General features: G+C 41.1%; 1 protein-coding gene and 1 long non-coding RNA gene across 8 annotated transcripts in view; both read right to left on the reverse strand.

The window, feature by feature from the left end:
- Positions 1–2,227: 2,227 nt before the first annotated feature.
- Positions 2,228–42,692, reverse strand: PGAP4 (post-GPI attachment to proteins GalNAc transferase 4). 4 transcript variants are annotated; one of them, XR_016037896.1, is made up of 4 exons: positions 42,422–42,692; positions 22,540–22,591; positions 8,997–15,427; positions 2,228–8,100 (listed from the first exon to the last, which is right to left on the reverse strand). XR_016037896.1 is itself a non-coding variant. In XM_088838211.1 (3 exons), exon 3 carries the CDS (start codon positions 15,348–15,350, stop codon positions 14,139–14,141), a length of 1,212 nt encoding a protein of 403 aa, XP_088694337.1. In that variant the 5' UTR covers positions 15,351–15,427; positions 22,540–22,591; positions 42,422–42,692; the 3' UTR covers positions 2,228–14,138. The 4 variants fall into 4 exon arrangements, 3 of the variants coding, with proteins under 3 accessions (XP_088694337.1, XP_088694338.1, XP_088694339.1); XM_088838211.1 differs by having other exon boundaries at positions 2,228–15,427; XM_088838212.1 differs by having other exon boundaries at positions 2,228–15,427; positions 42,030–42,692.
- A 26,636-nt stretch (positions 42,693–69,328) lies between these two features.
- Positions 69,329–72,089, reverse strand: part of LOC148777447 (uncharacterized) — a 6,191-nt gene continuing 3,430 nt past the window's right edge. For all 4 annotated transcript variants that reach the window (XR_016037900.1, XR_016037899.1, XR_016037897.1 and 1 more), the window contains exon 3: positions 69,329–72,089. This exon is cut by the window's right edge and continues 886 nt beyond it. This is a non-coding gene — a long non-coding RNA (uncharacterized LOC148777447).

Consider the following 72,089-nt stretch of genomic DNA (forward strand, 5'->3'; position numbering starts at 1 on the left):
CTGTCCTTCATTCTCTCCTGGAGTTTGCTCAAATCCATGTCCATTGAAACTGTATATAGACAGATAAAAGTGCAGTGGGATGATAGGTAACCCAGACCATCCACCCCTCCTCTCTGCTGACCTGCAGTAAAAGGAACCTTTAGAGAGCAGTCTGAAACATAATGAAAAGACACCAAGCCAATTCTTTCATCTTTGACTGGTGCAAAGCACTAAGAAAATCTTTTAAAAATAACAACTTTATTGAGATATAATTGGCTTATAATAAACTTCACATTTGCAAGGATAACAGTTGATGTCTTGACATATGATTACACCCATATGTTTTCACACATATTAAAACATCACTGCAATCAAGATATTGAACATATATTTACATTACTCCTGAAAGTTTATTTTTTAATTTTATAAGCCCCACCCCATCTCCAGGCAAAACTTATTTGCTTCCTGTCACTATAGAGATTAGTTTGCATTTTCTAAAGTTTTACATAAATGGCATCATTCAATATGTACCAATTTTTTTTTGGCCTAGGTCTTTCATTCAGCATAATTATTTTGAAATTCATCCATACTCATCCTTTTCATTGCTAAGTAGTATTCCATGTGCTGCTGATGGACATTTGAGTGGCTTCCAGTTTTTAACTACTGCAAAATAAACCTCTATAAATATTCATGTATAGGTCTTAAAGTAAATGTATGTTTTCATTTTTCTTGGAATAAATACCTAGGAGTGGAATGGCTAGATCTGATAAAACAGTATGCATATATAACTTTTCAAGAAACTTCCCACTTGTTTTTCAAAATGACTGTAACATTTTATATTCCCAACATGAGTGTATGAGACTCTAGTTGCTCTGCATCCTCACCAACACTTGGTGTAGTCATTTAAAAAATTTTTTAGCTATTCTATTGGCTGTATGATACTATCTCATTGTAGTTTTAATTTGTATTTATCCAGTGACTAATAATGTTGAGCATCTTTGTTGTGTTTGCCATCTTCTGTGATGGGAGTATCTGTACCACTACTTACAAGTCTTTCAACTGTTTCAGTTTTTTTTTTTCCTTGTAAACTTTACACTCCTTATAAAGTTTCTGCCACAATGAGGATGCTTTGAGGCAGTTTACACTCTTTGTCTATTCTAAAATTTTCTTGATAAAACTATTAGATAAACAGCACTATTAGTTAGAAACGAAACAAGATCTGTGTTAACAGAGAACTATCCAAATGGGCTGATATTTATGGCATCCATAGAGATGACTTACACTTATTTAAGTTGGCTGAAGTGAAAGTGAGTGGGGAAATGATGGCATAGAATTGGGAGACAGGGGGAAAGGCTGAGAGGAATAGGCTAGGCAGGGCAAGATTGATTTTGCTCCATCCAAAGTCTCTACTCCCACATGTGCCCCAAACTATTTATGTCATGGTCAACTCTTTGCAGTCCTTCCCCCTGCCTCCCAATTGTTTTTTTTTTTTCCATTATTATGGATGAAACTTTGTTCCTTTATAGCAAATATGTTAAGGAGATGGGAACCCTAGTTCAGCAGAGGAAACTAGCTATAGCCTATTCTTTGTGGTAAGGCTGCCAAGAATTTTCAACAGTGGGCCACTTGATCAGAAACCCATGTGTAAGCAAAAGAAAGTTTATCCATATGCCAGTGTTAACATATAGCAAGTTTTGTATTTAAAAAAAAATGACTTCATACAAAAGCACAGTAATAAGCCTAGAGTTTGACCTTGTCTCTCTAGCAAGCAGGTGGGGTGAGAACACTGACCTACACTACAGTGCTGAAGATAGTTTGTAACGGAGTGTAATGGGTGTGGCTAGGGGTAAAGGATTGAAGGGCCTGGGCAGAGGCAGAAGTGAAGATAACAATCACAGTGAACTGGAGAGAAGAGCTAGCATGTAAGAGAGGAAGAGGCAATACACACCTTTCAGCCAACTCTCCTCCTGTTTCACCTATAGGAGAGAGGGCACTTTTGCTGCTCCCATACCCTCTGTCTATCCTTCTGACTAGCTTCTTTCTGAGGGAGGAAGAACTCCACAAATACTCAAAGCACAGGGCAATTACCAAACCACATTTAATAAGAGGATGGAGTCTCCAAGCTGGTGTTCCCTTGTCTGCAATTACAGTCCCCTATTTCAGTACATTGGGTCAGGGTCTGCCCATTTTCTCTTCTACACATGGGCTCTGCATCAGTTGCCCCTGGTCTGTTCCAGACCTTACAGCATAATCTGATTTGGCTTGACAAAGATCTCTCTACTGGGAGACAATTGGGTGCCTATCAGGTCATAAAGGTTATTTTGGGACTTTCCTGGTGGTCCAGTGGTTAAGACTCTGCACTTCCACTGCAGGGGAGTGCAGGCTCAATCCCTGGTCAGGGAACCAAGTTCCCACATGCCATGCAGCATGGCCAGAAATGTTATTTTATTTTCCATTTGGTTATTGTTCTCATGGGCTTATTCCTCAATTAGGAATCCCTGAAGAGGTTTGAGTGGTAGGATTTCAGCCCTGGAACTGTAACGGACATTTCTGTAATTAATCCTCAAGAAAGTCCCCACCCAAATGGGGCCCAAAAAAAGCAAAATAGTACCTGAGACAAAAGGACTACAACGAAGATCAAGGTGACAAGGTAAATAAAGTGGAAAGAGACATGTTTATATATAACCAAATCATTTTGCTGTATACCTGAAACTAACACAACATTGTTAATCAACTATACGCTACTACAAAATAAAATAAAAAATAATTTAAAAGTAGAGGGGAAAAAAAAAGAAAATGGGAACAGGCTCCTTTGAGCTTCATCTGTGGGTAGAGAAGAAATAATCATTCACCATCCACCTACCTACCCATCCATCTATACACTCATCAACACATTTCTGAGTTCTGGGCTCCAAGCTGGGACATTACGATATAGCAGCAAACAAGTTGAACACTGTCTGAGGGAGGATTAGGGAAAAAGGTGGGACAATGTTTGTGAATTTTTCATAAAAGAAAAAAAAGTTAGAATGAGAGATCTCACAGCATTGCCCCCACAATCCTGGACTTGTTGAAGCTCTTATAGAAAGAGAACTAAACAGTGGAGCTTATACTCATGAGCTAATTTTGGAGACTCTGGGCATAAGAAGTACTGATTTGAGGATCAGGTGACAAAACAGCATAGAACTGAAGAAAGGCCATTGTTTCCATGTTTTCCAAGAATCTAGCACTGACCTGTAAAGCAGATATTCCCAGCATTCACCAAAATCTGTTCTCTTCCCTTTTATATATTGATATAGAAGACCTCTCTACTCTTTTTGGACCTCTTGCAGTTGAGTGGCTCAGGCCATATGCAGTCTACAGCAGAGAAGACCTGGTGAGTACCATTCAGTCCTTTATCTGGTGAGTATCCCTGTAAGCCTGCTTGGTTGATCAGAGAGGTTTCCTGCTTCTAATGGAGCAGCTACAGGACTGTGAAGTCCTCAGTCTAAATTGCTAGGTTTCTATAAGTGAAATAGTTCCCCTAAAGGGTGCCCAGATCTTTTTAGATTTTGTGGTATTGAGAAATAAAACCCTTGTCATAGCAAGCCACTGACTGAGACATTGGCTTTTGTCCTTGGTATGCCAGTTTAGCCTCGCCTGGAAAACTGAGAGTTTGCTGAACACTAAGAAATAGTAACCTTAGCACAGGTATTGATGTTCCCAAAATGGTTATCATGAGCAGGGACAAGAGAGATGCCCTTTAGAGTTACTTTGTGGAGCCAGAATAGGAGAGGAAAGACCAGACAGATGCCCTGTGATAAGTGTGGTTAGCAGACTGCTTTGAGAACACATTGTTGTAAGCTTTCTCCTTGGAGATTCTCAGAAATATTTGAGTGAGATTTTTGAGGGGTGGAGAAGAGTGTGTCAACAAAGGAAACTGTGCATTATTTGATAGTAAATGACTATATTAGTGTCACCAGGTGAGACCTGCTATCTCTCGGTATTAATTGACCGAGTTGTGGGATATCTTGTGTTGGAGAGGGTTTGCAGTTCCAGTTCTAGCTGGCAGAGCTGACTGCATTCTTCTCTTTGTCCTTACTTCTTCCTTGAAGAGTAAACTCCCAAACGTTGTTCACATCACTAGAAACTTTGGAATCTCCCTAGGATTCATGTTGGACTTACATCCAAACTTTCAAGGATAATGAGCTCTCTTGGTAAACATAATTTGATTTCAATTTCATTGTTTTCTCTTGAAACTGAGTACAAACAGGAAAATATTTCTTTGCATGACAAAGAAAGTTTCAGAAATTTATAACATGGTCCATATTGTGCATTAAAATTCATGTGACCACTTTACAAAATTGTGAATCTTGAAAAATATTCAAAGCTCTTCATGTGCCCCAAATCAATAATTTCAGGACAGTTCAACAACAGATTGAAAGCATAGTTTTCAGTTGTCAACAGCTAATCCCCATATCCAATTTGAGTTTAAATAATCTGTACTTCTTTGAAAGTAGCAACAATCTTATTGTTTCCATGATGTTTCAGGTACAGTTGCTCAGGAAGAAAATGCAATCTTATGGGCCTTTAGGAATCAGAGAAGCTTCTCCAAGCCCTGTAATGCCTTTAACTAATTAATCCTATAATTAATCCTGTAGCACTATATTTTTGAAAGGTTCCTATGACCTATCCATATGATTATGCAGTTAAATAAATCTAATCTAAATAAATCTACATGTTGCTTTGATTTCTAAATACCATATAAAGTGGCACAATCAGGAAGAATACTAAACACTTTGATCACTTCCCCCCAGGGTCACTGTTCACATTTTGCCTATGAGCTATCCATATAGATCTACTTCCTTGCTGTCAAAGATCTCTTCTTGTTTGGATGGTGAGTAGAGCCCTTCAGGTCAAGAAAGACAGGGCCGCACACAAACCACAAGGGAATAAATTGTGGTTGGGCTCTTCCCATTTATTTCCCTTTGCCTCTGATTGGTCTAGGAATGGGTCTATGGCCCATATCTGGCAGATGAAACAAAAGGGGAGGTCAGTTGGGAGACTTCCTGTAATTGTTCTTCCTGGACAAAAAAAAACCCACAGAAATTCAAATAAAGAAAGCATTGTACCTCAGCCTTTCCTTTTTGCTTTGAATGTGGACTTGATCTTAGAAGCTGCAATAGCCACGAAGTGGCAAAAGGTGGCAGAACAAGACAGAGAAGAGTCTGGGTCCTTAATGACATCATTGCATTGCTGACTGACTTCTTAGGTGAGAAAATTTAATATCACTATTGCTGGATTCTGTTATTTGCAGCTGAATGCATCCTAATGCTTCAACCATCCCAAGCTGAAACCAACCTGCAAAATTCACAACACAATTTCCAGACGTAAGTTAAAAGAAAGTGAAAGTGAAGTGGCTCAGCCTTGTCTGACTTTGTGACCCCCATGGACTGTAGCCTGCCAGACTCCTCTGCCCATGGGATTTTCCAGGCAAGAATGCTGGAATGGGTTGCCATTTCCTTCTCCAGGGGATCTTCCTGACCTAGGGATCGAACCTGGTCTCCCAAAAAAGCACCCCACACATCTTTTTCAGAGAAGTAGAGTGATAATAGCATTTTCCCAGTTCATTTGAGCTATCTGATCTTTGGCAAATGAAATCAGAATTTTCATTTGCAAACCAAACTTATTGTCAAGTGGCTAGAAATTACTAGTAAATGCTTTCTAACTCGGTAAGAATTACATTTGCTGAAAACTCAGGTCTTTCTCTTATTGTTTTGTTATCCTGCTTTGTTTATTCATACGGGGGAACCCTTGGAGGTAAGGATTAGAGTTGCTAAAGAGTTATGAACCATGACTGTGAGTTAACAAATATTCCATTGTTTGTGGAAGAGCACTTTGATAAGCTAGCCTTATAGCCAGATTGACAACTTTGGCCAATATTGTTTCAATGTGAATTGACAGAAATTAATTTTTAAAAGGAATGAGTGTCTTCAGATCTACATGAAATTGATGAGGACAAGCAGAAGAAATTTTTAGCCCTCAGTTAAATATTCTTCATAGTTTAAAGAAGGGTGCTTACTCTCTTGTGGTGGGTGAGGAAGTCACCCACCTATGAGGGCAGAAAACTCTAGGAGACTGGATCTAATGTGCAGTTAGCTGTGGAGAATATAAGCATTGGAAAGAACAGACTTTGCAGAAGAGACCCAAAGGCTACAAGCCTTGACAAGACAATGACCTGTTGGTTTTCACCTTGAGAGACTGAGGACAATTGTGACCCCCACAGTCCTCTTTATGTGAGGATCAACAAGCTTTTCTCACCAAGACGAGATAGTAAAACATTTGGGGTGAGGTTGTGAGGTTTTCTTTCTCTTTTTTTGGCTACATGACATGTAAATCTTAGTTCCTGACCAGTGATGGAACTCATGTCCACTGCAGTGAAAGCACACTGGACTTAACCACTGGACTGCTGGGGAAGTCCCTAGAGTGAGAGGTTTCCTTCATTCATTTTTGAGGTGAGGGCAAGTTGCTGCCAACAAGGTGTGTCACCTCTGGGCAAGCAAAGTTCTTTCTTTGGAAGTCAATTTTATTGAGTTTCAGAAAAAAGACTTCACATGAATTTGGATTAGAAAATAGGATATCAAGAGGCTTGTTTTCCTGGAAATGCAAGAAAAAGAAATAACCCTTCAAGGATAATTTTCTGAATCTTCCTCTTACATCAAAAGATATCTATCTTCTCCCCACAGCACCTTCTCCAAGAGTCAACTCACCCTCCTTTAACTCTTCTTAGTTGGGACAAGCCAATTCCCTTTACCCACACCTCTCATTTTTTTCTGTAAATAAATGTTTATGTAAAACATTTCCTTTGTTAGTTGGAGATTTCTTTGGTGGACCACATTGTGCTCAGCAAAAGTGGTTGCAGAAGAGCTGAGGAAGTTGGAGTAACTTAGACCCCTGGCATTTTGGGATGATTTATAGACAGTATCCTATAACCCCACCACCCCAGACTCACCTTACTATACTAGCTGCTCCCTTGGATGCCAAGGTCCTGAAAAGAAGAAAGCTGTCTTACTCACTCATCATTGTGTCTTTAGCACTAGGCATAGTTCCTGTCACCCTGTAGGCACTCAATAAGTGCAAATTAATATCTGAGACATGACACTTGGTGTCTTTTTAAAAACAAAAATTACTTGTCCTAAAGGGCTCCTGAGATGCCATTCAGAATTTAATATGTCTACTTTAGTGTGAGGACTAATGTTTAAGTGTGACAATAAGGGGTTAATTTTCTTCCATTGGCTGGTGTAAACTGGTATCTGGGATCAAGACTGCCTGGAGAAATATCAATAACCTCAGACATGCAGATGATACCACCCTTATGGAAGAAAGTGAAGAAGAACTAAAGAGCCTCTGGACGAAAGTAAAAAAGAAGAGTGAAAAAGTTGGCTTAAAACTCGACATTCACAAAACTAAGATCATGGCATCCAGTTCCATCACTCCATGGCAAATAGATGGGGAAACAATGGAAACAGTGAGAGACTATTTTTTTGGGCTCCAAAATCACTGCAAATGGTGACTGCAGCCATGAAATTAAAAGATACTTGTTCCTTGGAAAAAAAGCTATGACCAACCTAGACAGCATATTAAAAAGCAGAGACATTACTTTACCAACAAAGGTCTGTCTAGTCAAAACTATGGTTTTTCCAGTAGTCAGGTATGGATGTGAGATTTGGACTGTAAAGAAAGCTGAACGCGGAAGAATTGATGCTTTTGAACTGTGGTGCTGGAGAACAGTCTTGAGAGTCTCTTGGACTGCAAGGAGATCCAACCAGTCCATTCTAAAGGAAATCAGTCCTGAATATTCATTGAAAGGACTGATGTTAAAGCTGAAACTCCAATACTTTGACCATTTGATGCGAAGAACCAACTCATTGGAAAAGACACTGATGCTGGCTGGGAATGATTGAAGGCGGGAGGAGAAGGGGACAACAGAGGATGAGATGGTTGGATAGCATCACCAATGTGATGGACGTGAGTTTGAGTAGGCTCCGGGAGTTGGTGATGGACAGGGAGGCCTGGTGTGCTGCAGTCCATGGGGTTGCAAAGAGCTGGACACGACTGAGTGACTGAATTGAACTGAACAGGCATCTGAAAGAAAAAAACATTATTCTAACCTCTTCAAAGCCTTTTCTCTTTCAGATTCACAACTGTGTTTCTGCAGATCAGGGCATTTATGCTAACAGTTCAGCTAGACTGCAAAAGAAAAAAAGCTTGAGTCAACTGAATACTGCTAATATGATTTAGGCATTTATTAAGTTGGGGATAAACAGCTAGATTTAGATTTACTTATGATTAATTTGTTTGATTTAGCTCCTTATACAATAATTCATGAACTACAATTTTGAATGTGAAGATACATACCATTGTTTAGTATCTTTTAAAATATGGTTGCTCTTTCCTTTTCTTGTTCAAAAGAGGGAAAGCATTCCATGTGTACGTTACAGGAAGAAGATGTAATCCTACCGCTCCTTTATCACGAACCTCTCTGGAGAAGTAGCTAGGCAGAAGCCAAGCTGCTTTTGCTGCTTATGGCTTTTGGTTGGGTATGTATTGTGGCTGGACAGGGGTTTGGTAAAGGACAAGAGTAACTGTCCGAACATGTTGCTAGAAAGAAATCTACACACACTTCTTGACTTCTGTTTCAGGTCTCCCAGTCACAACAATGCCAGGGTTTACATTTTTTCTGGATAAAAGCAAATAGGGGTTAGACAAAATTCTTTGTCTAACATGTTGCCAGTGCACAAATTTTGCAGAGGACGCAACTTGTTCACATTTAAACAAAGCTACACTAACAGAACATAAAAAACACCCACGTTGTGTACCAGAAAAAATGATCCTTAAAAGCTTCCTGCTCCTCCCATCCAGCCTCTAGGGAAAGTTTACCTGTCTATTCTTGGTTTGTATTAAGTCATATAATGCTTTGCCAAAGCCCACCCCTATCATGCGGAGCTACGTGGTAAGACTTAAACCGTCTCACCACTTACTGAAAGAACTTGAGAGTTCATTGGCACCAGGTGGCGATCTTTCCTTCATTCTCTTTCCAGCCTCTTGCCTATAAGTCCTAGAATAGGTTGTAGAGCCACCATGGGTGGTGTGCACGTCTAGATGACTCCCATTGGTAATACCAGGAAGATGCTGCAGTTGAAACCTGAAAGAGAAAACCCATCCCTCCCCTAAGAATAACACGTAGGGAGGACCCCCCTGCCCACAACAAACACACACGACCCCCAGCACACACACTGAAACCAAAACTCTAATAACAAAGGAAAAAGTAGCTATGTGGTGGTATAGAAAGTTCCTTTTTGCATTTGCCATCTCTTTGCCTGGAATGCAAATAGAAAATTTTTTCAGGAGTCAAAATTGTACATCGCAACCAACCCTCACTACCTGGATCCTCTTTGCTCCTCCCTAATTTTTGTCCCTAGTCCCATTTCTCTTCCTTTCAGTATCCTTCCTTTCTGTATGCAATTCCACTGTGGATCCCTTTACTCTTTTCCTCCCTTCTTCCTTTCTTCCTTTCCCCACTACCCCCATTTCTCTCTCTCACTCATTTCCTACTATGTGTCCGGTATTCTAGGTTCAAGGGATAGAGCAATGAATGAAACCTAGAAGACTCCTGAATTTGTGGCACTTATATTCTGTAGGGGGGTCGGGAGAATGGAGGGGGGAAAAAAGACAAAATAATAAATTTCAGGTAATAAGAACTTCAAAGGGAATCAAACTGCATAAAGTGATAGATGACCTGGCGGTTGGGAAGGGATAAGAATGCTTTAGATGGGATGAAAAGTCTGTTGGGGGAGGAGGGGTTAAATTTTAATTGAAATCTGTATACAGGAAAGATTCAGCTAAGAGAAAAGCATTCCAGATAGAGAGAATGGCAGTGCAAAGTCCCTTTGTGGTAAGAACCAATGTAACAAGTCCAAGGAAGTGAAAGAGAGCAGGTGTGACTCTAGCTTCTAGAAAGAGGATGGAAGTGGCAAGACATGAAGTTTTGCAGGGACAGGTCACATCTGGCCTGGAAGGTAATGTAGGGGTTTGTATTTTATTCTAAGTGTGATAGGAAGCCAGGTCCTAGCAAAGGGATGAATTATTTATCCAGAACACTATCCATTATTTTGTTCCTTTGTATTCTCCATAGGCTAGCCCTATAAGCATTTCATGACAGTGGGGCAGACATGGAGGATTTATTACATAAAGGAGTCTGGGACACACAACAGGTGACAAATGTGAGGCCCTCTGCTCCACTCTACATCCTTGTCTACTTCACCCATCTCTCTGAGCTACCCTGTTCCTACATAAGTGTGCCATCTGTCCTTCTTTTTGATAAATTAATCATTTGCCTTTGGATTTTCATCTGGTTTTACCCCCAGTTTTAACATAATACTTTAAAAAGAATTACTCATCTATGTTTCTGCAGAGGTCATTAGGGAAAAGATCATGAAAAAATGTTAATTTTTTTATGGCTGCCATGGGGGGAAGGATGGGGGGAAGGAATAATTAGGGAGTTTGAGATGATCATGTACACACTGCTATATTTAGAATGGATAACCAACAAGGACCTACTATATAGCACAGGGAATTCTGCTCAATGTTATGGGGTAGCCTGGATTGGAGGGGAGTTTGGGAGAGAATGGATACATGCATACGTATGCCTGAATACCTTCCCTATTCATCTGAAACTATCACAACATTTTTAATCGGCTACCTACACCCTAATACAGAATCAAAAGGTTTTTTAGGAAAAAAAGAAAATCTGTTAAATTTTAAAGCAGAACTCCCCATTCATTGCAGAGCGATGACTCACAACAATGCTGTAATCCGACTACTGGAAGCCATAGCATATCTCCACTGCAGTTATATTAAGTACTTTAAAATTACATCTCCAATCATCTTTGACATAGTCCCAAAGGTATTTCAAACAAAATCCAACCTAAAAAAAAGTGTCAGTTAATGAACATTTCTTAGCAAATTCATGTGGTTGGGACAAAAATATCCAAATGGTTCATGTGACTTTAAAATTACCCAGTTTTTTATCGGGTCACTGTAGTTCAAAATGCATCATAGTATATAGAAAAATCCCACAGTAATCAAATCCAATTAGAATGTCTCTTTACACAAATTAAGTTACCAATTAAATAAAATTGCCTCAAATGAGGACTGTATCCAAGGTAAATTAAATTAATCCCATCATTATATTCATCCTACTTGTATTCTCTAGTTGCACTGCAGTATTCTCACCACTTTTTAAAACTTATGACAGTAGAAAAACACACACACAATTCAAATGTTTCCATTTAAGAAATATAAGAAAATCAGTTATGAATTTTTAAGCAAACAGCCCATATTTGTGAATGGCTACCTTGGGACTCCACAATAGTGTGAGTGTGCGGGTAGTTTTGATACTATTAACCATATCAGAAAAATCCAGCTATAGAAATGAAAGAAAACCAAGGCTTCTTAGGATGCCTCAGTGAAATGGTTCATTTATTTGAACTGGTAAGTCTATGCAAATACACTCAGTCACAACAGGGAGCTTCTTAGACCTGACAATAATTTAAATTCTGAAAAGTTTGCAGGACTATTAGAGACCTTCACCCTTCTGGTAAATCATGTCCCTTGATACTGGAAGGGGACTTTAGTTTCTCCCTAGCCCCCTGCTTAGGATTAAATGAGAGACCTCAGCTTTGGTGTAAAGCTGTCAGCAGTCCTAATCCAAGACAACGTACACAATTTGGACTCTAGGAATGAGAGACAAAAGGAAGGGTGATCTAGAAAGTGGGTAGGGATAAAAGTGGGTAGGATTGTTGCTTCTGCAGAAAACATCCAAGGATGGCAGATTCTAGTTAAGATCAATGTGGGAAGTTGTCTTTGTGTGTAGGTAGAAAAATAAGACAAAGATGACCTCAGCCATCGAGAAGGAAGGAGTCACAGGAAGGGATGTCTGTGTGCAGTAGACAACGGAATTAGAGCTGAAATGAAAACCAGCAAAGATTCTGATCTAGGGATTAGCTAGTTTAAATGTTCTGTCATTGGACACAAATTTTCCATGAGATCTAATCATTAATGCAACAAACTCAAATTAGTTCTAGGTTGGGGGTGGTTCTGTTCTCAGACATGGGGCTGAACCTGTTACTCGAGTGGGGGTGGGGGATGAAAGGGTGGAATCTGAGCATCTCAGTAAGTCACCTAGCAGCTCTGGTCACTTTGGACATTCCCAGGGGATACATAACAGCTCACTACAACAACACAACACACACGGACACCTGTTTGTTCCCCAAGACCAACACCACAGTGAGTTTTTACCATCTTAGCTTACAAAGACATTATTTTGTCCAGGTTACAGATTTCACAAAAAGAGAATTTGACTACATAGATATTTATAAAATGAATGTGGTTGCGAAAAAAGTACAGGGGCTTGAAGTCAGAAAAGCTACTACATTCCAGTCCTCTCTGCTGCTGTTCAGCTGTGTGAACCTGAAGAAGTCCTTTAAGATCTCTGGGCCTCTTTGTTCATCTGTAAAGTGTGGTGATGAAGCCCTGTTACTCCCTCGATGTTCTCAAGCAGATTCCAAGACAATAGCTCACTGTGAAAACTTAAAGTAAACAGAAGACATGGAACGGAAGCAAAGCAGAGAGCTGCCTAAACTCTAATATAATCATCGACCGCCATAAGGACTCTGTGGCCATTGGTTTGATAAGTATTGTTAAACGACATTTATTTCTAACCTTTGAGGAAAGTAATTTTCAGATGCTAGTCTTGGAATAGGCTCAGCTGGAGTCTTAGATCATTTTCAGTTTGAATGAACAATTCTTATTTTGGCCTTGGTTGGAGGTGGGCTAGATGAAACTGAGCTGTATATCCTTTTAAAGTCACAAGGAAAAGTCAACCTTTATTCTAGTAGTGTTTGGTCAGGAACAGCTGCTCCATAGGTGTCAGCCCTATACCGCATCTCACACTTTAAATAATATCACTAATAACTTTATCCAAAATAAACTTGAGTTTTATATGCTTATTATAGGAAAGAAAAGAGCTCATATTCACCAAATGCCCTTTATGAGATAAGCACTTGCTAGTGTTTTACACATATTCTGTCATTTAATCCCCAGGGCAACTTAAAAGGGAAGATATCACTGTCCCCATTTTACAGGTGAGAAACCTAAGGCTCAGAGTGCTTATAACTTGCCCAAGTTATCACCACCAGGACACGAGAGAGATTTGATATAAAAATCCAGGTCTTCTGACTTCAGTCCCTACTTTTTCTTCTGTAACATCATGCTATAGAAGAAAAAGAACGAGGGTGAATGATTAGTCAGCAGAGTTGGAGAACAGGATATGCTGTTAGTAAAGAGCTCACCCATTCTACATCATTATGCAATGTCCAAATTTCAAAGAATCAGAATACGATAGAAATCTTCAATATTAAATTGAAAACTAAACATAAGCAATCTGACTTGATGATCCAGAAGGTGCTTTCAGATTTTGCTGGGCCTTAAAGTTTTCACAGTCAAAATTGATTATCAGTGCACTACAGATGTGTGGAAAAGAAAATGCCAGGTAACAGTAGCCAGCTCACCCGCCTCCAAGATAGCAGGCACTATGCAGCTTTTATTATGTCATAGCAAGGAAACAAATAGAATCTGTCAACATGGTCCAGCCTCTTGGGATATATATCCTAAATATATATGCAGTCTTATTCCCAGTGAGAAAGAAGCCACTATAAGAAAATCTCACCCTTCATCATCCATATTCTACCTTTAAAATCCTAAACCAGTTGAATCACTGTGCACAATAATTTTGGCAGTCACAAACTCTGTCATGAAGCAGAACCAAAAATAGGAGAATATAAGTGGTATTTAAATGTCCATCATTGAGTGGGTCAGACTGTATGAGGCAATGTGGCTGCGTGGAGGGCGAGAGGTCTGGGCCCACAGTGAACAGCTTGCCTTTGCCTGAGAGTTACTAAAGCCAATGTTCTTGACTTCTATTTAATCTCAGCCATCCCAGTGCCTATATCCCTGGCAACCTTAAAACAATGAATTATCTGCAAGCAACCAGGTCCAAATAAAGAGCTCAACAGTTGAATCTCCAAGAAGTGGCCAGTTTCAGAACGGCATTTCTTGGCAGGCTAGAGCAGACTGGGGTGAAAGTTGTACCGAAGGCTGGAGAAGAGCCCGATGTGTTTCACGAGATTGGGCTCCACCACATAGGCCCGTTCCCCCTTGGCCCTCAACAGTGAGAACAGTGCCATGTCCTTGCCGAAGCCCTTGTGGCAGTAAACTTGGGACAGGTATGTGAGGGTCCGGCGGGCCGCAGGGGCAGGGAAGAGCATGGCAGGGGTGCAACACTGCGAAGCGGGGACCACGCTGTACAGGGACGGACTCAGCCGCCGCAGCTCCAGGAAATAGTGGCGGCCCACCAGCTCCACCAGACCCATGCTGTACAGGGAGAAGAAGAGCATGACAGGCCAGCTAAACCCCGGGCGGCTGGCAAAGCGCATGTATATCCAGGTTAGTAAGGGCCCAAGCAACATGCCGACACCGACCCACTCCAGGATACGCATGGGCTCCGGGTTGATGTAGTGCTGGAGCCTCTCGGGGTGATAGAGCTTCAGATAGAGGGCATCTCGGAGGTGGGGCTCAGAGAAGCGAGCCCGCAGAAGGTGCTCCAGGACTGGAAAGATCTGCTCCTCTGGGATGGCATCATCTTCCACCATCAGGACGTAGTCTGGGTTGTAGGTCTGCAGGGAGGATTCCAGACAATAGACGTAGTCCTGCTTCTCTTTCTCAAACGAGTTGGTGGAAGGGTCGTCGCCGTAGTCGTCCTCGGTGCCCTCGTAGCGGTTGGCCACAGGGACGTACTTGGACAGCAGCTTGGCATCGAAATGGCTCACGCTCCGCTCCACGTTGCACAGGAAGAGTTGGTGCCCCTCGCATTGGGGGCCACACTGTTGAAGGAGCCGGTGGAACTGGGACACCACCTGCAGGACGTAGTGGAAGCCGGGCTGCCTGTCCACAGTGATGATGGTGATGACCAGCCAGGGCCGTGGCGTGGCCTGCCAGACGATGGGCACCGAGCCGTTGGCAGAGGGCAGCTCCTCAAAGTAGTGCAGGGCAGCTTCACCTTCTTTCAAGCTTTGCTGCAGGAACTCTTGGCTCATTTGGTTCAGATGCCAGTTGCGCAGGTAGAAGTAAGAGTGCAGAAGCCGGTGACAGGCCAGCGGGGCCAGCAGACCAAAGGTCACCACAGTTAAGATGAAGAGCTGGACAGCGGTGCTGCCCCAAGAGAGCCGCCTCAGCCTCCGGAGGAGCATGGCAGCTGGAGAGGTTGAAGTGCTCATGAGGTCGACTTCTGGTCAGGTCTGGTCCCAAGAACAAACCATCCTGGACCGTAGGCCAAAATCAGTGTAAGTCAAACCTAAAGAGGGAAGAAGTAAAGAATGGTACAGGGCTTAAAAAAGCCAGGGATGGAACTCAGCACATATCAAAGCAGAAATTCTTATTCTAGTCTGTGTTGCTGTTAGAGACTCAAGTGTTTTCTCCAGTACTCTCTTCTTAGATTGTATCTGTTAGTGATCTCTGGGGTTCTTTGATCATTTCTATGAGTAATGAAACCTTGCTGCATTCAACCAAGTCTCCACACCTACAGATACTTAGTTAAGGTTTATAGTGTGCCAGAAAAATCACCAGAGAGGCTAGTAAAATCATTATTTCAATTCAACAGCTACACAGACACAGGTTCTTCCAACCAACACAAAAATAGCAAGGCTTGACCCAAAGGAAAAACATATTTAGAGTAAGTTCCAAGGTAAATACACTGCAAGTACTTGTTGACTGACTGTACACAGTAATTTCTAAAAACTGTCTTCTTTTGTATGTCCCAAACAAGAAAGGGACTATTTAGGATTCCCTGAAATAGCTTTATCAACATTTTCCATTCCTTTTTCTCTAACTTTATGTAACTAAACTCAAAATTTCATAGTAACTTAATCTTGATTGGTCTTCCATATTTTATAAAACTATCATGGGAACCAGTCAGAGACAGGATCTCCCTACATATGCAAGTGAACTCTAGAGCCCCAGACTTTGAAAGGGGAGGAAATATCTGAAGGAAGATGTGTGGGCAGCTTTTTGTGAGGTAGGGAAAGGGGAGAGAGAGAGGAAGATGAAGAAGTTTGGTCCAGCCTGGTCCAGAAAGGAATGTAGCATGAGGTTTTCTCTTGGAGTTCAGGCCTGAGGTCAGGCACGCGCTGGAGTGAAAACAGCTCAGCCACTCACTTGGTAAAAGGTCACTTCATCTCTCCACATCTCTCCACCTCTAAAGTGGAGGTAATAATAATACCCATCTCATAGGGTTACTGTGAAGATTAAGTGTGTTACAGAGCAAAATAATACCGAGTAAAAATGCCATTAAAATATATCCATATGGGGATTTCCCTGGTGGTCCAGAGGTTAAGACTCTGCTTCCACTGCAGGGGCAACAGGTTCGATCTGTGCTTGGGGAACTAAGATCCTACATGCTGTGCAGCGCAGCCTGTATATATGTATATATATACACATGTGTGTGCTTAGTCACTTCAGTTGCGTCTGACTTTTTATGACCCTGTGGACTGTAGCTTGTCAGGTTCCTCTGTTCATGGGATTCTCCAAACAAGAATACTGGAGTCAGTTGCTGTGCCCTCCTCCAGGGGATCTTCCCAACCCACGGATGGAACCTGCAACTCCTGCATTGCAGATAGCTTCATCACTGCTGAGCCACTGGGAAAGCCTATATGTATATAGTCTATATATATAGATACATACATACACACACACATACACACACTGTACATACAAACTTAGTAATAGGAGTAAGAAAGTCTAAAATCTGAGGGAAAATAGACTTGCACCCAAAAACAGAAAAGAACAAAGCCAGTATAATACCAGTAAGGTCAGTGTAAAATTAAATGGTGTCTATATAATAAAGGCAAATCTCTTACCTGAGAAGTATAATAAAGTTTTCACATATTGGGAAGAAAGTGGCCTAGCTTGTGAGTTATCTTAAAGAAGAACTGCCCAGGTACCATATAAGGTTGCTGTGGTGCAGTCTCTAGTGCTCTCATACATTTTCCCCTCCTTGGGCACACAGAAAGATCACATTTCCTAGCCCACCATCTTCAGGTGGAGTCATGTAACTTAGGCTTGCCAGTAAAATGTGAGCAAAGTGACAGGTATGACTTCCAGAGCAAGGTAACTGGGAGCAGTTGTGCCTTCTTGACTTTCTCTTTCTCCACCTGCTAGCTGAACATTCTTGGTGGATCTAGAGGAGGGAGTTGTCACTAGCTGGCGTGAGCCTGGGTCCTTGAATGACTGCATAGAACTGAGGTCGCTCCTACTGCTCACCTCCCAGCACCCATCCAACCTAGAGTGGGATGTGTTGTCAGTCATACACAAACTGTTGTATCTAGCCACTAATGATTTTTTGACTTATTACAGTGGTTAGCCTACCCTGCCCATTTTGTGTGTGTGTGTACACATGCACGCACACGCGCGCACACACACACACACACACACTCAGTCATGACCGACTCTGCGAGCCTATGGACTGTAGCCCACCAGGCTCCTCTGTTCATGGAATTCTCCAGGCAAGGATATTGGAATGGGTTGCCATTTCCTCCTCCAGGGGATCTTCCCAACGCAGGGATCGAACCTACATCTCCTGCATTGGCAGGCAGATTCTTTACCTCTGAACCACCAGGGAAGCCCACCCTGCCCATTAGAGTTGTGTAAAATACCAAACCTCTCTCTGTGGTATGATGACATAGTAATTCAAGGAAGTACAGAGACAAGTCTCACTCCAGCAACAGAAGCAGGCTGTATTGTGGGACCTCAGAGGTGAGACAGACTATCCCAGTACTAGTAAGAGACCTGGATAGGGATCTCCAGATCCCTATTAAAGAGGGAAATAAGCAAGGAGCGGTTTGAGTAGTATGCAGTCCTTGCTGGGATGTGGACTTCCAAAGTACTGCAGATTGGTTGCATCTCCCTGTGATCTGTTCAGTCACATGGTTGCACATTCCCATGGCCTCAGCCAGTTCCACATCACTACCAGCGGAAGCCAAGGACTGAAGCCTTAGTTGGTCTTGGGAATGCAGTCATTCAGGTGGTTTCCTGTTCATAGTGTTCTACTTTGCTAAGGGAGCTGTAACCACTTAAAGAAGGATCAAAATGCAGTCAACGAGATAAGATATGCAGCTCAGAAAATGCCAGGCACATATTAAGTGCTAAGATGACTGTGCAATTATGATGACAATGCAGAACTCAGGGTTTGGTGTAAAACTGCCATCCAACCTCTTTCAACACCCTCTTCCAGTGAGTTTTTGGTGAAACAAGAAACTGACACTCTTTAGTCCAAGTAAGTCCCGGGGTAGAATATTCAAGGAGTACATGTGCACACACACACAGACAATTATCATTTAAGAATATAAATCTGATATGTGATGCTCCTGCTTAAAACCATTCTTATATTTCTACTGCTCTTTTAATAAGATCTAAACATCTTATTGTGATTCAAAAGGCCCTTTATGATCTGGGCCCTGCCCTCCCTTGATATCTTGTTCTACTGCCCTCTTTGTATGTTCTAGACTAATAAACGCTAGATAGTATTTTAGACTTTGTGGATCACACACGGTTGCATATTCCCCTTATATTATTTCTTTTTTAACTCTGAAAAAAATGTAAAAACTATTTTTAGCACTCCAGTCACATCGAAACAGGCTGTAGACCAAATCTGGCCTGCAACTCATAGTTTACCAACCCTATGCTCTGGACTACGACTGTCCAACGGAAATATACTGTAAGCCATGTATGTAGTTTTTCTAGCAGCCACAATAAAAAAGTAAAAATAAACAGATGCAATTCATTTTAATAATGTATTTTAACACATCAAAATTATGATTTCAACATGAAACCAATATAAAAAATTACAAATGAGGCATTCTATATTCTTTTTTCCATACTAAGCCTTTGAAATTTTATATTCACAGCATATCTCAATTCAACATGAGCCACATTTAAGTGCTTAATAGCCACATATAGCCAGTGAGCAAGGCAGCTCTAGATATGCTGATCTTCTTTCAGAATATCAACTGTGCTAAGCTCTTGCCCATCTCCTGGCCTTTGCTCACTCAACTCCCTTACCCGAGAACATTCTAATCCCCACACCTTTTCCTGCCTCTTCATATAAATAGCTTTTCCTCATTCTGTAACACAGTCTCCTAGAGGACACATTCCTGGTCTTCATAAACATAGGACCCACTATATAGGTACTCATGTGTTTTGCATTAGTAAAATGAGAGTTGTAAATTGGCACAACCTCTGTAGAATTAATTTAGAACTAGCTAACAAGACACACTGGGGCCTCCTAGGTGGCACTAGTGGTAAAGAACCTGCCTGCCAATTCAGGAGACATAAGGGACGTGGGTTAGATCCCTGGGTTGGGAAGATCCCCTGGAGGAGGGTATGGCAACCCACTCCAGTATTCTTGCCTGGAGAATCCCATGGGCAGAGGAGCCTGGCAGACTATGGTCTATAGGGTTACAAACAGTCAGACATGACTGAAGCAACTTTGCATGCATGCATGCAACACAACACCCTAAAGCTCAGCAATTCAATTTCTAGCATTCTTCCCTAGACATATATTCTCATGTGTGAGGAATGACTTGTAGCACCATTTAGAAGAGCAGAATATTGCCAAGCGCCCATCAATTGAGTGAGTCAAATAAACTATGGTACCTCCAAAAATTGGGATACAGCTACCCATTAAAAGAAGCAAACTCAGGGAGAGACAAAGATGACAACGTTTAATGCTCCTGATCTTTCCTCTTCCCATGGACATATTGAATGTACAGCTGCAAAAGGAGAAATTCCTTCTCATAGAAATCCAGAACCTAGCTGAGTGACTCCTACACATCAGACAAATAAGAAAATACCCACATCAAAACAAGCTCTTACCATAAATTCCAACCTGGCACAGTACCAGTCAATTGGGACTAAAATACCGACAACTAACTGGTCCCTGAGTGAAAGATTTGGACCACATACACATAGCTCCAAGTTTCAAGGCTCCCACCTGATAGACAGCCCCCAAACACCAAGCTCTGAAGACCAATGGGGCACACATCCAGTAGACCAACAGGAACAGCAAAGAAAGAAGTAGTTCTTAATGGGTCTATGAGTAATCTCCATTGCTGAACCCTCAGGGCTCAGTGCTAAGAGAAAAGGCCAAAAAAATGCTCATCTCCCACTCTTTCCTGGGTAAGGGTTTGACTGAACACTTTACAAGCTACTCCCTGAATGTGTGGCATGTTGCAAACAGCCAGGACATCAGAAAAGAGATTGTTACAAATTTAAGTTCCCTTCATGGATCACAGCCTTGTCAGGGCGAAGGGGCTTGCATAACTCAATGAAGCTATGAGCCATGCCATGTAGGGCCACCCAAGACAGACAGGTCATAGTGAAGAGTTCTGACAAAACACGGTCCAAGGAAGGAGGAAATAACAGTCCACTTCAGTATTCTTGGGGCTTCTCTGATGGCTCAGATGGTAAAGAATATGCCTGCAATGCTGGAGACCTGGGTTTGATCCCTGAATCAGGAAGATCCCCTGGAGAGGAAATGACAGCCCACTCCAATATTCTTGCCCGGAGAATTCCATGGACAGAGGAGGAGCCTAGTGGGCTACAGTCCATGGGGTTGCAAAGAGTTTGACACAACTGAGTGACTTTCACTTTCCAGTATTCTTACTTGGAGAACCCCATGGACTGTATGAAAAGGTAAACAGATATGACACTGGAGGATAATCCCCCCAGGTGGGAAGGTGTCCCATATGCTACTGGGGAAGAGCAGAGGGCAGTTACTAAAAGCTTCAGTAAGAATGAAGTGACTGGGCCAAAGTGGAAACGACACTCAGTTGTGGGTGTCTCTGGTGGAGAAAGTAAAGTCTGATGCTGTAAAGAATAATATTGCATAGGAATCTGGAATGTTAGGTCCATGAATCAAGGTCAAACAGGAGATGGCAAGAATGAACATTGATATCTTAGGAATCGGAACAAAATTGGATGGGAATGGGCAAAATTAATTCAGATGACCATTGTATCTACTAATGTGGGCAAGAATCTTTAGAAGAAATGGAGTAGCCTTTATAGCCATCAAGAGAGTCCAAAATCCTGTATTTGGGTGCAATCTCAAAAACAACAGAATGATCTTGGTTTGTTTCCAAGGCAAACCATTCAGTATCACAGTAATCCAAGTCTATGCCGCAACCACTCATGCCAAAGAAGCTGAAGTTGACCAGTTCTATGAAGACCTGTAAGATCTAGCTGCAGCTGCTGCTAAGTTGCTTCAGTTGTGTCTGACTCTGTGCGACCCCATAGATGGCAGCCCATCAGGCTCCTCTGTCCCTGGGATTCTCCAGGCAAGAATACTAGAGTGGGTTGCGATTTCCTTCTCCAATGCATACATGCATGCTAAGTCGCTTCAGTCGTGTCCAACTCGATGCGACCCTATGGACAGCAGCCCACCAGGCTCCTCTGTCCTCAGGATTCTGTAGGCAAGAATACTGGAGTGGGTTGCCATTTCCTTCTCCATGTAAGACCTAGACATAATACCAAAAAAAGATGTCCTTTGAATCATAGAGGATTAGAATGCAAAAGTAGGAAGAGAAACCTGGAATAACAGCCAAGTTTGACTTTGGAGTACAAAATGAAGCAGGGCAAAGCTAACAGTTTTGTCAAGAGAACATGTTGGTCATAGTAAACACACTTTTCCAACAACACAAGAGACAACTCTACACATGAACATCACCAGATGGTCAATACCAAAAGAAATCAGATTAATTATACTCTTTGCAGCCAAATATGGAAACAAGACCTGGAGCTGACTGTGGCTCAAATCATGAGTTCCTTATTGCAAAGTTCACACTTAAATGGAATATAGTAGGGAAAACCACTAAGCCATTCAGGTATGACCTAAATAAAATCTCTTATGATTATGCAGTAGACATTTCAAATAGATTGAAGGGATTAGATCTGACAGACGGAGTGCCTGAAGAACTATGGACAGAGGCTCAAAACATTGCACAGGAGGCAGTGACCAAAACCATCCCAAAGAAAAAGAAATGCAAGAAGGCAAAGTGGTTGTCTGAGAAAGCTTTATAAATAGCTGAGGAAAGAGGAGAACAGGAAGGCAAGGGAGAAAGGGAATGATATAGCCAACTGAATGCAGAGTTCCAGAGAATAGTAAGGAGAGAGAAGATGGGCTTCTGAAAGGAACAATGCAAAGAAACAGAGGAAAACAATAGAATGGGAAAGACTAGAGATCTCTTCAAGAAAACTGGAGATATCAAGGGAACATTTCATCTAAGGATGGGCATGATAAAGGACAGAAATGGTAAGGATCTAACAGAAGCAGAAGAGATTAAGAAGAGGTGGCAAGAATATACAGAACTATACAAGAAAGGTCTTTATGACCTGGATAATGGTGTGGTCACTCACCTAGAGCTGGACATCCTGAAATGTGAAGTCAAGTGAGCCTTTGGAAGCAATACTACAAAAAAAAAAAAAAAACAGTGTCAGTGATGGAATTCCAGCAAAGCTATTTCAAATCCTAAAATATGATGCTGTTAAAGTGTTGCACTCAATATTTCAGCAAATTTGGAAAACTCAGAAGTGGCCACAGCACTGGAAAAGGTCAGTTTTTGTTCCAATCCCAAAGAAGGTCAATGAAAAAGATGTTGAAACTACCATACAACTGTACTCATTTCACATGCTATCAAGGTTATACTCAAAATCCTTCAAGCTAGGATTCAGCAGTAAATGAACCAAGAACTTCTAGATGTACAAGCTGGTTTGCGAAGAGACAGAGGAACCAGAGATCAAACTGTCAATATTCACTGGATCATGGAGAAGGCAAAAGAGTTCCAGAAAAATGCCTACTTCTGCTACATTGACTACAGTAAAGCCTTTGACTGTGTAGATCACAAACAAACAGTAGAAAATTATTAAAGAGATGGGAGTGCCAGACCACCTTACTTATCTCCTGACAAACCTGTATGTGGGTCAAGAAGCAACAGTTAGAACCGGACATGGAACTACTGACTGGTTCGAAATTGGGAAAGGAGTACATTAAGGCTGTATATTGTCACTCTGCTTATTTAACTTCTATGTAGAATACAATCATGCAAAATGCCAGGCTGGATGAATCACAAACTGGAATCAAGATTGCCAGGAGAAATATCAACAACCTCAGATATGCAGATGATACCATTCTAATGCCAGAAAGTGAAGAGGAACTAAAGAGCCTCTTGATGACAATGAAAGATGAGAATGAAGAAGTTGGCTTGAAACTCAACATTCAAAAAAATAAGATCATGGCATCCAGTCCCATCACTTCATAGTAAATAGATGGGGAAAAAGTGGAAGCAGTGACAGATTTTACTTGGACTCCAAAATCACTGGGGAGTCATGAAATTCAGTTCAGTTCAGTTCAGTCGCTCAGTCGTGTCCGATTCTCTGCGACCCCATGAATCAAAGCACGCCAGGCCTCCCTGCCCATCACCAACTCCTGGAGTTCACTCAAACTCATGTCCACAGAGTCGATGATGCCATCCAGCCATCTCATTCTCTGTCGTCCCCTTCTCCTCCCGCCCCCAACCTTTCCCAGCATCAGAGTCTTTTCCAGTGAGTCAACTCATCGCATGAGGTGGCCAAAGTATTGCAGTTTCAGCTTTAGCATCAGTCCTTCCAATGAACACCCAGGATTGATCTCCTTTAGAATGGACTGGTTGGTTCTCCTTGCAATACAAGGGACTCTCAAGAGTATTCTCCAACACCACAGTTCAAAAGCATCGATTCTTCTGCGATCAGCTTTCTTCACAGTCCAACTCTCACATCCATACACGACCACAGGAAAAACCATAGCCTTGACTAGACGGACCTTTGTTGGCAAAGTAATGTCTCTGCTTTTTAATATACTATCAAGGTTGGTTATAACTTTCCTTCCAAGGAGTAAGCGTCTTTTAATTTCATGGCTGCAATCAGCATCTGCAGTGATTTTGGAGCCCCAAAAAATAAAGTCTGACACTGTCTCCACTGTTTCCCCATCTATTTCCCATGAAGTGATGGGACCAGATGCCATGATCTTTGTTTTCTGAATGTTGAGCTTCAAGCCAACCTTTTCACTCTCCTCTTTCACTTACATCAAGAGGCTTTTGAGTTCCTCTTCACTTTCTGCCATAAGGGTAGTATCATCTGCATATCTGAGGTTATTGATATTTCTCCCGGCAATCTTGATTCCAGCTTGTGCTTCTTCCAGCCCAGCGTTCCTCATGATGTACTCTGCATATAAGTTAAATAAGCAAGGTGACAATATACAGCCTTGACGTACTCCTTTTCCTATTTGGAACCAGTCTGTTGTTCCATGTACAGTTCTGACTGTTGCTTCCTGCATACAGGTTTCTCAAGAGGCAGGTCAGGTGGTCTGGGATTCCCATCTCTTTCAGAATTTTCCACAGTTTATTGTGATCCACACAGTCAAAGGCTTTGGCATAGTCAATGAAGCAGAAATAGATGTTTTTCTGGAACCGATGCTTATTCCTTGGAAGGGAAGCTATGAGTAACCTAGATAGTGGATTAAAAAGCAGAGATTTCACTTTGCTGACAAAGGTCCATATAGTCAAAGGTATGGTTTTTCCAGTAGTCATGTACAGATGTGAGGAGCACCAAAGAATCGATGCTTTCAAATTGTGGTGCTGGAGAAGACTCTTGACAGTCCCTTAGACTGCAAGTAGATTAAATGAGTCAATCCTAAAGGAAATCAACCCTGAATATACATTGGAAGAAGCTGAGGCTCCAATACTTTGGACACATGATGCAAAGAGCTGACTAACTGGAAAAGACCCTGATTCTGGGAAAGACTGAAGGCAAAAGGAGAAGGGGACAGCAGAGGATGAGATGGTTAGATGGCATCACTAACTCAACCAATAGACGTAAATTTGAGCAAACTCTTGGATATATTCCATCAGGCAGCAAAAAATCGGACACAACTTGGTGACCAAACCACAATAACAACAAATTTTTAAGCACTCTAGGCAACTTCTACCAGTTTGCCAGTCTTTCTAGTGTTCTCTGAATTCTCAATAATGGGGTTCTGAGAGACTAAAGGTTTTTCCCAATTCTCCCTTTTAAATGATTTGGAGAAACATTTCTCCAGTTGGGGGTGAATCTCTTCCAATTCTAATGGACACTGGGGCCATACTCTTAGTGTTCAATATAAAGTGCATATATATATATATATATATAATATATATATTTTAAAGGGCTAATATATTAGTCTACTAATATAAAGCATAAAATAAAATTTTATAGGGCTAATATATTAGTCTACTAATATAAAGCATATTATAAAATTTTATAATATAATATAAAGCCTACCTTGGAGTACTGAAACAGTTCAAATAGTAGAATCTCTAACAAGCAACAAGAACTTCTCATCTCTGAACCTATTCCCTTTGGTTTAGGCCCTTTGAGAGATACACATTCTGTTCTTCGTTCTTCTGCCCTTATCCATTTATTAGATTGAAACTTCTTAGAGAAATATCATGCCAGAATTTCTTTATCCCAAAAAGGGAAAATAATTCTAGAATTTGACAGTAGTCATCAAAGTAACCAATCATGTAAATTAAATGACCTTTGGCATCTTTTAATTGTCTCAGCTCTGACAGTCCTAAAACTTATTCTGAAAACAGGGATCATTCGTCCTGCTGAATCAGCTACCATCCTTCTATGGACAAAATCTCCAGCTGACACTGGCAAAATTTACAGCACACCTCCCATCACAATTCAGATAGGTCCCTCAAAAACCTCTTCCCACTCCAGTGTTCTTGCCTGGAGAATCCCAGGGACGGGGGAGCCTGGTGGGCTGCTGTCTATGGGGTCGCACAGAGTCGGACACGACTGAAGCGACTTAGCAGCAGCAGCAGCAGCATTAATCAATATCTTTTAAGTAAAGCAGCCCATAATAAAAGATTATGAGCCTCAAGTTCTCATTATCCCTTGTACTAGTTCTTCTAATGTTTCTATTTGACCTGTTAGAAGCAGTTAGGCCTAGGATGGAGGTTCATCCAGGACCTCTAAGTAATAAGCAGCACTGTTATCCCTCTGGTTCAGACCAAAGAATAAACCATCCTACCAGAGTCACTAAAATTTCTAATCCTTATTATTGTACAGGCATTAAATCATAGGTCTACTTACAAAATAGTAACATTCATGAATCAGTATTGGTGGGGAAACATTAACTAGGCTACAAAAAGTACCTCCACCTCACTGTCCCACTTGTTGAAGTACAACCCAGGGAAGTCTGTTCATAATGTTCCTGGACACTTTAAACTGCTTAATGGATGATTGAAGGTCTGTCTGATGATTTCATACAACTTTCTGTATTTCATGGATATAAATATGTTTCAGATATGGTCTGTATATTTTTGAACTGAACGGAAGCCTTCCCTTGATGACAGGCTGCTGCTTCTTCTGTGACTAACATCCTTTTGGAAAAGATTATTCCTCCCTAGGGAACTCCTCCTGAACGTCAGTGATTGAGGAACCTATTTTACTGCTCAGGTACTTTGACAAGTCTGCAATGTTTGGCCAGTTTCACACTTTCACCGTGCATACTGGAAAAGACTCTGATGCTGGGAAAAGTTGGGGGCGGGAGGAGAAGGGGACGACCAAGAATGAGATGGCTGGATGGCATCACCGACTCTGTGGACATGAGTTTGAGTGAACTCCGGGAGTTAGTGATGGACAGGGAGGCTTGGCGTGCTGTGATTCATGGGGTTGCGGGGAGTTGGACACGACTGAGTGACTGAACTGAACTGAACCACACTCAATCCTCTGGTTTACTCGAACTAATATCTTTATGGTTCAATTAGAAAATCTGTTGAGGCCCTCCAACAAATGGCCAAAAGCACTGTTGTCAGTCTTTCTAAGTCTCAGATCCACTTCTCTAAGAACTCAAAAGCACTACACTGAGACAGTCACAGGGCACCCAATGACCTTGGCTCTTGCTTCTTTCAACCCACAACTGATAAAAGGAGAGACACTCCAAAATTGCAGAGGCCTAATTGCTTCTATTAAAAATATCAATGTGTGGTAGAGCAATGTTTTCACCACACACTCTTGGGAGATGAAAACCTTAAGCGTCACATCTTACAGTCTGGAGGTTTCATCTAGTGAAAAAATCACCTCCAGAAATACTCCTCAGCCTCACTGGAAATGTCCCTATCAGGTACTTGTGCTGCCAAACTCCAAGGAATAGACTCTTGGATACATGTGAGACACCTAAAGAGAGCATAAAACCCTAACCAGATATGTATATCATCTATTTACCTGAAAGTAAACATTTCTCAGAATTGAAGCAGATGACATCTGATGAGACACATTTCTTAAGATATCTGGGTCAGTCCTATTGGATGTTTATCACCAAATCATTGACAATGACACAACACTTCAAATGATCTCTACTGTCAATGATCCTTTTTTTAAAAATTTATTTATTTTTTTTTATTGGAGGCTAATTATTTTACAATATTATATTGGTTGGTTTTGCCATACATTGACATGAATCCGCCCCGGGTGTACATGAGTTCCCCCTCCTGAACTCCCCTCCCAACTCCCTCCTCCCTTTATCCTCCCTCTGGGTCATCCCCGCACACCAGCCCTGAGCATCCTGTAACATGCATCGATCCTGAACTGGTGATTCGTTTCACATATGAAAACATACATGTTTCAATGCCATTCTCCCTCACCCTCTCCCACAGAGTCCCAAAGACTGTTCTATACATCTGTGTCTCTTTTGCTGTCTCGTATACAGGGTTATCATTTGCATCTTTCTAAATTCCATATATATGCGTTAGTATACTGTATTGGTGTTTTTCTTTCTGGCTTACTTCACTCTGTATAATATGCTCCAGTTTCATCCACCTCATTAGAACTGATTCAAATGCATTCTTTATAATGGCTGAGTGTGTATAGGTAACAAAGCTTTCTTATCCATTCATCTGCAGATGGACATCTAGGTTGCTTCCATGGCTATTAAAAACAGTGCTGCAATGAACATTGGAGTACATGTGTCTCTTTCAATTCTGGTTTTTTCAGTGTGTATGCCCAGGAGTGCGATTGCTGGATCATATGGCAGTTCTATTTCCAGTTTTTTGAGGAATCTCCACACTGTTCTCCCTAGTGGCTGTACTAGTTTGCATTCCCACCAACAGTGTAAGAGGGATCCCTTCTCTCCACACCCTCTCCAGCATTTATTGCATGTAGACTTTTGGATAGCAGCCATTCTGACTGGTGTGAAATGGTATCTCATTGTGGTTTTGATTTGCATTTCTCTGATTATGAGGGATGTTGAGCATTTTTTCATGTGTTTGTTAGCCATCTTTATGTCTTCTTTGGAGAAATGTCTGTTTAGTTCTTTGGCCCATTTTTTGATTGGGTCATTTATTTTTCTGGAATTGAGCTGCAGGAGCTGCTTGTATATTTTGGAGATTAATCCTTTATCAGTTGTTTCATTTGCTATTATTTTCTCCCATTCTGAAGGCTGTCTTTTCACCTTGCTTATAGTTTCCTTTGCTGTGCAGAAGCTTTTAATTTTAATTAGGTCCCATTTGTTTATTTTTGCTTTTATTTCCAATATTCTGGGAGGTGGGTCTTGGAGGATCCTGCTGTGATTTATGTCAGAGAGTGTTTTGCCTATGTTCTCCTCTAGGAGTTTTATAGAATCTGGTCTTACATTTAGCTCTCTAATCCATTTTGAGTTTATTTTGGTGTATGGTGTTAGGAAGTGTTCTAGTTTCATTCTTTTACAAGTGGCTGACCAGTTTTCCCAGCACCACTTGTTAAAGAGACTGTCTTTTCTCCATTTTATATTCTTGCCTCCTTTGTCAAAGATAAGGTGTCCATAGGTGCGTGGATTTATCTCTGGGCTTTCTATTTTGTTCCATTGATCTATATTTCTGTCTTTATGCCAGTACCATACTGTCTTGATGACTGTGGCTTTGTAGTAGAGCCTGAAGTCCGGCAGGTTAATTCCCCCAGTTCCATTCTTCTTCCTCAAGATTGCTTTGGCTATTCGAGGTTTTTTGTATTTCCATACAAATTGTGAGATTATTTGTTCTAGTTCTGTGAAAAATATCGTTGGTAGCTTAATAGGGATTGCATTGAATGTATAAATTACTTTGGGTAGTATACTCATTTTTACAATATTTATTCTTCCAATCCACGAACACGGTATATTTCTCCATTTATGAGTGTCCTCTTTGATTACTTTCACTAGTGTTTTATAGTTTTCTATGTACAAGTCTTTTGTTTCCTTAGGTAGATATATTCCTAAGTATTTAATTCTTTTTGTTGCAACAGTGAATGGAATAGTTTCCTTAATTTCTCTTTCTGTTTTCTCAATATTAGTGTATAGCAATGCAAGGGATTTCTGTGTGTTGATTTTATATCCTGCAACTTTACTGTAATCATTGATTAGCTCTAGTAGTTTTCTGGTAGAGTCTTTAGGGTTTTCTGTGTAGAGGATCATGTCATCAGCGAACAGTCAAAGTTTTACTTCTTCTTTTCCAATTTGGATTCCTTTTATGTCTTTTTCTGCTCTGATTGCTGTAGCCAAAACTTCCAGAACTATGTTGAATAGTAGTGGTGAGAGTGGGCACCCTTGTCTTGTTCCTGATTTTAGAGGAAATGCTTTCAGTTTTTCACCATTGAGGATAATGTTTGCTGTGGGTTTGTCATATATAGCTTTTATTATGTTGAAGTATGTCCCTTCTATTCCCACTTTCTGGAGGGTTTTTATCATAAATGGATGTTGAATTTTGTCGAAGGCTTTCTCTGCATCTATTGAGATAATCATATGATTTTTATTTTTCAGTTTGTTAATGTGGTGTATTACATTTATTGATTTGCGGATATTGAAGAATCCTTGCATTCCTGGGATAAAGCCCACTTGGTCATGATGTATGATCTTCTTAATGTGTTGTTGGATTCTGATTGCTAGAATTTTGTTAAGGATTTTTGCATCTATGTTCATCAGTGATATTGGCCTGTAGTTTTCTTTTTTTGTGGGATCTTTACCAGGTTTTGGGATTAGGGTGATGGTGGCCTCATAGAATGAGTTTGGAAGTTTCCCTTCCTCAGCAATTTTCTGGAAGAGTTTGAATAGAATAGGTGTTAGCTCTTCTCTAAACTTTTGGTAGAATTCAGCTGTGAAGCCGTCTGGACCTGGGCTTTTGTTTGCTGGAAGATTTCTGATTACTTCCTCTATTTCCGTGCTTGTGATGGGTCTGTTCAGATTTTCTATTTCTTCCTGGTTCAGTTTTGAAAAGGTGTACTTGTCTAGGAATTTGTCCATTTCTTCCAGGTTATTCATTTTATTGCCATATAATTGCTGATAGTATTCTCTAATAATTCTTTGTATTTCTGTGTTGTCAGTTGTGATCTCTCCATTTTCATTTCTAATTTTATTGATTTGGTTCTTCTCCCTTTCTTTCTTGATGAGTCTGGATAGTGGTTTGTCAATTTTATTTACCTTCTCAAAGAACCAGCTTTTGGCTTTGTTGATTTTTGCTATGGTCTCTTTTGTTTCTTTTGCATTTATCTCTGCCCTAATTTTTACGATTTCTTTCCTTCTACTGACCCTGGGGTTCTTAATTTCTTCCTTTTCTAGTTGCTTTAGATGTAGAGTTAGGTTATTTAGTTGACTTTTTTCTTGTGTCTTGAGGTGTGCCTGTATTGCTATGAACTTGCCCCTTAGCACTGCTTTTACAGTGTCCCAGAGGTTTTGGGTTGTTGTGTTTTCATTTTCATTCATTTCTATGCATATTTTGATTTCTTTTGATTTCTTCTATGATTTGTTCATTATTCACAGCGTGTTGTTCAGCCTCCATATGTTGGCATTTTTAATAGTTTTTCTCCCGTAATTGAGATCTAATCTTACTGCATTGTGGTCAGAAAAGATGCTTGGAATGATTTCAATTTTTTTGAATTTACCAAGGCTAGATTTATGGCCCAGGATGTGATCTATCCTGGAAAAGGTTCTGTGTGCGCTTGAGAAAAAGGTGAAATTCATTGTTTTGGGGTGAAATGTCCTGTAGATATCTATTAGGTCTAACTGGTCTATTGTATCATTTAAAGTTTGTGTTTCCTTGTTAATTTTCTGTTTAGTTGATCTATCCATAGGTATGAGTGGGGTATTAAAATCTCCCACTATTATTGCATTGTTGTTAATTTCCCCTTTCATACTTGTAATTGTCTTACATATTGCGGTGCTCCTATATTGGGTGCATACATATTTATAATTGTTATATCTTCTTCTTGGATTGATGCTTTGATCATTATGTAGTTTCCTTCTTTGTCTCTTTTCACAGCCTTTGTTTTAAAGTCTATTTTATCTGATATGAGTATTGCTATTCCTGCTTTCTTTTGGTCTCTATTTGCATGGAATATCTTTTTCCAGCCCTTCACTTTCAGTCTGTATGTGTCCCTCGTTTTGAGGTGGGTCTCTTGTAGACAACATATATGGGGGTCTTGTTTTGTATCCATTCAGCCAGCCTTTGTCTTTTGGTTGGGGCATTCAACCCATTTACTTTTAACGTAATTATTGGTAAGTATGATCCCATAGCCATTTTCTTTATTGCTTTGGGTTCAAGTTTATACATACTTTCTGTGTTTCCTATCTAGAGAAGGTCCTTTAGCATTTGTTGGAGAGCTGGTTTGGTGATGTTGAATTCTCTCAGCTTTTGCTTGTCTGTAAAGCTTTTGATTTCTCCTTCATATTTGAATGAGATCCTTGCTGGGTACAGTAATCTGGGCTGTAGGTTAATTTCTTTCATCACTTTAAGTATGTCTTGCCATTCCCTCCTGGCCTGAAGAATTTCCATTGAAAGATCAGCTGTTATCCTTATGGGAATCCCTTTGTGTGTTATTTGCTGCTTTTCCCTTGCTGCTTTTAATATTTGTTCTTTGTTAATTTGATTAATATGTGTCTTGGATTATTTTGCCTTGGGTTTATCCTGTTGGGGACTCTCTGGGTTTCTTGGACTTGGGTGATTATTTCTTTCCCCATTTTAGGGAAGTTTTCAACTATTATCTCCTCAAGTATTCTCTCATGGTCTTTCTTTTTGTCTTCTTCTTCTGGGACTGCTATGATTCGAATGTTGGAGCGTTTAACATTGTCCCAGAGGTCTCTAATATTGTCCTCATTTCTTTTAATTCGTTTTTCTTTTTTCCTCTGTTTATTTCTACAATTCTATCTTCTAGCTCATTTATCCTGTCTTCTGCCTCTGTTAGTCTACTGTTTGTTCCCTCCAGAGTGTTTCTGATCTCATCTATTGCATTATTCATTGTATATTGACTCTTTTTTATTTCCTCTAAGTCCTTATTAAACCTTTCTTCCATCTTCTCAATCCTTTTCTCCAGGTTATTTATCTGTAACTCCATTTTGCTTTCAAGATTTTGAATCATTTTCACCATCAAAATTCTAAATTCTTTATCAGGTAGATTCCCTATATCTTCCTCTTTTGTTTGTGTTGGTGGGCATTTATCTTGTTCCTTTACTTGCTGGGTATTTCTCTGCCTCTTCATCTTGCTTATATTGCTTTGCTTGGGGTGGTCTTTCCCTCTTCTGGCAGTTTGTGGAGATCTCTTTATTATGTAGTTTCCTTGCTGTGTGTGGGGTTGGATGGGTGACTTGTCAAGGTTCCCTGGTTAGGGAAGCTTGTGTTGGTGTTCTGGTGGGTGGAACTGGATTTCTTCTCTCTGGAGTGTAATGAAGTGTCCAGTAATGAGTTATGAGATAATCAGTGGATTTGGAGTGACTTTGGGCAGCCTGTATATTGAAGCTCAGGGCTATTTTCCTGTGTTGCTGGAGAATCTGCGTGGTATGTCTTGCTCTGGAACTTGTTGACCCTTGGGTGGTGCTTGGTTTTAGTGTAGGTATGGAGACGTTTGATGAGCTCCTATCGATTAATGTTCCCTGGAGTCAGGAGTTCTCTGGTGTTCTCAGGATTCGGGCTTAAGCCTCTTGGCTCTGGTTTTTGGTCTTATTCTTGGAGTAGCCTCTAGACTACTCTATCTGTCATTTCCAAGGTGGTTCCCTCTGTTTTAGCTTCTGTTTGCTGGTCTCTTCAGTGTCTAATTTCCGCCCTGACACTAGATTGCGGGTGGACACTTTTTAAAGGCTCAGTTGTTCAGTCCTGTTCTGGGAAGGGAGGAACATTGCAGACAAATATCTCTGGTGTCTGTGTGGAGTGCTCGCTGTGTCTCGGCCACACTGGGTTTGCCCCCGCTCACAGCACGTGTGCTGTCCCAGTCTACACTGCACAGGCTCTAGGTTGCTCTGCCGGGAACTGTCCGATGTCAGTGCTGGGTTGTATGCACTTCCCAGGTCTGAGCGGCTCAAGTTCAGGTTCTCGGGTACTCCACAAAGGCGCAGACTTGGTTGGGCCTGCGTTTTGTGCCTTCCCCGGTCCGAGCTGCTCAGGTGACCAGGTGTTTGGTGAGCGCGGTCACTGCGACTTATCGCCTCCCCAGTCCCTGCCACTGGTTTTCTGGGTGCACAACCGGCGCACCTTCTCAGGTGGATATCGACTGGCCCGAGCCCAAGAAGTCTTGATTAGCAACAAGCCTGCCTTAAGTTTCATATCGGATGCCTTTCTGGGTCCGCGGTTGCCCCCTCTGGCTCTGGCTGGCCTCCCTTGCCTGTCTCGGTGGGGGATGGGGATGGGCCGACTGCAGCCGGCTCACTCTGCTCAGCCCTTTGTTCTGTGAGTGGGGCTGGTGGAGTCTTAGGTTAGAGCTTTCTGCCTTTTCCTGGGGAAGCTATCCCAGTCTGCTTTGCTATCCCCAGTTCTCTCAGATTGTTCTCGCGGCAATCAAGCCAAGTCCTCTCTCTAAGCAGTTCAGCCAGCTCCACCCTGCCCAGCCCCCGCTTGCTAATGGCCTATGCAGGCGTCTGCACTGCTTCTCCGCTGGAAGTTACTGTTTGGCGGGTAATCTGTCGGTTTTAAAAAAATCTTAAAAAAAAAAGAGGGTTATGTGGCCCTCTGAGGTTCCAAGGCTCACCACAGTTTCGCCAGTAAGAGTGATTCCTGGTGTTTGGAAACTTCTCTCTTTTTAAAGCCTCCCTTTAAAGCTCCGTCCTTACTTCTTTCGTCTCTCTTTTTATCTTTTATGTTTTTTCCTACCTCCTTTCGAAGACAATGGGCTGCTTTTCTGGGTGCCTGATGTCCTCAGCCACCATTCAGAAGTTGTTTTGTGGACTTTACTCCGCGTTCAAATGTTCTTTTGATGAATTTGTGGGGGAGACAGTGGTCTCACCGTCCTATTCCTCTGCCATCTTGTTCCTTCTCAATGATCCTTTTAAAAAATATATCTTTTTGGCTTTAGAAAAGGCAGAGCAACCAGAGATCAAACTGCCAACATCTGTTGGATCATCGAAAAAGCAAGAGAGTTCCAGAAAAACATCTATTTATGCTTTATTGACTACGCCAAAGCCTTTGACTGTGTGGATCACAATAAACTGGAAAATTCTGAAAGAGATGGGAATACCAGATCACCTGATCTGCCTCTTGAGAAATCTGTATGCAGGTCAGGAAGCAACAGTTAGAACTGGACATGGAACAATAGACTGGTTCCAAATAGGAAAAGGAGTACGTCAAGACTGTATATTGTCACCCTGCTTATTTAACTTATATGCAGAGTACATCATGAGAAATGCTGGGCTGGAAGAAGCAGAAGCTGGAATCAAGATCCCGGAGAAATATCAATCACCTCAGATATGCAGATGACACCACCCTTATGGCAGAAAGTGAAGAAGAACTAAAGAGTCTCTTGATGAAAGTGAAAGAGGAGAGTGGAAAAAGTTGTCTTAAACCTCAGCATTCAGAAAACAAAGATCATGGCATCTGGTCCCATCACTTCATGGCAAATAGATGGGGAAACAGTGGAAACAGTGGCGGACTTTATTTTTCTGGGCTCCAAAATCACTGCAGATGGTGATTGTGCCATGAAATTAAAAGACGCTTACTCCTTGGAAGGAAAGTTATGACCAACCTAGACAGCATATTAAAAAGCAGAGACATTACTTTGCCAACAAAGGTCCATCTAGTCAAGGCTATGGTTTTTCCAGTAGTCATGTATGGATGTGAGAGTTGGACTATAAAGAAAGCTGAGTGCTGAAGAATTGATGCTTTTGAACTGTGGTGCTGGAAAAGACTCTTGAGAGTCCCTTGGACTGCAAGGGGATCCAACCAGTCCATCCTAAAGGAGATCAGTCCTGGGTGTTCATTGGAAGGACTGATGTTGAAGCTGAAACTCCAATACTTTGGCCACCTGATGTGAAGAGTTGACTAATTGGAAAAGACTCTGATGCTGGGAGGGATTGGGGGCAGAAGGAGAAGGGGACGACAGAGAATGAGATGGCTGGATGGCATTACAGACTCGATGGACATGGGTTTGGGTGGACTCCGGTAGTTCGCGATGGACAGGGAGGCCTGGCCTGCTGCAGTCCATGGGGTCACAAAGAGTCCGACACGACTGAGAGACTGAACTGGACTGAATTGATTTATTTTTGGCTGGATCCAGTCTCAATTGTTGGCTTGAGGGATTTTTCTGTTGCAGTGGGAGGGCTCTCTCTAGTTGTGATGTGTGGGCTTAGTTGCCCCATGGCATGTGGGATCTTAGTTCCCTGACCAGGGATCACACCCACACCTCCTGCATTGGAAGGGGGTTCTTAATTGCTGGACCACCAGGGAAACCCCTAATGTCTTTGACACTGATAACACATGAACTTTAAATGAAAAGTGCCTGAGTGTTCTCCCTCCTACCCCTCCTTGTTACTCACATGTGACCTTAATAATAAGACTCCTGTGAAGAAAGCTGATCGCCGAAGAATCGATGCTTTTGAACTGTGGTGTTGGAGAAGACTCTTGAGAGTCCCTTATTCTGCAAGGAGATCCAACCAGTCCATTCTAAAGGAGATCAATCCTGGATGTTCATTGGAGGGACTGATGCTAAAGCTGAAACTCCAATACTTTGGCCACCTCATGCGACGAGTTGACTCACTGGAAAAGACTCTGATGCTGGGAAAGGTTGGGGGCGGGAGGAGAAGGGGACGACGGAGAATGAGATGGCTGGATGGCATCACCGACTCTGTGGACATGAGTTTGAGTGAACTCCGGGAGTTGGTGATGGACAGGGAGGCCTGGCGTGCTGTGATTCATGGGGTCGCGGAGAGTCGGACACGACTGAGCGACTGAACTGAACTGAACTGAACTGAATCTATTCCCTCCAACATGATACATAATACCTAGAAAAGGTCTTTCCTTACAATGAAGAACAAAATGCCTCTGAAAGTAGAAAACCTGACACTTGATCAGCAATGCTTTTGGAAACAGATCTTCATCAAAAGGGGGAGATATTTTAAAAAATTAATAAATAGAAAAGTCAATTAAATAGATTTTGAGGACCAGAAAGGGAGCTCTCAGGTCCTAGAATGACAACAGAGAGTCACCAGGAAGAAGAAAGACTTTTCTTCTTTCCTGGCAAGGACTCAGCCAACAAAAAGCCATGGGCTCTTAGTTTACTACTGCCTTCCAACATTCTTTTCCCCTCCATAAAAACACTTGCCTTCCCTTGATGTGCAGAAAGTTGCACATGACTCACCATGGTTGTAGATCCTGAATTGCAGTTCTCTGCTGATCCCAAATAAACCCATCTTTGCTGGAGAAATAAATGGCAATCTATTTGTTTCAGGTAAACACACCCAAACAGAAATAATTTCTTTTTTTCTTCAAGTTCTAGGGCCCTTTACATGAACTTTCATTCCAGAACATTCATTCGTCACTTTCTACTTTAAATTGCATCTATTTGTAGCTATCACTTATTAAGCTCCTGGGCTTCCCTGGTGGCTTAGCGATAAGGAATCCCCCTTCTAATGCAGGAGACAAGGGTTCAGTTCCTGGGTTGGGAAGATCCCCTGGTAAAGGAAATGGCAACCCACAAAAGTATTCTTGCCTGGGAAATCTCATGGACAGAGGAGCCTGGTGGGCTACAGTCCACAGGGTCACAAAGAGTCAGACATGACTTAACAACTAAACAACAATAGTTAAGCTCCTACTATGTATCCAAGTTCTGGACTAGAGTTACGTATATTTCTTCTGACCAAAGAGCAACTCTCAAACATTAATGGAACTAATCTCATTTAAATGGAAAAAAATGCTATCAAGGTGAAAGCAAGGAATTCAAACACAGGAAAAATTCCAAAGCTTATACTTTTCATATGATGCATGCTGTCTTACATGACTTGATTCATGGCCTGTGATTTACAATCTAGTTGGACTTATAAACCCGTATTAGTAGACTCAGTTTGATTTATCTTTGATATCCTTCACAGATCCAGAACAGGATTCTTTGCACAGAAAAGATTTAATGTTTGTTAAATGAGATGGCTGGATGGCATCCCTGACTGGATGGACATGAGTTTGAGTGAACTCCGGGAGTTGATGATGGACAGGGAGGCCTGGCGTGCTGTGATTCATGGGGTCGCAGAGAGTCAGACACGACTGAGCAACTGAACTGAACTGAAGCAAATAAAAGACATCTATAGGCGTTAATTCCTAAGATATAAAATTGGGAGTAGCAAAGAGTCTGGTCATATAATGTGCAGAGATCAACTTACTTGGAAATGCTTGCTGAGCATTTCTATGGGCACTGTTTTAAGCATCTCATTTATCCTCATAAGAAGCCTATGAGAAGTACCATTATTAAATCCATTTTATATATTAAAAAATTAAGGCACAATCAATTTGTACGCAAGGTTAGCAAAGCTTTAAATAGGTGGCAAAACTTGAAAAGCAAGCAGACTGTTTACAGAACTCATATTCTCAAGCATTATGCAATATTGTCTCTGCATAGATTGGAAAGCCAAGAAAACCAACTGGAAGATGATTAGAAATGGTACAGACTTTCAGAATGTGTTTGGCAGCAGAATTCATATGCAAAAATAATGTATGCTATGATCTGTGTGTGTGCTCACTCAGTCATGTCTGACTCTGTGACCTCACAGACTATAGCCCACCAGGCTTTTCTGTCCATGGAATTTTCCAGGCAAGAATACTGGACTGGGTTGCCATTTCTTGTTCCAGGGGATATTCCCGACTCAGGGATCAAACCCATGTCTCCAGCATTGCAGGCAGTCTTTACCATCTGAGCCACCAGGGAACCTCTGTCTCTTGAGTCTCCTGAATTGGCAGGGGATTCTTTTTACCACTGTGCCACCTGGGAAGCTCTATGCTATCTTACACACTACATAATCATATATATATGTGTGTGTGTGTGTGATTGCTTTCATATAATCAGACAATTACTAATCAATGGAATAAAATATCTCAGTCAAAATGGAAAAAAAAAAGAAATCCAAAATATCTAGAATAAACTTAAAAAATATGTAGAATATACACTTCAATAAAATCCCACTGAAGGACACTGTAAAAGTCTAATAAATGGATAAAAATAACATCTTCCCTGCTGAGAACCCTCACTAATAAAAGAGATGGAGGTCTCTTGCTCCAAAATCAATCTCTACATTTAAGATAACATCAATTCAATTTTCTGTGAGAGAGTGAGCCAGTACAGTAAACGGGCACTTTTATATAAATTGGTATGACCTTTCAAGAGAAAATTTGGATGGTATCTACAAAAATGTTATATGTGCATCTCCTTTGACATAGAAATTCTACTTCTAGCAATCTACTCTGCAGAAATGCCAACACATGCTACCAAACATACACAAGGAATGTTCACAGCAATTTTGCTTGAAAGTAAGAAAGAGAGGGAGAAAGAGGGGGAGAGGAATAGATGGAGGGCAGGGCATTAAGATGGAGAAGGCAATGGCACCCCACTCCAGTACTCTTGCCTGGAAAATCCCATGGGCGGAGGAGCCTGTTGGGCTTCAGTCCATGGGGTCGCTACGAGTCGAACACAACTGAGCGACTTCACTTTCACTTTTCACTTTTATGCATTGGAGAAGGAAATAGCAACCCACTCCAGTGTTCTTGCCTGGAGAATCCCAGGGATGGGGGAGCCTGGTGGGCTGCCGTCTATGGGGTCTTACAGAGTCAGACACGACTGAAGTGACTTAGCAACAGCAGGGCATCAAGATGGCTAGACGAACTACAGGGAAGGATAGATAAACTACAGGGAAAGGAAATGGCCAACAAGAGGGAACAATGTTTAGATAATTATACATGGGGATGATATGGACACATTAAAAAGAAAAGAAGGGTTTAAATATACTGACATTTAAAAGGCCTTACCTAAATCTCTGCTGTGGACTGAATGTTTGTGTCCCCCATCCCCAAATTCATAACCAAAATCTGAATACCCGATGTGATGATGTTTGGAGATGGGGTCTTTAGGAGATATGAAGGTCATGCCCGTGGAACTCTTTTGCTGGGACTAGTACCCTTATTAGAAGAGTCAGAAGAGAGCTTGCTTTCTCTCTCTCCTCTGCCAGTGAGTACAAATCAGGAAGGCAGCCATCCATAAACCAGGAAGAGGGCCACTTATCAGAACCCAACTATTCTGGCACCCTAATCTCATACTTCAGACTCCAGAACTGTGGGACATGAATGTTCTTCTGCTTAAGCCACCCAGTTTATGGTAACTCATTATATTGAACAAAGCAGTTTGAAAGTCTCTAACTGAAAAATGTAAACTATGTCAGTGCAAATTGTAGACAAGGGTACATGGTATGATCATTTTATTTTTAACGTGGAGTATAATTTAGTGAAGGAGAGATGAAGGTATGAGGGATGGAAGGTTCCTCTCTTGCTTTCTACCCTTCTGAAATCACATGCATTACTTTTATGATCATAGTTAAAAGTTTAATTCAACCAATACTGAGTCTTGTACCAGGCACTGGGATAGTGAATGTGCCACTCAGGGGACCTACTCTCAGGACCCTAGTTATCAAAGATCCAATAGGAATCCAAAGATGATTTGTTTCTTTTGGTGGAGCAGAGACAGGATGGATAATTTGACCAAAGTATGGGGCTTCCCACATAGCTCGGTGGTAAAGAATTCTCCTGACAATGCAGGAGAAGCAGGAGACTTGAATTTGATGCCTGGGTCGGGAAGATGCCCTGGAGGAGGAAATGGCAACCTACTCCAGTATTCTTGCTTGGGAAATTCTATGAACAGAGGAGCCTGGAGGGCTACAGTCCATAGAGTTGAAAAGAGCTGGACACAACTGAGCGATGGAGCATGCACGCAAACTATATCTTAATAAAACTGAATTTTTAAAAAGCCAGGTGGATGATACTGGGCAATAACAAAGATAATAAATTTGTTATAAAACTTCAGTAATGAAAATAACATGGTACTGGCACCAAAATATACCGATAGACACATGCAAAAATCTGCAGACATAAATATATAATAATTTAATACACCATAAATGTAGCAGTCTAAATCAGGCATAAAAAATAAACTTAGCTTTGTAGCAACTGGCTACCATTTACGAAAAGTAATTAGCTCTTCACTTCACATCTTAAAATAAATGACACATTAAAATTTTTCAACAAAAGCTTAAAAATACCTGAAGAAAATATAGGTGAATATTTATACAAACTCGAGTTAGGAAAGGCCTTTCTCAGCAAGACTCAAGCAGAAACCATAAAGAAAAAGAATAGAACTGAATGGCCAAAGATGAAAAGCTGACCAAACAAAAAAACATGTTGATGTACGGCAGAAACCAACACAACATTGTAATTATCTTTTAATTAAAAATAAATCTTAAAAAGTTAGACAAAAGACTGTGCAACACAGATGACAGAATTACTATTAGTACTTTAATGTGTAATATATAACAAGCACTTAAAAATCATGAACAGAAAGACACTCTGACTGAAAGAGGTAAGAGAATTAATAGCTCACTCACACAAATGCAAAAGGCCAATACAGAGAGGAAATACAATACAGAGAGGATTACCTCTGGGTTATCAGACATACAAATTGAAATAATTTTTTTTTGCCCACGTTACTAGTTTAAGTGTGTGCAGGCAGAGAAATTTTTAAGATACCTAGGAAAACAACAATCTAGGAGATGAAGTTTAAAGTTATTTTTATTTTCTTCTTTACATTTTTCTGTTTCTTGAATGTTTTGTAATAAGCTTATCCTTTTAAAAAATTCTAATTTTAGTAACGTTAAACAAACAGGGTTTTATCTTCTCACCTAAAATATCTGGTGCCGGGCACTCTAGAAATGCATTCCTAAAGGCCAATTTCCCCTTACAAGGTTTAGTTCTCTAGGGGAAATGCGCGCACGCCTACGCGCGCACACACACACCTGCAGGTTTCTGCTAATGGTCCGCATAGTGAGATCATCATTGGATCCGCCCTTGTGTCCCTTCACCTCCAGGGAGAACAAGAGACAAGCAGGGGCTGGCGGGGTTACACCCACCCTCCAATTCTCGCCCTGGATACTGCGGGCGCAGTGCGGCAGCTGGCAACGCCCGTACACGGAGACCAGGAAAAGGGCGAGGCGAGCCGGGGTGGTCCGAACTATCCCTCAAGAGAATGGCAGCGGAGAACCAGTCTCGGATTTAGTGTCTGCCCCCGACCTTGGGCAGTCCCCGCGGCGCTCCGGTCAAAGTTTCCCTACCCGAACAGTCTAAATCGCGGCGTTGCCTCCCGGGCGTCCTGTCTTTCCCGGAGCTGGGAAGGACGCCTTCCTCTGCCCCGTTGACCGTCCTCGGTCTCGGGGCTGCGAGGTCGCCGGCAGAAACCCAGCGCCGCAGCAGGGCGTTTGTCCGTGCTCTGGGCTGGCCCGAGGCGCGGGGCAGATACAGCCGCGAGCGGGCGGCCATTAGGCGATCCACCCTTAGGGTGCTGGGCCCAGCCAGGCTAGGCAGGCGGCGGAGTCTTACCTGGACTCGTACATGCCCGGCTCGCGCCTTTCCGTCGGCCTAGCGGCGCCAAGGAAACAGGCGAGGGGGTGGGAGGCGTCCTTGCTGCGACACTCGGTCATCCCTGCGCGGATGCCGGCCCAGGCCGTGCTGGGGACGCCCTTCTGGGGTCTCCACATTCCTCCCGCAGGAAGCAGCGGGCCCCACCAGCGGGGCCGCCGTGAAGCCAGCCCGCCAAAGCGCACCGCCGGGGGCACAGGCCCTCCCAGGCTCGCCAGCCCCTGCAACTGCTCTCCGCGTGCCGGCTGCAGCAACCCTAATCCATTTTCCCTCGCTCTGGAGACATCTCCCGGGTGGGCGCTCTGGTCATGATGCCAAAGGGGCAGAGCAGATCGTTCGCAGCGGGAACCTACCGGGTGAGAGCGGTCAGCTCGGTTCTCTGAGCACGCTGACGGCCACTGCAGAAGTCGCCTAGGCTGGCTCATGACCACGGAGGAGCCATCGCCGGACCTTGAGGCCTCGGAGGAGCGGGCGCCGCAGGACTTGGACGCGCGCGGAAGCCTCACCTCCCACGGCGCAGCTCTGGCGCGGTCCCCTCGCTCTGGCAGGCCATGTGACCTGCGAGCTGGGGAGCGACCGCAGCCCCCAAAAGCCAGCTTGGGGAAAAAAGGACGGCAAAAGGCGCCAACTCATGGGCAGAAAGGGAAAAGCAGGCTCCGCGCAAAGGAGCTTGAAATGCTGGAAGGATTAAGTATCTGCACGGTTCTCAGTCCCAGCTGGCCATTAAACATGTTCTCTGCGGGAGATTTGTTTTTGCCAATAATAAAGATAATAGCGGACACCGTTTCCACCCCTAATCACCACCGTACCCCCATTATGCCAAAGACGCTGTAAGGAAACTCTTTCACTTTACTCCTGTACTTTAAGAGCCTGTTACCCCAATTTGCAAATGACGAAAGAAAATTTGAGAAGGTAACTTACCAAATGCAATACTCCAAAAGCCAGAATATTTTTTTATTAACAAAAACCGAGAAAGGTTTGCTCTAATCAAATTACCTATCCATGAAAGGCTTTCCTGAACTGAGATCATTGCTGAGCTTCACCTTTAGAAAATCATTTACTCCATAGGCTACAAAAGTTTAATAAAATATCGTATACATAGCTAGGTGATAGCTAAATACAACACAGTGTCTACTGTGAAGGTGGTAAGTGTTCATAGAGTATATCATAAATGCTAATTTAAATGGTATTGAAGATGTGATCTGTCATAATGAAATGATCATAAATATAGGCACTTCTTAAAAGAGCAATGAGGTCTCAGTTCAGTTCAGTTCAGTCTCTCAGTCGTGTCCAACTCTTTGTGACCCCATGAATCGTAGCACACCAGGCCTCCCTGTCTATCACCAACTCCCGGAGTTTACTCAAACTCATGTCCATCGAGTCGGTGATGCCATCCAGCCATCTCATTCTCTGTCGTCCCCTTCTCCTCCTGCCCCCAATCTCTCCCAGCATCAGAGTCTTCTCTTCACATCAGGTGGCCAAAGTATTGGAGTTTCAGCTTTAACATCAGTTCTTCCAATGAACACCCAGAATTGATCTCCTTTAGAATGGACTGGTTGGATCTCCTTGCAGTCCAAGGGACTCTCAAGAGTCTTCTCCAGCACCACAGTTCAAAAGCATCAATTCTTCGGCTATCAGCTTTCTTCACAGTCCAACTCTCACATCCATACATGACCACTGGAAAAACCATAGCCTTGACTAGACAGATCTTTGTTGGCAAAGTAATGTCTCTGTTTTTTAATATGCTATCTATGTTGGTCATAACTTTCCTTCCAAGGAGTAAGCGTCTTTTAATTTCATGGCTACAATCAGCATCTGCAGTGATTTTGGAGCCCCCCAAAATAAAGTCAGCTACTGTTTCCACTGTTTCCCCATCTATTTGCCATGAAGTGATGGGACCGGATGCCATGATCTTAGTTTCCTGAATGTTGAGCTTTAAGCCAACTTTTTCACTCTCCTCTTCCACTTTCATCAAGAGACTCTTTAGTTCTTCTTCACTTTCTGCCATAAGGGTGGTGTCAACTGCATATCTGAGGTTATTGATATTTCTCCCACCAATCTTGATTCCAGCTTGTGCTTCTTCCAGCCCAGCGTTCCTCATGATGTACTCTGCATAGAAGTTAAATAAGCAGGGTGACAATATACAGCCTTGACCTAGTCCTTTTCCTATTTGGAACAGTCTGTTGTTCCATGTCCAGTTCTAACTGTTGCTTCCTGATCTGCATACAGGTTTCTCAAAGGGCAGGTCAGGGGGTCTGGTATTCCCATCTCCTTTAGAATTTTCCACAGTTTCTTGTGATCCACACAGACAAAGGCTTTGGCATAGTCAGTAAAGCAGAAATAGATGTTTTTCTGGAACTCTCTTGCTTTTTTGATGATCCAGCGGATGTTGGCAATTTGATCCCTGGTTCCTCTGCCTTTTCTAAAACCAGCTTGAACATCTGGAAGTTCATAAGCCCATTCAGTCTCCAAAACAGTACTGCAGGATGTCCTTCCTTTTGCCCTACTCAGATCACCTTCACTATCCACTGAAGCACATTTATATAAATCTGTTCCTGCCTTCTGGGCTGCCCCCAAGTCATGCAACAGAAGCATGTGGCTTTTGTGAAAGGAACAGAATCCAGCATTATATCATTTATGAGGCACACAGAGATTTATGTGCATTAATGAAATGCTGTCTCTCAATGAACCAATGAACTGAAGCCCTTCTTTAGAAAGCAATTACTTTGGGTCTTGAATGTTTTTCAGTCTTCTAGAAACATTTTTAAACACAAATGGTCCTGCAAGAGAGAACTCTGAAGACACATGAAAAAATGTGCATGCTGGTTGAAGGCCATCCTAGAAGTGGAGCACAGGAAAGAAACGTGGAATGACTCTGGAAAGGAAAAATATGGAGTGAAAAAGTGAAAGTCAGCTGTATTCCACCCTGACCTTCTTCTTAGGGCTTCTACCATAAAGTTTTACTGCCTTTTTCAGCTCCTAATTTTAATCATTTGCCTTGCTAGGCCAGGGATTAGCAAACTACCGCTCACTGCCTGTTTTTTTGTGCTGCCCACAAGGTAAGAATGGTTTTTACAATATTAAATGGTTACAAATTAAAAGGAGACCATTTCAAGACATGTGGAAATCAAATGAAATTCAAATGCCAGTGCTATTGACACATGATCATTCATTTAGGTATTTTCTATGGTTATTATCATATTACAACAGAAGAGGTGAATAGAGACAGATCTTGTGACCCACCTAGTGTAAAAAAATCTGTTATCTGGTTTGCCAACACCTGCTCTACAAGGTCTGTTCATCTGGTTACAAGGAAAGAAGTAAAGCCAATGTGTGGTCATATGATTTCTGTAGAGCTTAACAATAAAACAGCCGTGTTAGGCTGGGGAAGGCATTTCAAGATAAGACCATCTCACCCTCCCCCAGTGGAAAATTACCAGCAGTCACAAGCAGTTGAAGTTCCAGGAAGCCCTAACCACCCTTGGGTAGACTATTAATCCAAGGGTGACCAGAGCGGACCATGAAAGAAGCCCAGTATCTCTCCCCAGGTGCACACCCCCTCTTGGTCTTGCCTATAGCTCCCTTGCAGTGTACTCAATAACTCTTGCTTTCTACCCTCACTTCTGGCTCAGTAAATTCTTTTATCATCCATGTTGTTGGCACTATCGGGCCCACTGCCGCATCCCGAGGTAAGTTTTTTCTTGTGTTTGTTAGAATAGTTGAAGCTAGATATTGAGTTCCATATATGGAGTTCCATCCATCCATCTGAGCATCCATACATCCTCTGTTCTTAAAACAGATATTTATTGAAGAATTGTTCTGACATAGTGCCAACAGTATAGATGAGAATTAGATGTGCATCCTGCTCTCAAGGAGTCTGTCATTAGGAATGTCAGGATGTCTATACAAGACTTCATAGGCTGAGAGCTGAATCTGGCACAAGAAAACAACTTGGGAAGTTATTCTTGTCTCCTGAACCAAGTCCAGACCTCCACCTTCCAGACCTCTTTTAAAATTTTAAAGTTGCTGTTATTTTGGAGTTTTAAAATTACATATCATTAAACTTAATCGAATATAGGTAATAAAGCAGCAGCAGCAGCTAAGTCGCTTCAGCTGTGTCTGACTCTGTGTGACCCCATAGACGGCAGCCCACCAGGCTCCTCCGTCCCTGGGATTCTCCAGGCAAGAATACTGGAGTGGGTAATAAAGAGGATTACACAATTATCTGAAGTTTTTTCATACTCATTTTGTTAAAATTCTACAGTAAGTTTCTAATTTTGTTTGGCAGTCTTTGGTTCATCCCTGAAGTACCTAGATAACAGTATCTGATGCACATTTCCTGAGTTTTACAGATGCTGAAACTTTCACCAAACAAAAGAAGTTAGCTACTAGATGACTGTGAGCACATAGCCCCCAGACTACTGAAGCCTGAGGATTGATAACGTTAACCCCTTAGACACTGCCCTGCTCTTTTACCATCAACCAATCAGAGAATTGCACATCAGCTGATCAAATACCCGGTGACTCCCCTCCGTCTCCTTGCCTTTAAAAATGCTTCCTGAAACCCATTGGAGAGTTCAGATTTATTTGAGTTATTAGCTGCCCTGGACTCCTTGTATGGTATCTGTAATAAATGCTGCATTTTCCTTCACCACAACCTGGTGTCACTAGATTGGCTTTACTGTGTGTGGTGAGCAGACCCAAGTTTGGTTTGGTAACACAGGGACGGTGGGGGCCTGTGGATGAGAGGAGGCCACTGCAGTCTTGCCAATGGTGCTCTCCCCTCGACCCCTGTCCTAGGCAGTGTTGGCTGCACGAGGGTTTTCTGCCCTCCTCGCTGACCTCCTGGGGTCAACAGTAGCATTCCCCATAGTCACTTTTGGTTTGGTAAAGGGAAGTGGCCAGGCCCAAGAGGCAAGACTAGGAAAAGGCCAAGAATGACAACCACCTGACAAAACAGAAAGATGCTCAATCCGAATTTAGGAAAGGACACCCAGGGATGCCCGAATGGGAAAGGGTCCTAAGGTAGGTATACTCGACCAGTGACTTGACCTCTCCTGGTCAGTGCTAGTTTCTCTGAGGTAGGCTGGGGTATCCTATAAGCTGCTTGAAAATCCAGAAGCCCCACTACTGGGACACCCTTTGAACTGCTGGCAAGATCAGGAAATACCCACTGCCCAAGCTCTCCTCCTACAACTGCTTGGGAAGTGAACCTTTGGTGATTCCTATTGCCCAAGCTTTCAGGGCTCTTCTGGCATCCGCATAGAATGCCAGCTGCCCCAGAGATCTGGTACATGCCTTGTGGGACTCCCTCCTGCTTTTAGCTCTCACTCAGAAGCCAAAAACTCCTTTTCAGCTGAAAGGAAGAAAAAGACTGGGCACCCCCCCACCCCCCACCCCAGACAGCTACGTCACTCCCTAACAGGTCAGCGTGGTCAGGAACTAAGGTGGTTAAGCTGCCCTGGCCTGGAGACATTCTTACCTCCTGTGGGATATTCTGACCGAGGAGGGACCCAATGTTATCTCAAACATGGGTCATTAGAAATTCAAGTAGGACTCTCAGTTATATCAGAGTCCATGACATTTGTTCACCTCTTATTTTGGTCTTGTGAGGGACCCATTAACAGTTTGGTCCTGGTTCCAAGTTTCCTGAACTATAAATCTTGGGTCAAATATTCTGGCATTTGCCTGCCTAACTACCCCCTCAGTAGTTGGAAAGAAATCCAAAATGGAATATCTAAGGAACAAAACACCCACCATGCCAAAGGATAGCTCATTAGGGTGCATTCTGCAGAACTGGAAGTTTTATTGGGTATCACCCTGTGACCCCAAAATGTTTAATCTTCCTATGTTATACAGTCTGGCCCCAATATTGACTGGGAGATGAGGAAAGTTGGCCTGTCAATGGGTTTCTAAATTACAATGCCATTTTTCAGTTGAACTAAGAAGTAGGATGAAATTCCTTATTTCCAGTTTTTTAATAGCCTTGCTGCTGCTGCTGCTGCGTCACTTCAGTCATGTCCAACTCTGCGTGACCCCATAGACGGAAGCCCACCAGGGTCCCCCGTCCCTGGGATTCTCCAGGCAAGAACACTGGAGTGGGTTGCCATTTCCTTCTCCAATGTGTGAAAGTGAAAAGTGAAAGTGAAGTCACTCAGTCATGTCCGACCCTTAGCGACCCCACAGACTGCAGCCTACCAGGCTCCTCCATCCATGGGATTTTCTAGGCAAGAGTACTGGAGTGGCTTGCCATTAATAGCCTTATATCGGAACAAAGTCCTTCAAAGGGGATGTGGGCTCTCCTCCATTGAGGTAATACAAGTTCCTGACCCTCTTCCTTAGGACCTTCTTGGTCTCTTCCCTACCTTCCTCCACTATGTAGAAAACATTCTCAATGCCAGCCCTACTAAGGAGGCCTCTGACAAAAATACTGTAACCACTTCCAACTACCTAGCCAATAATGGAAGTAAGGTGCCCCCCCAAAAGGCTCAAATAACACAAACTAGGGTGACCTACATAGACTTCATTCTCATAGAAGGTCAGAAAAGCCTATCCCAGGAAAAGAAAGAAGCCATTTACAACCTCACTCCTTCTAAAACCAGAAGACAGCTTAAGGGTTTTTCCCTGGGATGGCCTGGTTTTGCTGCATCTGGATCGCTAACTGAAAGGTTGTGGCTGTGGCATGAAAGATGCCAGGATTCTTGGCCTCTGGAAGAGAGGAATTCAATCCAGGGCCAGTGACAAGGCTTGATCGCTCAGAGCTTTTGTTTAAAGAAGTTTTATTAAAGTATAAAAGAAATAGAGAAAGCGTCTGACTTAGACATCAGAAGGGGGCAGAAAGAGTGCCCCTTTGCTAGCCTTTAGGAGTAAGTTATATACCTATCAGCAAGCTGTTAATTAGAGAAAGGAAGTGTCTCAAAACTCAGGGACTGGTACCAGGCCCCTCACCCACAACATGCCTTCTGAAATAACACTGGCACAGGGTGAGTCATCCCAGGCCATAAAACATGAAGAAACATTGACATGAATCTTGCAGAAAGGCAGGTTTCCGAGTAAATATATAGTTTCATTAACATAGATTAGGAGAATAATGTATGAGTAAGACATACTGGTTTGTTGAGTCCTTATCATTCTGAGTCTTAGGCGGAACCAACTTGAAGAAAGAGTCTAGGATAAATACATAGTGCATTAACATAGCTGAAGAAAAACATTTCAATAAGAAAAACAAATTGGTTAGCTCATTGTTTGAGAAAAGTTCAGGTGGTGGAGAAGGCAATGGCAAGCCACTCCGGTACTCTTGCCTAGAAAATCGCATGGACAGAGGAGCCTGGTGGGCTGCAGTCCATGGGTTCGCTACTGGTCGGACACAACTGAGCGACTTCACTTTCACTTTCACACATTGGAGAAGGAAATGGCAACCCACTCCAGTGTTCTTGCCTGGAGAATCCCAGGGACGGCGGAGCCTGGTTGGCTGCCCTCTATGGGGTCGCACAGAGTCGGACACAATTGAAGCGACTTAGCAGCAGCAGCAGCAAGTTCAGGTGGAACCAGGTGTCATCATGGCAACAGAGAATTTTAAAAGAAACCTCCTTTTAATTTTGTATACAGAAGGGAAAAAACCTGGCACTTGTACTTTATTTCCTCCTGCCGCTTAAGAGAGAGAGAAAAAGTTATCTAACACTTGCAGCCTATTTCTTCCATTCGGAGACCCCTAGCCTTCCTTCCTATTACCTTCTCATCAGTTCAGTTCAGTTCAGTCACTCAGTCATGTCCGACTCTTTGTGACCCCAAGAACTGCAGCACGCCAGGCCTCCCTGTCCATCACCAACTCCCGGAATCCACCTAAACCCATGTCCATCGAGTCGGTGATGCCATCCAATGATCTCATCCTCTGTCGTCCCCTTCTCCTCCTTCCCCCAATCCCTCCCAGCATCAGGGTCTTTTCCAATGAGTCAACTCTTCCCATGAGGTGGCCAAAGTATTGGAGTTTCAGCTTCAACATCAGTCCTTCCGATGAACACCCAGGACTGATCTCCTTTAGAATGGACTGGTTGGATCTTCTTGCAGTCCCGGGGACTCTCAAGAGTCTTCTCCAACACCACAGTTCAATAGCATCAATTCTTTGGCGCTCAGCTTTCTTTATAGTCCAACTCTCACATCCATACATGACCACTGGAAAAACCATAGCCTTGACTAGACATACCTTTGTTGGCAAAGTAATGTCTCGGCTTTTTAATATGCTCTCTATGTTGGTCATAACTTTGCTTCCAAGGAGTAAGCCTTTTTTAATTTCATGGCTGCAATCACCAACTGCAGTGATTTTGGAGAACAGAAATATAAAGTTAGCCACTGCTTCCATTGTTTCCCCATCTATTTGCCATGAAGTGATGGGACTGGATGCCATGATCTTAGTTTTCTGAATGTTGAGCTTTAAGCCAACTTTTTCCGCTCTCTTCTTTCACTTTCATCAAGAGGCTCTTTAGTTCTTCACTTTCTGCCATAAGGGTGGTGTCAACTGCATATCTGAGGTTATTGATATTTCTCCCACCAATCTTGATTCCAGCTTGTGCTTCCTCCAGCCCAGCATTTCGCATGATTTACTCTGCATATGGAAAGTTATGACTAACCTAGACAACATATTAAAAAGCAGAGACATTACTTTGCCAACCAAGGTCCGTCTAGTCAAGGCTATGGTTTTTCCAGGGGTCATGTATGGATGTGAGAGTTGGATTATAAAGAAAGCTGAGCACCAAAGAATTGATGTTTTTGAACTGTGGTACTGGAGAAGACTCTTGAGAGTCCCTTGGACTGCAAGGAGATCCAACCAGTCCATTCTAAAGGAGATCAATCCTGGGTGTTCATTGGAAGGACTGATGCTAAAGCTGAAACTCCAATACTTTGGCCACCTCATGCGATGAGTTGACTCACTGGGAAAGACTCTGATGCTGGGAAGGATTGGGGGCTGGAGGAGAAGGGGATGACAGAGAATGAGATGGCTGGATGGCATCACCGACTGTGGACATGAGTTTGAGTGAACTCCGGGAGTTGGTGATGGACAGCGAGGCCTGGCGTGCTGCAGTTCGTGGGGTCGCAGAGTTGGACACAACTGAGCAACTGACTGAACTGAACTGAAGTTGATTAGCCAGAAGTAACGCTGTGAATCTACGAATAGTCAGACCACTTAATACGCTCACCTGACTTTCGGACAGCAGATCATAGCTAGTTACTCATAGATGTAACTAATTTAGTAATAGTTTCCTATTCAGTCTAGTCTCCTTAGTCTTTGACCTCTAAACAAACCTCCAAAGGGCTGTCCCAGTGAGTTTTCTAAAAATATAAACCAAATTAGGGTTTTCTCCAGCTTAAAATACTCCACCAGGCCAAAGTGTCATTTGCATGACATTTAAGTCATTCAGAACCTGGCCTCTGCCAATAATTCCTGCGCAGGTAGGATTATTTCTCTGGAAAATGAGCTCCTTGTGAGCACGGAGCTCTCTCTCACACCAGTTACTGATAATGGATGTTTTGAAATGAATGAATGAATAAGCCAATGAAAGAATCCTTTATAAATAGGTCTGGACACTACCTTTGTGTATTGCCCTTTCAGGTAGACTTGATCAGGTAGGGACTGTAGTTGATTTTTTATATCTGTAAGCAATAGTTTGAGCTTCCCTGGTGGCTCAGATGGTAAAGTGTCTGCCTGCAATGCAAGAGACCCAGCTTCGATCCCTGGTTTGGGAAGATCTCCTGGAGAGGGAAACGGCAACCCACTTCAGTACTGTTGCCTGGAGAATCGCACGGACGGAAGAGCCTGGTAGGCTACAGTCCATGGGGTTGCAAAGAGTCAGACACGACTGAGAGACTTTCACTTTCAAGCAATAATTACTAAAAGAAATACAACATGGTGTTTTTGATGCAAGTCTGATTTTAAATTGTGCTTATTTTTACTGTCTGATATTCTTGTAGGTTCAGTCTAACGGTTCAGATGGTAATTTTCCTGCAATGCTGGTGACCCAGGTTGGATTGCTGGGTCAGGAAGATCCCCTGGAGTAGAGAATGGCAACCCACTCCAGTAGTCTTACCTGGAGAATACCATGGACAAAGGACCCTGGTGGGTTACACTCCATGGGGTTGCAAAGAGTCAGACATGACTGAGTGACTAACACTTTTACTACTTTTCAGAGTTCACAAGTGATAATTTTTTCAAATTTTTAGGAGGATGTCAAATTAAGTCTTTGATTGGCATATATATATATTTTACATTGTGTTTAAACGTGACATACATGCCATCACATTTTTAAAACCTGAGATTGTTATCCTCTGCTGTTGATGTAAGTAGTTATTGATAATGAGTCATTTACTTTTTAACTTTGGAGGGGATGGCTTTTCTGCTTAGAAATAATTACCTACGGTTACATGGATTGAAAATTAATATATGAAGTCAATATATGATGACTTTTATTTGTTGTGTTTTTAAAGGAAGAATTTTTTATTGAAGTATACTTAATTTACAGTACCATGCTAGTTTTATTAATGTTGAAAACTTTAAAACCTATTTTTAACCTATAATTTATAAGTGTTTTTCAATTTATAAATCTGTTACATATGCAAATAAGCAGGTTTTAAAAATTAATTTCAAATTATATTTGTACTTTTCAATATATTTGACCTTTTTACACGTTTTAAATTCCTGACAGCAAACTTGACACTTTCATAAGCAAAACCTTACTGAGCATTTAAACAACTTTTGAACATCGAATACTTTTCTGTATAGAATACCTCTCAAAATCTTGTAACATTCAATGTAGTTTCTACATTGAGTCAAACTCTTCTATATCTTTCAATTTAAAATTATAAGACTAACTGCCAGATTTTTCTTACTGTAAACATACTCAGATTTTCCTGAATTAAAGTGTTAATACTATCTGCTTATTTTCTCTTCCCAGAGCTGAAAAGTTGCTTACTTAAATAAGGAGAGCTGTTCTGCCCTCAGGGAAGCTGAAGGTGCTGGGTCAAAAATTTAGAAATAGGAATCAGAAGCATATCACAGTTTGAGGACTCAGACATGTTACAGTCACAATGCCACTCATTTTATTGGGGACTTTCATGTCCATGCCTCTTAACAATTTTGGTTGCTTGATTTATTTTTATAACTAACCTCTATCACCCTGATTGTATTAAGCTGCTGCTGCTGCAGTGATTGGAATTTATAATCCTCTCATAATTTTGTCTTTTTTTTTTCTCTTACATTTTTGTTGAGCTCTTGCCAACAACTAAAAGTTATACTTGATTGCTATATTTTCTATATTAAAGTTAATTTTACAAAGAACTCTTGTTCATTGTGAAAAATTACAAATATAACCAAGTAAAAATAAAAATTTCCTAAAAGTAAAAATCAAAATCTAAGTCATACCAACAATTAATATCTTTACGTGTTCCCTTCTGCCTCTCTTATTCTGTTTGTGTGCGTGAGTGAATATATGTAAAACAGGACGCTTTTGGCTCTTTGATACTGGCTATTACATCACTGCAATTTCCCACCAATGTGTGCTTGCATCCATTGAAATGCTGGGGCTTTTATTTTGCAACTAAAGGAGGCTAGAGTTCAGTTTGGTCTGGGGGCAGGATAGAAAGAGAGAAAGCAGAACTAAAGGGAATAGGATGATGTGTGTCTCATTCTACCCACTGAGCTGGTTTTAGGACACTCTGATTAATCAGTCAGAAACGGAACAAACTATAGTTAGGTCAGTTCTGCACCATCTCCCTCATCAACACTTTGCAATAATGTGGCATATACAACATCTCTTGTTGGGAACTTAACTTCCCCAAATAAACAAGGGACATCTCGATTGCACCTAAGGTTCCGCTTTAGGGAGCACTGGCTCAGAGGTATAATATTCAGTTACACACACACGTATATATGTCACGCTACTATAAATTTATTCCATTCTCCAACCAACGCTTTGAGTGCTGTATCAATTTCCTATTGCTATTGTAACACATTACCATTTACTTAAAACAAAACAAACATATCATCTTAAAATTATGAAGCCCAGAACTTTGAACTAAGTCTTATGAATTAAACTCAAGGTATCAGTGGAGTTGCCTCCTTCTGGAGGTTTTCAGGAAGAATCCGTTATATTTTCCAGACAGATTCTAGAGGCTGCCCACTTTCTTGGCCCATGGCCCACATCAACTTTTCTTCCCTTTTCTCCATCATCCTATCATCTTTTTCATCAAAATTTTCTTTCTTCCTTTTATTAAGGACCTTGTGATTACATTTAAGGCTTACATGGATAATCCAGGAAAATCTTTGTGTTTTAGTCCATTTGGGCTGCTATAACAAAATGTCATAGACTGGATGGCTTATATACACTAAACATTGTGAAAGTGAAGTCACTTAGTCATGTCCAACTCTTTGCAACCCCATGTACTATATAGCCTACCAGATTCCTCCGTCCATGGGATTTTCCAGGCAAGAATACTGGAGTGGGTTGCCATGTCCTTCTCCAGGAGATCTTCCCAACCCAGGGATTGAACCAGGGTCTCCTTCATTGTAGGCAGAATGCTTTACCTTCTGAGCCACCAGGGAAGTCTAAAAGAGATATTAATAAAATGAAACAAGAAGAGGAAAATGTAAAATAAGAATTAAGGAGAAATATTGGATATGAAGAATAGGTGAAACAGCAGAATAAAGCTGAGGGGAAAAAAATAGTAATGAAAAGGACCAGATTGAGAAATTTTCCCAGAAAGAAGTGGGAAAGGACAATATAAAAGAATACCTGTGAGACATGGCAGATACAAACAGGTGTTCCAGAAAGGGGAAAAAAACAGTAGAGGAGAAAATATTTTAAAAAAATAAAAGATAAAATTTTGATATTATAAAAAGGTGAAAAGCATGTTAAATAGGGGTTGAAAACCCACAATTAAGACACATTTTACTAATATTTATAATATGAAAGGTGAAGAAAAGTGTTAAAAACTTACAGAGAAGAACAGATCAGATACAAAGGGACAAATATCAGATTATCAATAGATTTTTCAACAGTAATCATGGATGCAATAAGACAATGGAATAGAGCTTTATTAAAGGAAGAAAATTGAGAACACAGAATTTGATATCCAGCCAACTGTTATTCAATATGGGGGCAAGACAAAAACGTTCTCAAGTACAGGCAGTCCTCACTTTGAATAGCAGTGGACTGAAAATGACTATGCAAACTGAAACCATACATAGCCGTTTAAATAATTTGAAAACTTATGATTATTCTATAGCATTAAAATTTTTGCCAACACTTTAAAAACTCTCTATTGGTTATAAATATATGAGGAAATAAAAAATAGTCAAGCTAATATTTATTTAGTACATTATAATTTAAATCTTAGAAACACTGAGAATTAAGTATATTCTTTTTAAAAAAGCACTGAGAGTATTCCGAATAGTGCTTGCCTTCTTTTTCCATATAAATTTTGATGTACAGATTGCCTCAGTAAAAGAGTTAATCTGTGTTTAACTCTTTTTTGGCCATTTTGAGAGTCTTCTCTTTGCACAAATTCTTGGTGACTTTGAATTTGTAAAAGGCTTGTTTCATCATCATATAGATTTCCCCAAAATACTCTGATTTTAAACTAAACTGAAGATTCTTCGTGGTCTCACAGCATGACCTTACAGCTTTCCAGCAAATCAGTTACAGATATGTAAACTTATGCAATGAAAAGGAATACTGTCATTTTCCAGGAACCAACACAATAGAAAACAATGTATTTTTCATGCTTTATAAACCGAACTACAGCTATTGAGAACTGAGCTTCTTTTTACCTTCAGTTTGGAAGTCTCCTTGTTCTGGAACAGGCTTTCCAGGTGGCACTAGTGGTAAACAAGCCATCTGCTAATGCAGGAGACACAGGAGATGCAGGTTCGATCCCTGGACCGGGAGGATACCCTGTAGGAGGAAATGGCAACCCACTCCAGTATTCTTGCTTGGAGAATCCCATGGATAGAGGAGCCCAGCAGGATATAGTACATGGTGTTGCAAACAGCTGGACACAACTGAGCACACAGGCCTTGTTCTGGAACAGTCTGTTTCTTGCTCAATATGATATTCATACAAAATTAAATACTCTGAATTTTCTTTTGACAGAAGCAATTAATATGATGGGAGACATTATATGGCTAGTTTAAGTTATTGATGAGGTCCTAGCTTTGTTTGGGGAAGTGGCAGCCCAGTGACTGCCACGTGAACAGTATTTCTCAGGACTCACCTCAGACTTCTTCTGAAGCTTTTAAATGAAATAGCAGGGAGGCCATTAGACTGAGGCAGCTCTTATGCCATGGTGCCTACATCGGCAAGCCAAAATCTAAGCCTGTAAATGCCTCAAGGTTACAAAATCAAAACTAAGGACGACCAATCACAGTCAACTAGGTTTTAAGCTATAGCCTAACCAATAATTTCCATAAAAAAACAAAAAATAATAATTTTCTTACTTTGCTTCCATCTTTTGTCTGCAAAAGTTTCTTCATGCACCCCTTTCTGTGTAGTCTCCTAATGTTTTGGTTAGGCAGTGACCAATTTCAGTTGATATTTGCTCAAATAAATTCAAAATTTATAATAGATCTCAATTTCTTTTAACAAAGTATAAACCAGAGTCTCATTCAGTTTCTCTTCTGTAACGGGAGGGAATGCCTTTTAACAATAGCAATAATGCCCCCTCTTAAAATAGCTAGATTTGTGCTTGCTACTCTGTCTATATATTAAAACTTTTTCATATTTATTAATATGTATAGTTAGTAAATTAAAACATTTGATTTGGAAAGTGAAGTGCATGGCAGATGAAGTAGAGACTGAAAGTGGAGACAACTAACGTTAAGTCCTACTTATAAAAGTGAATGCCGTACGTATTCCTGTAAACTGCTTACCCCATTCAACAATACAATGAAGTAAGTTTACTTCATGTTAAGAAATACAATTTCATATCACACTTTTAATGCCTATACTGAATTCTATACTATGGACATACCATATTTATAAATTATGGTATGATAAATATTTTTGTACAATCATATTTAAACATTTGATTTTTTCTTTAGAATACAGATCTTCCTCAGCTTACAGTGGGGTTAAATCTTCACAAATTCATTGGAAGTTGAAAAATATTATAAGTTGAAAATGCATTAAAACATGTAACCTAATATCAAGGGTTAGCCTCAGTTCAGTTCAGTTCAGTTCAGTAGCTCAGGCGTGTCCAACTCTTTGCGACCCCACGAATCACAGCACGCCAGGCCTCCCTGTCCATCACCAACTCTTGTAGTTCACTCAAACTCATGGTTAGCCTAGCCTACCTTAAATATTCTCAGAACACTTATATTAGCCTACAGCTGGGAAAAATGAACACAAAGTCTATTTTAAAACAAAGTGTTAAGTAGCTCATGTAATTTATCGAATACTGTACTCAAAGTGAGAAACAGAATGTTTATATGGGTACAGAATGGTTATAAATATATTGGCTGTTTACCCTTGTGATCATGCAGCTGACTGGAAACCACAGAATAATGCACAACATAAGAGTTGTGAATTTCAGTTTTCTTCCGGGAACTTACTGAGGACCATAGACTGGGAAGTAAACTCTCAGACAGCTCTGAGGAACTGCTCTGCAGAGGCAGGGGAGGAGCTTGTATATATAGATGAATTTTTGGCTGGGAAATACATGTAGTCAAGCATACATCTTGATAAAAGTTTACTGTTCATCACACAGAACAGATATCTCAAGTTTATGGTTTTTAGTACTCTTCCGTGTATGGGAAGATGCCAGAAACTGGGGTCCTCGACATTCTTCCTGAGATATGTACTTTAACTATCTAGGGGCCCCTTTATTCAAAGCACAGAATGCCTCCTTCTGTTTTTCCATCCTGCACTCTCTGCAGGGTGCAATGTCGCTGGGCAATTCCAGTGGCTTGCAATTTAACCCTTTTGTATGGCTGGTTGATGAGAGACACTCATCGTTCTTTTTAGTATATAGCTTCCCCACTCTGGTAATAAATCTGACCGAGGTTCATGCTCACTTTGTGCCATGATGTTAGGAATGCTCAAGGTAAGGCAAGGATTTCATTGATAGGCCATTTGTGTGCCATATCTATATTAGACCCTATTGAAAACCTAACTGCAATTGATTAGCCAAGTGAAGAGATCCCATCTAGTAATATCAATATAGTGGACCAAACAGAACAACAATTTCACTCTCCTAAAATAAATTTTCTAACAGCCATTCCATTAGAGCCCTGAAGAGGAAAAAAATCCACCAAGGTAAACCAGAAGTACTGGACATAGACAGTTGACCACAAACCCAACAACTGGATTAGTTTTTAAGTCTGCATAGGATCATGCTCATGATAGAAAAAACAAATTATTTATACAAAAGTTCAACAAATCAAGAAAACACTCTATAGGTCAGGTCCCCCATCTTGGGATAGCCATCTACTTCTGATGTCAACTTCTCATCCTGGGGTGGGCATCATTTCTATTTGAGCATTGTTTTACAGTGACTTTCAGACCAGTATTCCTCTCTGTAGGTTAGGCCAGTGCTAGGGGCACTTCTTAAGTAGGAAATGTGAATCCAAGGGTCAATTCCCTTCAGTTTTGTTGTGAGCAAGTTAGTTAAAAGTTCCTGATAAGGGCTTTCCCATCTATCAGGAGAGAGTCCTTTAAATGATGTCTTTTCCAGGGTATATATAATCTCCTGGTTGTAGGTTATTGGGTATCTGATCTTTGTCCAGAGATGTTTCTATCTTGGAATAGCAGGAAAAAACTTACCATTTTAATAACTGACCTTTTAATAATTCAACTGAACTTCTGCTATAATGTAATACAGCAATAAGGAGCTATTTAGGTTGTTGTTGTTCAGCTGCTAAGTCATGTCCAACTCTTTGAGACCCATGGATTGCAGCATGTCAGGCTTTCCTGTTCTTCATCATCTCCTGGAGTTTGCTCAAACTCATGTCCATTGAGTCGGTGATGCCAGCTAACCATCTCATCCTCTGTCATCCCTCTCTCCTCCTATCTTCAGTCTTCCCCAGGATCAGGGTCTTTTCCGATGAGTTGGCTCTTTGCATCAGGTGGCCAAAGTATTGGAGCTTCCTTCCAATAAATCAGTCCTTCCAATAAATATTCAGGGTTGATTTCCTTTAAGATATCTTTGTCCAGAGATATATTTCTATCATTGAATAGCATAAATAAACTTACAATGTCCTTTTAATGAGTGAACTTTTTCCTTCATTTTAATGAATGTACAATGAACTTTTTCTGTAATGTAATACAGCAATAAGGAGTCATCTAGGAAGTGAGTTTAGATAGTAATTACATAACCTGAAATACAGTTAGCAGCACTAGAACTTGATATCCACTAAAACAATTTATTCTCTAATGTTACTCTAATTTCTGCCAAATTAAGACTAATTTATTTGCAATGTAAGTCTAGTTTCAATAAATTGGACCTGATTGTTTACATTAGTTTAACAAGACTGGCGGTTGATCATTTACACTCTGGTCAGTGTGCTTTGATAATGCTTTTATAAGGAATCTCAGATTGACTGTTGAAAGCCTCCTGAGGCCAGGAATATTATTCCAAAGACTTACCATGAGATCTGACTGTAACAATTATAGAGTTGGGTGAATTTCTCTCTTCTGAATTTCCCCAAAATATCTTGAGGTTCTTACATCTGCCAGAAAGTGACCTTTCTTAGTCACCTGTTGAGGTTGCTGGGAACTCTATGAGCAAGGCATTAGTCTGTTTTTCTAAGGAAATGGCTCCATAAAGTCCACTTTAGTTCTCTGAAGTTGTCTGGTTATATCTGATTTTACGTAATTCTCAAACCTGATATTTTAGTCAATGCCTTGGTGATATAACCAGTGCTTCCATTTGTGTCCTGTTATGAGGAAAACAGATTTTTCTTGAACTTAGGCAAATAACTATACTGCCATAAAAATAAGAATACTAAGAATTTCAAATTCTGGAGGGACAAGGTAGAGAGAAAAAGATAAGTTTTTCAATTCTGCTTACAAAGGTATAATTTACCAAACTGCTTAAGGGGGAAATTTTCTTTGTATCTGGAAAAGGAAGATTAAAAGACAGTAATATTTCAGACGGTTCACATATTGCTGAAGCCTGGCTTGGAGAATTTTGAGCATGACTTTACTAGTGCGTGAGATGAGTGCAATTGTGCGGTAGTTTGAACTCCCAGATGTTCAAGCAGGTTTTAGAAAAGGCAGAGGCACCAGAGATCAAATTGCCAACATCCGCTGGATCATGGAGAAAGCAAGAGAGTTCCAGAAAAACATCTATTTCTCCTTCATTGACTATGCCAAAGCCTTTGACTATGTGGATCACCATAAAACTATGGAAAATTCTAAAAGAGGTGGGAATACCAGAGCACCTGACCTGCCTCTTGAGAAACCTGTATGCAGGTCAGGAAGCAACAGTCAGAACTGTACATGGAACAACAGACTGGTTCCAAATAGGAAAAGGAGTACGTCAAGGCTGTATATTGTCACCTTGCTTATTTAACTTATATGCAGAGTACATCATGAGGAACGCTGGGCTGGAAGAAGCACAAGCTGGAATCAAGATTGCTGGGAGAAATATCAATCACCTCAGATATGCAAATGACACTACCCTTATGGCAGAAAGTGAAGAGGAACTCAAAAGCCTCTTGATGTAAGTGAAAGAGGAGAGTGAAAAGGTTGGCTTGAAGCTCAACATTCAGAAAACAAAGATCATGGCATCTGGTCCCATCACTTCCTGGGAAATAGATGGAAAAACAGTGGAAACAGTGTCAGACTTTATTTTTTGGGGCTCCAAAATCAATGTGGATGCTGATTGCAGCCATGAAATTAAAAGACACTTACTCCTTGGAAGGAAAGTATGACCAACCTAGATAGTATATTAAAAAGCAGAGACATTACTTTGCCAACAAAGGTCCGTCTAGTCAAGGCTATGGTTTTTCCCGTGGTCATGTGTGGATGTGAGAGTTGGACTGTGAAGAAGGCTGATCGCCGAAGAATTGATGCTTTTGAACTGTGGTGTTGGAGAAGACTCTTGAGAGTCCCTTGGACTGCAAGGATATCCTACCAGTCCATTCTAGAGGATATCAATCCTGGGTGTTCATTGGAAGGACTGATGCTAAAGCTGAAACTGCAATACTTTGGCCACCTCATGCGAAGAGTTGACTCAATGGAAAAGACTCTGATGCTGGAAAAGTTTGGGGGCGGGAGGAGAAGGGGATGACAGAGAATGAGATGAATGGATGGCATCACCGACTCTGTGGACATGAGTTTGAGTGAACTTCGGGAGTTTGTGATGGACAGGGAGGCCTATCTGTGTTTCTGGAGGTTGTAGAATATGTTCATAAGTTTGCAAATCTGTAGATGCTAGCATGACAATTCACATTTGCTTGCTTCTTGGTTTTCTCTAGACGTTATTAATCAGCATTCTGATTAATACATATAACTGGAACTACTAAAATGAATAAGGAAATCATCATCATATGCAAGGGAAATAAAAAGTAAAAGGATTGGAGTTTTTTTTGTTAAGGGAAAAGAAAGTAGTTTTGTCCTAAGAGAGGTTTAAAAAAATAGAGAAAATGAGAAATTTTGGGACAAAAATCTGAATGTAGAAACAGGAAATTATAGGTTTGTTGAAAAGAATCTCTAAGAAGAGTTTTGTATGTGATTACACCTGGTGAACATTGTAATAAATTTAATCGAGTGACTGTTTTAATATTAAAAGTAAGCTGGTACAAAACTAGAATTTGGTTTTCTCTCTGTTAAGTGAACAAAGTTTCTTGGAATATTAATCTGTTTTTGAAAATAGATTGTAAAGTTTCTCTACCTTTTAAGTGCCCTGTTATAACTTTCTGTAGTTTACTTTAGAAATCTTTTATTGTCATTTTGGTTAAATGATTAACTGAGTATCATTTCACAGTGGCTGTGATCCTATTTGACCAAGTGTTTTAAAACCTTTTGTTATCTTTGACAAACCTCCCTAAATCAAATTCTAAATGAAGTCCTTTTGATCTCTAGCTATCTTTGGGGTGTTTCAGAGGGCCCCTGAAACATCTCAAAGAGAGATATTAAATTAATGAGGCTTATTCGATATGTTAAATAATGTGGAACACATTGTCAAATAAGTAATGATAAACTTTCCTAGGTTCTACTTTATGGATAAATATTATTAATATAAACATTCTAGAAGCTAAATGAAATTCCTAAAATTCAGATATATCCTGGTATGTTGTCAGGTTACTATCTTAAAATTTTGTATGTCATAGAAAAATAAAATTTTCCCCTTCAGTTGCATTGTAGTCATATCTTAACCATGCCACTTAAAGTCTTTTGTCATTTATAGACAGTTGTTCTTTTACTCTGATGCCCTTACAAAAATGAAGCTCTTCAAGAAGGTTAATAGAAGACTTTTTGACAAGTGCAAATTTCTGAAAACTTTCAGATAATACCACTGAACCAGGTAAGACATTCCAAAACTCTGAAGGAAAAACTTTATGACTTCATAAACTGTTAACAGAAATTATGATCATCAAGAATTACTTCAGTTCAGTTCAGTTCAGTTGCTCAGTCGTGTCCGACTCTGCGCGACCCCATGAATCACAGCACGCCAGGCCTCCCTGTCCATCACCAACTCCTGGAGTTCACTCAAACTCATGTCCATTGAGTGATGCCATCCAGCCACCTCATTCTCTGTCGTCCCCTTTTCCTTCCGTCCCCAATCACTCCCAAGATCAGAGTCTTTTCCAGTGAGTCAACTCGTCGCATGAAGTGGCTAAAGTATTGGAGTTTCAGCTTTAGCATCAGTCCTTCCAATGAACACCCAGGATTGATCTCCTCTAGAATGGACTGGTTGGATCTCCTTGCAGTCCAAGGGACTCTCAAGAGTCTTCTCTAGCACCACAGTTCAAAAGCATCAATTCTTTGGCGATCAGCTTTCTTCACAGTCCAACTCTCACATCCATACGTGACCACTGGAAAAATCATAGCCTTGACTAGACGGACCTTTGTTGGCAAAGTAATGTCTCTGCTTTTTAATATACTATCTAGGTTGGTCATAACTTTGCTTCCAAGGAGTAAGCGTCTTTTAATTTCATGGCTGCAATCAGCATCCGCAGTGATTTTGGAGCCCCCCAAAAATAAAGTCTGACACTGTTTCCAATTTATAGAGACATACTGTAAAATAATAAATTTTTTAAAGACCTCAGAAAGATTTTTAAAATTTGAAGAAACACTGGTTTATAACATTGTATAAGTTTTATGTGTACAATATTATGTTTCATCTTTTGTATACGCTATAGTGGTACCTACCACAAAATTTTCCATCTATCATCATACAGTTGTTTGGTCCCTTTTACCCATTTCACCCTTTCCCAATACCCCTCCCCTCTGGTGACCAGTACTTTGGTCTCATTAGCATGTGTTTGCTTTGGTTTCATTTTACTTTTATATTCCACATATGAGTGAAATCATACAGTATGTGTCTTTCTCTGACTTATTTCACTTGGCATAATCTCCTCAAGAATTACTTCAGTTCAGTTCAGTTCAGTTGCTCAGTCGTGTCCGACTCTGCGCGACCCCATGAATCACAGCACGCCAGGCCTCCCTGTCCATCACCAACTCCTGGAGTTCACTCAAAGGTCCATCCATGTTGTAGTAAATGGAAGGATCTTATCTTTTTTTAAATAGCTGAGTAGAATTCCATTGTATATATATATATACCACATCTTTTTTTCCTCATGAATGCTGTATTTTTGAGATAGAACTAATGTCATAAAACCCAGTCCTTTATAATAGCAAATCAAGCAACTGATAAAGGATTAATCTCCAAATTATACAAGCAGCTCCTGCAGCTCAATTCCAGAAAAATAAATGACCCAATCAAAAAATGGGCCAAAGAACTAAACAGACATTTCTCCAAAGAAGACATAAAGATGGCTAACAAACACATGAAAAAATGCTCAATATCCCTCATAATCAGAGAAATGCAAATCAAAACCACAATGAGATACCATTTCACACCAGTCAGAATGGCTGCTATCCAAAAGTCTACATGCAATAAATGCTGGAGAGGATGTGGAGAGAAAGGAACCCTCTTACACTGTTGGTGGGAATGCAAACTAGTACAGCCACTATGGAGAACAGTGTGGAGATTCCTCAAAAAATTGGAAATAGAGCTGCCATATGATCCAGCAATCGCACTCCTGGGCATACACACCGAGGAAACCAGAATTGAAAGAGACACGTGTACTCCAATGTTCATTGCAGCACTGTTTATAATAGCCAGGACATGGAAGCAACCTAGATGTCCGTCTGCAGACGAATGGATAAGAAAGCTTTGGTACATATACACAATGGAGTATTATTCAGCCATTAAAAAGAATACATTTGAATCAGTTCTAATGAGGTGGATGAAACTGGAGCCTATTATACAGAGTGAAGTAAGCCAGAAAGAAAAACACCAATACAGTATACTAACACATATATATGGAATTTAGAAAGATGCAAATGATAACCCTGTATACGAGACAGCAAAAGAGACACAGATGTATAGAACAGTCTTTGGGACTCTATGGGAGAGGGTGAGGGTGGGATGATTTGGGAGAATGGCATTGAAACACGTATGTTGTCATATGTGAAACGAATCACTAGTTCAGGGTCAATGCATGTTATAGGATGCTCGGGGCTGGCATGCGGGGATGACCCAGAGGGAGGATAAAGGGAGGAGGGAGGTGGGAGGGGGGTTCAGGAGGGGGAACTTATGTAAACCCGGGGCAAATTCATATCAATGTATGGCAAAACCAACCAATATAATATTGTAAAATAATTTGCCTCCAATAAAAAATAATTACCTAAAAAAATAAATAAATAAATAAATATCAAAAAAAACAAAAAACAAAAAAACCCAGTCCTTTAAAGCGTACATTTCAGTGTGTGTGTATATAGTCATGTTTGACTCTTTGCGACCCAGTAGACTGTAGCCCACCAGGCTCCTCTGTCCATGGGATTTTCCAGGAAAGAATACTGGAGTGGGTTGCCATTTCCTTCTTCAGGGGATCTTACCAACCTAGGGATTGAGCCCACATCTCTTGTGTCTCCTGTATTGGCAGACAGATTCTTTACCACTAGGCCACCTGGGAAGACTCAGTACATTTCAGTGGTTTATAGTGTTCTAACAAAGTTGTTACCATCATCACCACTAGTTCTATCAACCAAAGAAGAAATTGTGTATCCATTAGCAATCATTTCCCATTTCTCACTTGGTCCCCGGCAATTGTTAGTGAGCTTTCTATGGATATGCCTATTCTGGATATCTCATAGAAATGGAGTAATTACTCTACGTCAGGCTTCCTTTGAAACTGTGGGTAAAATACATTTCACCTGCCTTCTCTCATCAAGGTTTTAAGACTTCCATGTCCTCTAAGCAGCATGTAACCTAAACAAGAAGCCCAAGGGACTTGACTAGTGGTCTGGTAGCTAAGCCTCCATGCTCGCAATGCTGGGGACCTGGGTTCTATCCCTAGTTAGGGAACTAGATCTCACATGCTACAACTAAAAGATCCCGCATACCTCAACAAAGATCAGAGGCAGACATAAATATTATTAAAAAAAAAAAAGGATGTTTGCCCGAGTTCCAGGAACTTGGAGTCAGCGGCATCTAGGTTGAGCTGAGCCAAGAGTCAGGAGTGTCTAGTTTGTGCTACTGGTTAGGACTAGATAGGACTATCACCCTTGAACTGGGCATGCATGGGCATCTACACTTGTGACCTTTGGAACTTGCAAAGGCCTGTAGCTTAGTTACACCTGAGTAGATCGACGATTATCACATCTTTTCCAATGAACTTTCCCCACTCTCCAAGCCTCTGATAGCCCTGATTCTTTTTTCTTTACCCCATAAACACCTGAGCTCCTTGCCTTCTTGGAGCAGATTTTGAGACCTATTCTCCCATCTCCTCACTTTGCTTCAAATTTGGCGTCTCACTGATACACCACATCTTCTTTATGCGTTCATTTAATGGACATGTCATGCGACGAGTTGACTCACTGGAAAAGACTCTGATGCTGGGAGGGATTGGGGGTGGGAGGAGACGGGGACGACGGAGAATGAGATGGCTGGATGGCATCACCAACTCGATGGACATGAGTTTGAGTGAACTCTGGGAGTTGGTGATGGACAGGGCGGCCTGGCGTGCTGTGATTCATGGGGTCGCAAAGAGTCAGACACGACTGAGCGACTGAACTGAACTGAACTGAAGTTGTTTCCCTATCTAGGCTATCGTATACAATACTGTGATGAACATGGAATGCATATATTTTTTTGAATTAGTGTTTTTTATTCTCTAGATAAATACTTAGAAGTGGAACAGTTGGATCATATCATAGTTCTATTCTCTTTTTAAATTGAAGTAGAGCTGATTCAGTCTCATGTTAGTTTTAGGTATACGGCAAAGTGATTCAATTTATCTGTATATATGTATATCATTATTTTCCATTATAGGTTACATATTATATAAATATATAATTATTTTCCATTTAGGTTTTTACAAGATAGTTAATATAATTCTCTATGCTATGCAAATTCTTGTTGCTTATCTATTTTATGTGTAGTATCCATTAATCCTGTACTCTTATTAATAATTATTCCACCCCTCCTGCCTCTTTGGTAATGGTAGTTTTCTGCCTATGAGACTGTTTCTATTTTATATATATTCATTTGTATTATTTTTTTAGATTCCACATATAAGTGATATCATATATTTGTCTTTGCTTTACTTCAGTAAGTTGAATATTCTCTAGGCCCATCCACATTACTGCAAATGGGAATATTTCATCTTTTTATGGTTAAGTAAAATTCCATTGTACATATATACCACATCTTCTTAAGCCAATCATCTGTTGATGGGCATAATTTCTTAAAGCATGCACCCATACAAGAATACTGGAGTGGGTTTCCATTCCCTTCTCCAGGGATCTTCCTGACTCAGGGATTGAACCTGTGTCTCTTGGTTGGCAGGCGAATTCTATACCGCTGAGACCCCAGGGAAGCCCCCCAAAACTCTTACCTGACTTGCATTTAACTTACTTATGAAAATATCATTATACCAAGTTACTTTTCTTGCTGAAAACTTTTGTAACAGAGAAAACATAAATTTGACTTTTAGTAAACCTAGGTACAATAGGAATTTTACATTTAAGGCCGTCAACTCTAAAGAGCGACTTATTTCATTTTTTAAAAATTCTTTACTTCTTCTTCTTTAAAAAAAATCTTTTGCTGCACTGTGCAGCAAGCAGGATCTTAGTTTTCCAACCAGGCATCGAATCCACACCCCCTGCATTGGGAGCTCAAGAGTCTTAACCACTGGACTGCCAAGGAAGTCCCAGGCCTATTTCATTAAATCAACAAACTCATTTTTACTCACTAAAGATTAATCCTAGAGCACATGTTCTTAAAAAAATTTGCCTTAGTTTCTATCACATTCAGAAATATTTAAAAACATTTATTTTTTTTTTAAGCCAATTAAAAAAAGCTCTTTATGAATTAGATTTTGTGGGAGGAGCCTTTCCAGCTGGTTTGGTAGGATAAAACTACTATTGAAAACCGTGTGGTTGGACAGTTTTAAGCTTCTGTAGGTATGAGCTTCAGCAAAGGCAATGGCAACCCACTCTAGTGTTCTTGCCTGGAGAATCCCAGGGACGGAGGAGCCTGGTGGGCTGCCATCTATGGGGTCGCACAGAGTTGGACACGACTGAAGCGACTTCGCAGCAGCAGCAGCAGCAGGTATGAGCCGAGGGTTATTTCAGCTCTTGTACGTCTCAGGTTTTCCCTCTGGCAGTCTGAAACTGCTGCGGACACCTGGAGCTCTGGAAGGCCAATCCTTATGTGCGTGTGTGTGTGTTCCTGGGTACGTGAGTCTTTAATTAGTGAGTGGGCTTCCCTATGCACTGCTGCATAGTATGAAGACAACACCATTCCTACAAGTTTCTCAGTTTTCTCAGAAAGCTGCAACCAATTTGGAGGAGATTTTTATCACTTCTTTTCAGAAATTGAAGCTCTTGTATGGTATCTTCACTTTTAGTTCGACAAACTCTGTTAAAGTAGCCAATTTAAGGGAAAATGCTATGCCACCCTCTTAGCTGATCACCCAGTCCAAACCTTCCCAGTGTCTTTTAATTGGTCAATTTACTCCGTGTCTTTCAATGGAGAATTCAAGTCTTCCCAGGATCTTTCAACTAGGAATTCAAGGTTACCTCTTTCCTAAACTGCCTAAAGTTCAAGGAAACGCCACTCCTTAGAGCAAAGAATTTATCAACGAAGATGAGATGTCCAAGACCCAGGAGAGACATGCCCAGTTGTCTGGACTCCTGGTGGAGGTGGATGGGCACAAGGGGCCCTTGCTGGTACCAAGGCTTTGGATCCTCATAGAACTCAGCTGAAGGAGAGAAATCAGCTGAGTCCCATCATGGTCACCGAAACTGTCCACTGAAAGAAAAGCATACAACATAAAAGTTGTGAATTTCCGTTTTACTCAGGGAACTTACTGAGGACCATAGCCTGGGAATCAGCCTCTCAGACAGCTGAGGAACTGCTCCAAGGAGATAGGGGAGGAGCCAGTAAATATATGAATTTTGGGGGCTAGGAAATACACGATGTCAAGCACATATCTTCATAATAGATTACTGTTAATCACAAAGAACAGATACTGAAATTAATGAATTTAGTGCTTTTTTATGTATGGGAAGATGCAAGGACCTGCAGTCTTTGAGATGTTTTCCGAGATATGCATCTTAATTATCCAGGGACCCATTCCAAAATGAGAATACTCCATCCTGTCTTTGCATCTTGATTCCTCTCAGGGTGCACTGTTGTTGGGCAATTACAATGGACTGTGACTTAACCCTTTGTATAAGTGGATCACGAGTGACACCCTTGGGCCTTTTTTGTTGTTGTTGTTCAGAGGTTTTAATTCAGTAAGTAAGGCATAAGGACTTAATCCATTACTGAAAGGTAAGTGTTATCTACCAGAACTATGCTTGGGAGGAAGAACAGGGAAGGGATGTCATCTGCATTTTCTTCACCTTCTCCAAATAAGATCACGTGCCTCTTGCTTTATTACTGAGGGCCAGCCTCAGTTGAGTCCAGGGATACTCTCAGGATGAGCGGCGTCAGCGAGAAAAGGAAGAAAACAAAGCGAGTCGAGTCTTGGTTGAGTGCTGAATCAAGACTATTTTATTTTTTTACATCAGTGTTTATATACCCTAAACTAGTACAATTCTAAAGGGGAGTGAACAAAGTCAGCTTAACATTACGTCAGTTTGCCCTTTACAAAACCAGAATGCTTTCCACATACTTCTCTGTTTACGAGAGTATTTCTATAGTAGATATTAATACATTATCTTCTGGCCTTGGGGCCTATTAATATCTTATGACCTTTTCTTACAAGCTAGGTGAATGCAAAGCTGTTTTTTGTAAGCTATTCTTATTTTTCCACTTGTCTTGAGCTAAACAGAAACAGAAAACAGGAAAGTTATAATCTCATAGGGTAAAGGTTCAGCAGGTTGCAGCATATTAGAAATTTAACACAATGGTCAGTTCTTTCTAGTTACTACACACAGACTCTGTGGCTCCGGTGTGGCAGCCTCTGCCTAGCACTCCTGGTTAAATATTGATTGTCTTATTGTTTCTACACTAGAGCTAAACTCTTATTTTTCTAAATTCTAACTATATTAACAATAATTTCTACATCAAGAGCAAAAACACAGCTAGCAAATGTTGATTCAGTGACAACTTCTAGAATAGTATTTTTTATATTTTCTAATAGGGTTTCTTCACCCCCCCGAAGGGCTCTGCACCTATTAGGGCTTTTTGTGTGATCAGGTTCTTTATGCTATTTATGATTAAGGTGTTGTGAGCAGTCATGTGTATTAGTGCCAAGGGCATAAACAAGTTGATTCTATTTGGAAAGAGATCAGGGAAGGCCTTCTCCTGTGTCACAGAAACTAAGGAGCAGTCAGAAAGATAAGCATCAGAAAGACAGATATCATCATAAGGTGAGCGCCAGGGCAGCTTTTTGAAATCCCTGAAGTCCTGATCTGCCTTGCTTGTCAGGTCTTCTCCTCATGACCTTGTCATGGGTGGGATCTTGCGTGCTGGCTCCCAGCACTTTATGAACATCTTCAACAGGAAATAATACCATTATCCTACAGTAAAGTTCAAGCAAGCTGCAAATGTGAATGAGTGGCTTGTAAGAGGCAACACATCAGCTTAAGTTCACAATAGTCAGTATGTGCAAGTGTAAGGTCAGAGTGTTTCCTGAGGTTCTGAGGAGGAGGAGAGAGAAGAGAGTTGGCTGAGTGAACAAATATCACGGAGGTGACGGGAGCAGGAATCCAGCTTTAGAGACTGGGCAAGAGCTGGGCTGCTGGAGGCAGTCTCAGCTGACTTCACAACTGTGCAGTAACTGTGCCTGAGTGGTCAGTGCTGTCGGTCTTAGCCTTCCTGAGGTGGTAAGGCAAGATTCCAAACAGTCACAAGTTCCTGGCCATACACTACTACTATGAGAACTTCTTTTAACTAAGTTTGGCCACAATCTTCAAGCTCCAGAAATTCCTAACTGAATGTATCCAAATGAATGTAACTAATGTAATTAATATATGTAGTTTGTTAGTTAATGAATACTTAAATTGATATCCTATGCCAGTTATATTGACATCAACTCTCCATGATTGATCTCAGAATAATTTAAAAGACAGAGAATAAAAAAGACTAGAAATAAGTAATAATCATGAACAATACAAGACAGTATATATACAATTAAATAAAAAATAGAATTTTTCAAACGGAAGTAATGTACAGACACCTGTCTAAAGGAAAATAAACTTCTCATGGACCATCTAGTGCTTATACAAATTACTTTTATTATAATGTTTGATAAAAATATATCAACATAACCTTGGTATAAATGCCTTATGCTTATACAGCTATAAAACCAAAACATACTTACAAACTCAATATAAAGTCAAATAAGCTTCACTCTTCTAAAAAGTTTTGTTCTATGTTACAGTCAGAAAAATTGGCTTTTTATACCGTGTGGCATTCTATGGTTAGATTATGAATAGTTTCATCATTTTGATTTCATTATATATTGGTCCTTGTTATGCCTCCCTCATTAGAGGATGAGAATTTGGAAAGTTGGAAGCACCCCTAGGTAGTGCTTCACTTCTCAGTCGGTAGGTCCACTATTTCTTATCGCTACTACTAGGTACCTAGCAATCCACCTGACCTTTGAGGAGAAAGAACAGCATGACTGAAATGCTTGCATTAGGCATCGGGGTGAGGGTGTGGAAAATAATTACAAAGGTGAGATTTGGAATTTTCATTTCCAGTAGCATGGTGTTTGTCAAACTGGGTGAATATGAACGCAGATTTTCATGGCCTTGAATGATGATAAGGTAAGGGAGGGAGAGGACAAGAGAGGGCTGGCTTCTAAAGAACTCTCTCAGGCAGACCTGGATATCATCACTTAAAGCAGTGGTCCTCAAACATGCTCAGAGGCGGGGCATAATCTGAAAAGTAAGAACTTGCATTTTTAGAGAGCTTTCCCTCAAAGATTCTAAGATTTCATCAACTATAAAGCAGATGCCATGGAATCTGTGTTTCTGTTTAACAAGTGATGTCATGCTGGATAGAATACAACTGGTCTAAAAATAGGATAAATAAGGGACTTCTAGAATCATGTTTAGCACACAACCCAATCCAGAGTACACGGAACACTGGAATGCATGGAGATACAACAAAAATCTTACAGCAGAACATCTGCAACAAGCACAGACAAAGTGGTAAACAAAAATCCAAAATATCTTAATTTTATCCTCTATGAAAGCGTTAAGCCTCTGCTACTTAGTCGTTCAGGTTTTTAAGAGTTAAGACATGACAAAAGAGTTAATATTATACTCTTCAAGCAAAGCTTTT

Source organism: Moschus berezovskii, chromosome 7 (assembly GCF_049115385.1).
Source record: "Moschus berezovskii isolate FMDL1 chromosome 7, NW_MosBer_1.0, whole genome shotgun sequence".
In the NCBI taxonomy this organism is placed as follows: Eukaryota; Metazoa; Chordata; class Mammalia; order Artiodactyla; family Moschidae; genus Moschus; species Moschus berezovskii.

Coding starts and splice junctions, on each gene's coding strand:
- PGAP4 (XM_088838213.1), bottom strand. CDS start 15,350: ATGAGCACTTCAACCTCTCCAGCTGCCATGCTCCTCCGGAGGCTGAGG.